The 72,089-nt window shown below is 43.9% G+C and overlaps 1 protein-coding gene and 1 long non-coding RNA gene across 3 annotated transcripts; one reads left to right on the top strand and one right to left on the bottom strand.

Moving 5' to 3' along the window:
- Positions 1–1,759: 1,759 nt before the first annotated feature.
- On the bottom strand, positions 1,760–10,146 carry LOC138970454 (uncharacterized). Of its 2 annotated transcripts, XR_011456952.1 has the most exons (6): positions 9,577–10,146; positions 7,678–9,070; positions 5,845–6,066; positions 5,163–5,311; positions 4,849–4,979; positions 1,760–3,772 (listed from the first exon to the last, which is right to left on the bottom strand). It is a non-coding gene; the product is annotated as an uncharacterized lncRNA (long non-coding RNA). The 2 variants fall into 2 exon arrangements; XR_011456951.1 differs by lacking the exon at positions 4,849–4,979 and having other exon boundaries at positions 9,577–10,140.
- Positions 10,147–24,143: 13,997 nt separating this feature from the next.
- LOC138972028 (phospholipid-transporting ATPase ABCA3-like) lies at positions 24,144–68,521 on the top strand. Its single transcript, XM_070344869.1, has 7 exons — positions 24,144–24,170; positions 28,690–29,578; positions 30,005–31,407; positions 36,325–36,522; positions 54,713–54,886; positions 63,301–63,485; positions 68,125–68,521. The coding sequence occupies exons 1-7, from the start codon at positions 24,144–24,146 to the stop codon at positions 68,513–68,515; spliced, it is 3,267 nt and encodes a 1,088-aa protein (XP_070200970.1). The 3' UTR covers positions 68,516–68,521.
- Positions 68,522–72,089: the final 3,568 nt, after the last annotated feature.

Genomic DNA, 72,089 nt, shown 5'->3' with positions numbered 1-72,089 from the left:
CAACCGAAGCTTGTGGCTGAAAATACACCATGTTTTAAAATAACTCTGTCTGACCCTACGCTTGACGCTGCAGTACACCATATTCTAAAATAACTCTGCCCGCCCCAAGGTTTGACGTTGCAATACACCATGTTTTAAAATAACTCTGCCCGCCCCAAGGTTTGACGCTGCAGTACACCATATTCTAAAATAACTCTGCCCGCCCCAAGGTTTGACGCTGCAGTACACCATGTTTTAAAATAACTCTGCCCGCCCCAAGGTTTGACGCTGCAATACACCATGTTTTAAAATAACTCTGCCCGCCCCAAGGTTTGACGCTGCAGTACACCATGTTTTAGAAAAACTCTGCCTGCCCCAAGGTTTGACGCTGCAGTACACCATGTTTTAAAATAACTTTGCCCGCCCCAAGGTTTGACGCTGCAGTACACCATGTTTTAAAATAACTCTGCCCGCCCCAAATCTTGACGCTGCAATGCACCATGTTTTAAAATAACTCTGCCCGCCCCAAAGCTTGACGCTGCAGTACACCATGTTTTAAAATAACTCTGCCCGCCCCAAGGTTTGACGCTGCAGTACACCATGTTTTAAAATAACTCTGCCCGCCCCAAGGTTTGACGCTGCAGAACACCATGTTTTAAAATAACTCTGCCCGCCCCAAGGTTTGACGCTGCAGTACACCATGTTTTAAAATAACTCTGCCCGCCCTAAAGCTTGACGCTGCAGTACACCATGTTTTAAAATAACTCTGCCCGCCCCAAGGTTTGACGTTGCAATACACCATGTTTTAAAATAACTCTGCCCGCCCCAAAGCTTGACGCTGCAGTACACCATGTTTTAAAATAACTCTGCCCGCCCCAAGATTTGCCGCTGCAATACACCATGTTTTAAAATAACTCTCACTGGGCGAAAAGTGGCGTTTTGTATCTTACAAAACTACTCAAAATCCCAACAAAACTTCAAGTTTCAATGGGTTTATCACATTTTGGTGTTCACGACAACGCCAGATTTTGATTGGATTTTGTTGAAGTTATCGCAGCGAAATTGCCTGGAATTTCAGCGCGTTTTGCGACGGTCAAAACATCATGTTAAACCATGTTACAGCATGTCTGTAACATGCAAAAATTCCAAGTTTTGATGGCATTAAAGCTTTGGTTTAACGCCAAGTAACATCATGTTATCGTAGACTTAACTTGCAAAACTGCTTGTTTTGGTGGTGTTACAGCTTGCTTGTAATGTGATTAACATCATGTTATCGTAGACTTAACTTGCAAAACTGCTTGTTTTGGTGGTGTTACAGCTTGCTTGTAATGTGATTAACATCATGTTATCGTAGACTTAACTTGCAAAACTGCTTGTTTTGGTGGTGTTACAGCTTGCTTGTAATGTGATTAACATCATGTTATTGCTGGTATAACATGCAAAACCCCATGTTATGTTGGTGTTAAAGCTTGCTCAAATGCCTATTAACTCCATGTTATGTTGGTGTTAAAGCTTGCTCAAATGCCTATTAACACCATTTTAGTTGGTGTAAGGCTTGATTATTAATTTAAAAAAACACCATGTTATGACGTTCACATAATTGTTTTCCACTGGATGGAATTTTGTGGAAAAGAAAGCATGTTGTTTGGGAATTGTGTGCGGGTTTCATGCTTGGATATTGCACTATGCTGACTTGTCACAGGTCAATTTACATTTAACAATATTAGTTTTCAAATGCATCATCCTTCACACATTATGTAAACATCTTTAACATTAACACTTTGGTTGTAAAATGATTGCACTTTATTCAAACAGGAAAAAAACAAAAATGCTGATTCACAATGTACAATAGCAAAGGACTATTTTGAGTGGAGACAGTGTTCATCCACACTATAGATGCCCTGTGAAAACATTGGCCATAGATATATGTGAATTACTTCCCTTGGGTATGAACATTTATGAATGATTAAATGGGTGAAAGAAGGCCACACAAAATGAAAATCAGTAAATAACAAAATCACTTCCCTTGTGAGTAAGAACAGTCATACCATGTTCCAACTTTTTGCTAAAAATTCGCCCACAATGTGACCTTCAAAGTTAACAAGAAGAGCAAACGCTCGATCGAGTCACTTTCGCAGTTCTGAATATTATATGAGGCATCAGATGGACAGGAAGAAATTGCTATTCACAACACAATGCATACCTGAAGCATACCTGTGACCTTGAAAAAGGTCAAAGGTCACCAAAGCAGACGTCAAAGTGTAGAGGTCACTGGGAGTCACGTTCACATAAAATTTGAGCCCGGTCACTTTTATAGTTTCCGAGAAAAGCCCAACGTTAAGTTGTGTGTTGCCGAACAGAAAAGGCTAGTTATCTCCCTTGTTTTTCTGATAACGTTCGTAAAAGGCTACAGATGTAAATACTTTGATGTAAAGAATAATCCTACAAAGTTTCAATCACATCCGATGAACTTTGTCAAAGATATAAAATGTCTAATTTTTCCTTTGACGCTGACCTGTGACCTTGAAAAAGGTAAAAGGTCAACGAAACCATCGTTAAAGTGTAGAGGTCATTGGAGGTCACGACTAAACAAAATATGAGCCCGATCGCTTTGATAGTTTCCGAGAAAAGTCCAACGTTAAGGTGGTGTCTACGGACGGCCGGCCGGACGGCCGGCCGGACAGACTAACACTGACCGATTACATAGAGTCACTTTTTCTCAAGTGACTCAAAAAGGGGTAACTGAACTTCATGTTTGGATGTCATGGAGTCATGGAGTCCAACATGAAGAAATGTATAAGAACACAAGAATGTATGAATGACAAAGAACAAATGTTTATTTTTGAATGTTTTATGTATGTTATTATTACGGACACAAAAGCTCAGCAATGCAATTTCTCTTTTAGAGATTAATGAAGTTATTGTATTGTATGTCAGTAAATTTTGAAAGCCCTAGATTCATAAACATCTGAAAACTGCTCAACGTCTTTGCATCACGGCACATTAATAAAAGTAAGAGTTAGTAAGACTGGCCTAACTGCTATGGTGAGCCAGTAATAACTCGTTGATGAAGAATTATTTGAATTCTGAATTTCGAACAAACAAATACAGTGTCCTTCCAAACCCCCTTTTCAGGCCTCCAAGAATAAAAAAATAAGCTGGTCTTAAAAAGGAGGAAATCTGCTTAATATGTAGGTAAATGTACAACAGGTTGTGAACAGAAAATCCAAAAATGTAAGGTCTGAAAAGCGGGGAAGTTTGAAAAGGGGGGAAGGGGGGGACATAAAATGTGACGATCATAACAACCATAATTTATCTAACAAAGTTCATTCTGAAATCTTCTTCAGCGTTTGATTATGGAGAGACTAAATCCTCAGTTCAGATGTGGTCTTAACTCCTTGTCTCCCAGGTACACACAGTCACTATGTACATTGCATCTGTTATCATTCGGCACATATCCGCATCCTGCTTAGACTGTTAGCTTCAGTCGCTTCCTGTAACGTTGATCTAACGCCAGGATTCTAGCCTGTTGATACAGTTTCTACAATTCTGAGTGACCTGCTGCAGCACAGCTGGTCTCGGCTTAAAAAATCTTGGTCAACATAGATGGGGTACAAAGTGTTAAAATAAAGCGTCCTTCCAAAGTTGATGACAGGTCCCCAGAGTATTCACAAAATTATATGGTACTGGAACTGGAAGCCTTGCACGGCGACGAAAAAGATGTCCACGCCTACATGAAGAAGCATCCTTCACGGCTTCAGCGGAAACAGTCGGCTGGGGATGAGGACAGCACCTATGTAAAAAATATAGACAAGAACAAAAATATATGTCAATGGGAAAACAAAGAAACAAGTAGAGAAGGACCTCCCTACCTTTACACAGTGAAAATGAAAAACACATGTGAATGTACATGTTTATGTTTTAAATCTCCCCCCCCCCCCCCCCCCCCCCCCCCAATTAAGACCAATTATCCAAGATATTTTTCAGTCCTCAAAGGAGAATTTCACTGTTCTCACGGAACCCTGTAGAAAACTGAGCTGTGCTAATATATTATATAACTGCAAACATCCCTCAAATTCAATATTGCAAGCCACTATACATTCCTCATAAAGGCACTTCATGCTCACGTGTGAAAACTAACATAAGTTTACAAGTGTGTATCTACTTATAATAATAATAATAATAATAATAATAACGGGCATTTATAAAGCGCCTTATCAGAAGTTCAAAGCGCGTGACAACAATACGTGTATAAAAAATTCATACAATCACTGTCAGATTCAAACAACACATCATGCACATCTCACATCCCCAGACTCTATGCCAAGGCCAAAAAAAAAAGAAGTCTGTTTACGGTATCCCGACCGACCCTATTTTTTTGCGCGACCCTAGACTTTTTTTTGGCATTTGGGAAAAAAAGAAAAAAAATCAAAATTTTAAAACAAAGTTTGTCAATGTTTTTTGGCAAAATAATTTGATGTTTTTTGGAGAAAAAAAAATCCCGACCTACCGACCCTATTTTTTGGGCCGATGTTACCGTAAACAGACTATTTTTTTGTTTGGCCTAAGGAACTATCCGTAATGTTGTTGGAACAAGTGAGTTTTCAAATTGGACTTAAAAGATGAAATCATGTATGGAGAGTGACGTAATAGAAAGGGGAGTGAATTCCATAACTGAGGGCCATGATATGAAAACGTGCGGAAGCCATGAGCCTTGCGTTTAAAGCAACCTTGACGGAGAAGTCGAGCATCAGCAGAAGAATGAAGGGTGCGAGAGGGAGTGTAGAGGGAGACCAGTTACGAAAGATAGGCAGGTGCCGATTCAGAGAATGAGAGATGATCTTGTAGCAGAAGCAGGCAGCTTTATACCTAATACGTTGAGACACAGGAAGCCAGTGAAGTTCTTTCATGAGAGGAGTGCTGCAGAGTGTTGTACTTTTTGCAAGGGTTGGAGAGTGGAGTCAGGGCAGCCTAGGAGAAGGGATTTGCTGTAATCTAATCTACACAGAATGCAGGATGTAACGAGAGTTTTAGTGGCATCAACAGTCAGAAATGTTCTTGTGGAACCTATTCTTCTAGTTCTAATGTAGTACCTGTTTGTAGTGAACTCACCAGCAGGAGTATTGCATACATAATTACGCATTACTGAATTAAAGTAACTATTTTCAAAGCTTCTCGCTTACCTTGGAATAGTGTCAAGCAGCTTATGTTGTGTCTAGATCAGCAATCAGATCTTCACACTCAGCCTGCACTTGCTGAAAACTGGACATGCCTGTATCTCAATCAAGCTGTTGTTGCGGAGACAACGGAACCATGCTCAAGTCAGGTCCAACTGAAATAAAAGCATATTGTTAGCTGATAAATGATTTGATCAAGCAAAACCATGCAGTATTTTTTTAATAAAATATTTTGTATACCCCGCTAATGCAAAAATAATGTACTTATTTACTATTAGCATTAATTTTAGCTGGTCATTCAAACCAGAGCTTGTTCTAGAACTCCACAAGAACAACCATGGCAGTTGGCAATGGCACTGGCAGAATACAGATCAAAACAATATTAGTATTAGCCTCACCAAGGGTTGACTTCCCATCAAAATGAATGACGGACTGAGTCAAACTTCAGAGACATTACAATTTTTCACAACGATTTTTTCAGCAAACAGCCATGTTTACCTGTACAAATGTATCAGTGATATCACTATGAGTATGACAGTATGACAGTGTGGTAAGCTTACCGACGATTCGTTCAGTATAGTCTTTCTATGTAAGTAGTGGTCCAGTGAACGATACCTTCCGCCTGTGGTTCGAGACAGAGATTAAGTTGAAACTTAATTCGAGAAGCCAAACACTGACGAATACTTACGTATTTTGAGCAAAACCCACGCACGTCGACCACAAGTTGATGTCTGCTGGAGTGCGTAATCATAACGTAGAGGACAACAGTTTCACTTGGCTGGCTTCGGTTATTCCCTGTATCTGTTCCTTGCTGTTCTCCAAGAGACACCATGGTGCAGCAAGCTGAAGGGTGTCCTGTCGTATTTCCTCGAAGTTGTAGTAGGCAACCAGGAGGTGGGGGGCGACTGACCTGCAGCAGAATTCAAATCAATTAGTCAAGTCACTATGACATATCTTTATTGTTATCGCCACACGACGGGCGCTGTGGCGGGGTGGTAAGACGTCGGCCTCGTAATCGGAAGGTCGAGGGTTCGAATCCCGGCCGCGGCCGCCTGGTGGGTTAAGAGTGGAGATTTTTCCGATCTCCCAGGTCAACTTGTGTGCAGACCTGCTAGTGACTTATCCCCCTTCGTGTGTACAGTAGTCCCTTCCATTTCCGGCCCTTTCGTGGGCGTGAACCTACCCGGAGCGGCCAGCTTTCCCATGACTAATGAGTTTTCCTTCTATAATTGACTCTTAATGGCCGTTAACCTGTCTGACGCGGTCAACGGTCACTGATTTTTGCCCTAAGGTGCCCCTCTTACTCGACAGGAGCGGCCACTTAACGGCCACTTGTCACTTTCGCGGGTGAGCGCCTGTGGTGTGTGTGTGTGTGTGTGTGTGTGTGTGTGTGTGTTGTGTGCACAGACGGCACAGCACGAGCAGACGACATGAATACTTACGCATGCGCAAACTGTAAATACAGACATGCGCATACATGTACATTTACGGCAGTCACTTCCGGATCGATCACAGCTGATGTGAGTTTGAAACACTTGTTTATCTGACACTCAAATACATATATAATAATCCAAACAACACACATAGAAACATACGAAACAATAGCTTAGCCAGGACGATCGAGTTAAACACGCAAATAATTAAGATGTATAAACGAAAGCAAAACTAACAGAGACAATGAATCGGCGGCTCGTGGATGATCGCTTTCTTTTCTTCATGAAAACTTGATCGTGTTTTGGTTTTTTTTTTGGAGGAGGAGGGGGCCTGTAATGAACGGCCACCTGATATTTGCGGTCACCTTTGCAATGACTAATGGGTGACCGGATATGGCAGGTACTACTGTACACGCAACCACAAGACCAAGTGCGCACGGAAAAGATCCTGTAATCCATGTCAGAGTTTGGTGGGTTATGGAAACACGAAAATACCCACCATGCTTCCTCCGAAAGCGGCGTGTGGCTGCCTAAATGGCGGGGTAAAAACGGTCATACACGTAAAAACACGAGTGTACATGGGAGTTTCAGCCCACGAACGCAGAAGAAGAAGTTATCGCCACACCAACCCTAAATTTTTCCTACCATACTGTACTATTTGTTATCCGAGAGAGAAAAAATCCATGTTGCAGACTCAACTGGAAAAATTCCCTTCTCCATCATCTAGTGGACAGAGCTCACATGATTTCAAACAAATCTTTTTTTAAAGTCACATACTTTGTGCGACAGTGTTAGTTTACTGTAACTGTAATTTATAAATAGCAAATTAAAAAATATCACTTATCAGATAATCAGCTAAATGCCTGGCAGATGACCCTCATTCAAAGTGAGTCGTGGCTAAACCATGAAACTAGAAAAACAGGTTATAATATATAACTATAAATCTCACACTGACAGCGGACAGAAACTGAGAAAACACCCAGTATACATGTACCGGTACTCACAAAAGAGTTACAAGTAGCATATTATCACTATCAGTATCACTAATAGCATACTATACTGGGCAAATAACAGCAATTTTTACTCACTGGGGGTTTCCTGGCTGGAGTCTTTGGTGTTTCTGTTAGGCGCGTTTGATCGATCTGCGCGATCGCACTGCGCGTTTGGTGGATCGATCAAACGCGCACACATCGATCGATGTGTGCGCGTTTGATCGATGCAAAGAATACAATACAAGAATCGTTAAAACGCGCAGCTCTTATACTTGCGCATTTGGACGATCTGTCACAAAGTAAGTCCCTACCACACACAAACGTCGCACGCCGGAAGTGAAAAGTTTCAAATACAGGAATGTTCCGAAATATACCCCGACAACGTTTTTGATTACAATTCAGCTATTTTTTCTTTTTTTTTTTATTACTGCTGAGCTCTATTCACATAGGCTCAAGTTAGTTTTATTGCTTCAGTCTCTCTTCATTCGTTTAACTCATACATGATGGAGAGGTTTAGGCACACACTGCGGCAAGTGGAGGCAGATATATGCATCAGCCATGTGTCCCAAATCAATCTTGATGTCAAGCGAAAAGTTCAATACGATTGTGAACCACCTAAGAGACAAACACACACACACACACACACACACACTGCACACATGCACTTACATACACCCAGACACATACACATACACACCCGCGCACATACACACACATGCACAACCTTACACACACAAACACACACACACGGGCGGGGATGTAGCTCAGTCAGTCGGTAGCGCGCTGGATTTGTATCCAGTTGGTCGCTGTCAGCGTGAGTTCGTCCCCACGTTCGGCGAGAGATTTATTTCTCCGAGTCAACTTTGTGTGCAGACTCGCACCTCGGTGTCCGAACACCCCCGTGTGTACACGGCAAGCACAAGACCAAGTGCGCACGATGACTGCCTAAATGAGAGAGAGAGAGACAGAAAGAGAGAGAGAGAGAGAGAGAGAGAGAGAGAGAGAGACAGAGAGAGAGAGAGAGAGAGAGAGAGAGAGAGAGAGAGAGAGAGAGAGAGAGAGAGAGAGAGAGAGAGAGACGCACGCGGGCCAAGGAAGAGAGAGAAAGAGATACAGGGACAGGGACAAACATACTGACAGTAGCTAAAGTATATATGGGTTCATCGACAGAGAGAGAGAGAGAAAGAGAAAGACCTATTTCCGGTCATAACTTCCGGTCATTGCCAGCAGACGTGTGTGTGCGTAGTACGATGGTGATTTGTGAGACGGATCGTCCAAATGCGCAAGTATATAAGAGCTGCGCGTTTTAACGATTCTTGTATTCTTTGTATCGATCAAACGCGCACACATCGATCGATGTGTGCGCGTTTGATCGATCCACCAAACGCGCAGCGCGATCGCGCAGATCGATCAAACGCGCCTAACATTTCTACTGACTTCTGTAGCACATGGTTGGTTGGCAGACTTCCTGGAATGAGTGCTCGCTTGCCTGTAGGCCCAGCAAAAAAACATGCAAAGAAAATGTTCAAAATGCTGAGTCGAAATTATAAGTTAAATTAACTAAACAGACCTATACATTTAGATCTATTGAAATAGAAACAAGAATTAGTAAAACACACTACTGCAAATCTGTCAAGAATGAACAAGACTGACTCAGTGACCGAGTAAAACAACAAAAGAAATCTAAGTTCTAACCCAGAAGTTTACTAGAATATATTCAAAAACACATTATCACAAGAACAAAGAGTGGTTTTTCCCCATTACCTAATAATTATAGCTCAGAATTACGCCTTTGTCAATGTATGATTCAGAATACGATTGTGTTATTTTTTGTCTGCGAGCTGTAAAAGTACTAGTTACTACAAGTACTAAGCCTCATACTGATTGATTGATACTACTAGAGCTTCGTCACTTGAAGCATTACAAGCAAAACAACACAGCACAGACAATCAGATGAAAGCTTATTTTCGCTATATTACTAGTTTTTTTACGTACCGTATTTGAAGCATGTTTCTTTGAAATGTCGGGAACATCCTCGCATTCTTCGGGTTGAAAAGCTTGTCAGCACGGTTGATTTTGTGGAAGAGCAGCTCTCCATTCGGCATCCGCTTTTCCGTTTGGTATACCATGGAAAGTTATAAGCGTTGAAGATCTTAGTGAGCTCACGCTGCATCCAGGCATACAACAATTTGCACCGGGCATCTTGAAATCATGGTTCACTTCTCTGGCATCATCGAAAAATGGCGAAACGGAAGTGACTTTTTTCGGAATGCAGCTTTCTTCCGGTTGTCAGCACTTACCGCGAGCGCAGCGAGTTGGCGATTGATCCAGTCAATACACAACTATGCGCCGGCATAGACCACTGATCTAACAAGAAAAATGTTCATTCAAAATGAACAGCGTCGATGCAATGTCCACCAAAGATTTATTTTGGGAAGTGTTAAAGGTTAGGGTCAAAAGTTAATGAATTGCATGTTGTGCTGGATATAGGCCTATATAAATTGTTTATTTCAGTCAATGCTTGCCATAATTGATCAAACAGCCACAAGAAAAAAAAAACTTTTTAATTAAAAAATAGAGCTTGTTTGAAACAGGTAGAAAGGAAGCAGAGTTGATATTGCAATATCTGTACGTGGGAATGTGGTGAAAAAAAGTGCTAAAAGTAGTAAGTCAGTCTCAGATCCATTTCAAATATTTATTGCAGAAAAACAAAATACAAATTACAAAAAAACACAGAACCATTACCAGGTGTCCTAGGAATGTTTGAAAACAATAGTTTTAATTTTACACTGTAAATACAGGAATCAGAATTAAACACCTCAAACTGATTGGCACATGCATAATGAATCACCTGGAATTGCAACAGGGAGATACTGAAGTAATTGGAAACAAACATCTGAAATTGACAGAGAAACAATTGAAAATATAGTACCAGTTGACATGAGCGTACAATATTTTAATGGAAGTGCAATTTTAGCACGAAGCATCCGCACGAGGATGCACTAACACTGAATTACATAGTGCCACAAAATGTGTACGGACATTTCACAACCGTGCATTATTAGCACAGAACACATACATGGGGGCGCACAAAACATTATTGTGACAATAATTTACACGAAACATTTCACATAAGTACATTTTTATGCATGGTGCATCTACTACAGGAGGGTGCTCCAACAATGATGCATAGTGCCAACATTTAGCGCAAACTTTTCACAACAGTGCATTATTACCACAAAGCGCATACAGCGATTATATAGTAGCAAGTTGCACTAAACATTTGAACAAAATGCATTTTGTTCAAATGTTAACAGCACAGCACCAAGTTTTGCATAAGTGCACAACAGCACTGACCATTTCACAAAAGTGCATAACAGATGTGACAATTTTACAAAAGTGCATTGACCATTTCAGGCAGATGGCTAACATGCAGATTTCGCTTTTGTCTGTCTTTCTTTGAAAAGTAGGCATGTTCAAGATCGATGAAGTCATGAGCAATTGGGTTAGATGACAGAAAAGATTCAAAAACGTCAGATTCAGTTAGATGACAGAAAAGATTCAAAAACGTCAGATTCAGTGTTTTGGGCACTGTTGAACAGGAACATTCTCTCCTGTTCAACAAATGTGGGTTCAATTCAAAAGCAACATTGTCACAGATAGGCTAGTGTTACATTTCTGTAAAGTTTCAAAAACATCTTCCATGTTTTGGTTACTGTTGAACAGAGGCATATTTTCCTGTTCAAAAAAGTCTGACACAAATTTTCGTAGTTGTGGGTTAAGGTTCGATCTATACCGTCATTCAAACGAGTCGTAGAACCGTCATTGTCACAGATAGTGTTACATTTCTGTTTTACATTCAAACGAGTCGTTGAAGTAGTAGTACATTTGCGTTTGGTTGTTTTTTCTTTTAGATTCCTGTCACTCATACTAGCAGTATTGATTGAGGTACATAAATCTGTTGATGTACAGGGATGACTTGTTTGTAATGAATCCTTGTTTCCTCCACATTGAGTTTGCATTGCAGTTGGACAGAAATGAACAGGTGTTAATTGATAAACACATTGATAATGGCTTTTGAGAAAATCAATCAATTCTGCAAAGGAATTAACTTGATGACATCAAAACTGCAGCGCCATTTGAAGAATGGTTACCATTTCTGTTTCTTTGATGGGAACTGATGATCAAACAAATAAAAACTTTGACTATCCAAGTTACCATGAATGGCAATAGTTGACTCCTTTAAAGTAGCAAGGATATAATTTGAGACGATAAACGCCTGATGCAATACCTCCTCAAGGTCAGTCAACTCAAAACCTTCATCATTCGCAACATCCGAGTAGGCAACACAGCGGGATTCGTATGTCCAGAAATCATGTCGAAAAAATATTCCATTTCAAAAGCATGTCCAACCACAGTTGTTGGCAAGTGTTCGTGTCCGAGGTAGCCTTCAGTGTGTGTATATGTATTCATGTGACAGAGAGCGTGACCTCATTCTTCAATCCTCTCTCTCTCTTCAGTCTTTCTCATTCGAACGCACACACGCAAGAACGTAGCCGCTACGCACGCATGCACGCGCGCACACACACACACACACACACACACACCCCCCGCTGACGCACAAACCACGCACTCACACACTGACTGTCGGCAAGCATCTCTTTTTGTTATATTTAGTCAAGTTTTGACTAAATATTTTAACATCGAGGGGGAATCGAAACGAGGGTATGGTGTATGTGCGTCTGTCTGTGTGTGTGTGTAGAGCGATTCAGACTAAACTACTGGACCGATCTTTATGAAATTTGACATGAGAGTTCCTGGGTATGAAATCCCCGAACGTTTTTTTCATTTTTTTGATAAATGTCTTTGATGACGTCATATCCGGCTTTTCGTGAAAGTTGAGGCGGCACTGTCACGCCCTCATTTTTCAACCAAATTGGTTGAAATTTTCGTCAAGTACTCTTCGACGAAGCCCGGGGTTCGGTATTGCATTTCAGCTTGGTGGCTTAAAAATTAATTAATGACTTTGGTCATTAAAAATCTGAAAATTGTAAAAAAAAATAAAAATTTATAAAACGATCCAAATTTACGTTTATCTTATTCTCCATTATTTGCTGATTCCAAAAACATATAAATATGTTATATTCGGATTAAAAACAAGCTCTGAAAATTAAATATATAAAAATTATTATCAAATTTTTTTCCCCGAAATCAATTTAAAAACACTTTCATCTTATTCCTTGTCGGTTCCTGATTCCAAAAATATATAGATATGATATGTTTGGATTAAAAACACGCTCAGAAAGTTAAAACGAAGAGAGGTACAGAAAAGCGTGCTATCCTTCTCAGCGCAACGAATACCCCGCTCTTCTTGTCCATTCCACGTGCACTGCCTTTGCCACGGGCGGTGGAGTGACGATGCTACGAGTATACGGTCTTGCTGCGTTGCGTTGCGTTCAGTTTCATTCTGTGAGTTCGACAGCTACTTGACTAAATATTGTATTTTCGCCTTACGCGACTTGTTTTCTTTACCTTTGTTTATTGTGTTTTCGATATTTGTGTTTATTTTTTGCTTGACTTATCTGTTTTATTTTAATGTTTGCTATCCACATCGTGTGATAAATGTTTCTTCTCAGTCTCCGAGTCAGTTTAGTTTCTGCACGCCGCTTTGGTACTCCTTGTTTTTCTAACTGGTGTATTGTGCGCGATTTGCGGATTTATTTTTATTCCTTTCATATGCTGTTGAAGTGTTGTGGGTGTTATTGTCTGTATATGTTGCGTCTGTGTATGCCTACAAGAATTTGCATTCGCTCTCTGCCAGTACAAGTCCAAACTTTATTGGGTGTAATGTGCCTGTGGTCTGCTGGCAGTCGAGCACAGATAGTTTTCAAACATTCCTCCAGTGAGCCGCCTCGCGCTGCGACCTGAGTAAAGCGCTTCTTTGGTCTCTGGCAACGTTGAACTGCGCTGATATGCCCAGCGACGTGCGGACAAAGTGATCGCTGTATTCACCCTCTCTGGATAACTTGCACATGTCAAAACAGTTGCAGAAACACAAATCTCAAAACTGTTAGGCTTTTTCTCTTTTTATATTTAGTCAAGTTTTGACTAAATATTTTAACGTAGAGGGGGGAATCGAGACGAGGGTCGTGGTGTATGTGTGTGTGTGTGTGTGTGTGTGTGTGTGTGTGTGTGTGTGTGTGTGTGTCTGTCTGTCTGTCTGTCTGTGTGTGTAGAGCGATTCAGACCAAACTACTGGACCGATCTTTATGAAATTTGACATGAGAGTTCCTGGGATTGATATCCCCGAAGGTTTTTTTCATTTTTTTGATAAATGTCTTTGATGACGTCATATCCGGCTTTTCGTGAAAGTTGAGGCGGCACTGTCACGCCCTCATTTTTCAACCAAATTGGTTCAAATTTTGGTCACGTAATCTTCGACGAAGCCCGGACTTCGGTATTGCATTTCAGCGTGGTGGCTTAAAAATTAATTAATGACTTTGGTCATTAAAAATCGGAAAATTGTAAAAAAAAATAAAAATTTATAAAACGATCTAAATTTACGTTTATCTTATTCTCCATCATTTGCTGATTCCAAAAACATATAAATATGTTATATTCGGATTAAAAACAAGCTCTGAAAATTAAATATATAAAAATTATTATCAAAATTAAATTGTCCAAATCAATTTAAAAACACTTTCATCTTATTCCTTGTCGGTTCCTGATTCCAAAAACATATAGATATGATATGTTTGGATTAAAAACACGCTCAGAAAGTTAAAACAAAGAGAGGTACAGAAAAGCGTGCTATCCTTCTTAGCGCAACTACTACCCCGCTCTTCTTGTCAATTTCACTGCCTTTGCCATGAGCGGTGGCCTGACGATGCTACGAGTAAAATGGCATTGCGTTCAGTTTCATTCTGTGAGTTCGACAGCTACTTGACTAAATATTGTATTTTCGCCTTACGCGACTTGTTTTCACTTTTGGCAGCGTTCACTCTAAATGTGCTGCCTAAAACGGACTCGTTTCTGTCCACAGCCAAAGCTTTCACACAAAATTTGCTATGACAGCTAAGACCGCATTTGTTACATTTTAGCAGTGTTGACCCCAAGTTTCTACTTCAAACAAAAAATCAATAGCAAAATCTCAAAGTATGTGCGAGTCCCCTAAAATATGGACCACCTTCAACAAATCGAAGAAAAAGAAGCTAAAGGCTTTTTTCATTAATTCATTAAGAAGCTTGCTGGAAATAACCTATTACTAGCCCTCGAGATCAGTTTAAAAAAAAATAACAAAAAGTCTTCTTTTCGTGCAAGTTGATAATTTTACTTATTTTCACTCTGTTTTTGATAAGCTTCTTTAGTTTCCTGGTGTTCTTCAAATAATGCTCTCATCAACCCGAAACAGATCAATCTAAAGCATATTTGAATTAGTCTGATCCAGACATGGCCTGACCAAACAGATCTGAGGACCAAAATGTGGGGAGCACTGGAGGACCTGGAAAGAACGTCCATGTTCATGGCATCCTCCAGATTCCGAGTCTGACACAACCGTCGTACGAAGAAGAAGAAGAATTAGTCTGACTTGTACACTAAGTTGTATCATGCTATTTTGAAGTATAGGGGGCTTTTTTTACAGTGATTCGTGAAGGCCGCTTCACTGGTCCATATTAGGCGCCCAGGCTCCTAATATGTACCATTTGTGATTTTGTATGTATTTAATTTTTGCTGAATGTCTATCAAAGCTATTTCACTCTAATTAGGCCTAACGGCTAACCTAAGAGAGAAGGACTACCAAACACAAAATAAAACTTCTTCGCAAGAAAACAAGCTAGTTATCAGCATGAAACAAAAAGTGGTCCATATTAGGAGCCCTTCCTAACTGTCTGTGTCTGCGTCGAAGATGTTACCGTGAATGTGTTTTTAAAAGACATTTGTCAGGGCGGCATTCAAACCACACGCACCAGACACGAACCGACGAACAAAATACTTCTGACAACTTAAATGTAAAATCAACAAGAGTGTAGCAGGGACCTATATTAATATAGGTCTATGAGTGTAGTAAGATTCCAAAGTTGTATTCAGACCAAAACAACAATCATAAAACATACATGGGATCTTTCAAATGTGTGTGTGTGTGTGTGTGTGTGTGTGTGCGCGCGCGCGCGTGTGTGTGTGTGTGTGTGAGTGTGTGTGTGTGATGATAATTAGTTTTAACGTCCTCTTAGAACTGCAACTTGCTTTAGGACAGGTAGAGTTAATATGCTTTATGTGGGGACAAGACACTGAACAAACATGCAACCAGAGAACACATATGGTCGTGTTATAATCATATCTGGAAGTCTGTTGCGATGTTTCAAAATGGGGATGGAAGTGAAGATTGTGTACGCGGAATATGGTTGGACTGGAGCGGTTTTGTAGGCTTATTTTTTTAATTTTTGTTATGTGGAATATTGTTATATTTGTGGCTGAATAGGTAAGTAAGGTAAGTCTGTTTGTCTGTCTGTCTGTAAAACATTACATTTTAAACGGCAGAAATTAATATGTAAACCGCGGAGAGCACAGTTGTGGTTCGCGCTATATAAGCTCCCCATAATAATAATAATAATAATTAGAAGTGTGTGTGTGTAAAGCCGAGCGGTGGTAGCTTCACGTAGATATGGGGGAAGGGCTCCTAATATGGACCGGCTCCCAATAATTATGGACCCCCTCCTGTTCTGAAAAACTAACGGTGCTAGAGCGCTCAAAAAAGTTTTGTTCGCTGTATTCAACCTCTCTGGATAACTCGCACATGTCAAAACAGTTGCAGAAACACAAATCTCAAAACCGTTAGGCTTTTAGTAATTTTTTTCATTCAGTTTGGCAGCGTTCACTCTAAATTTGCCGCCTAAAACGGACTCGTTTCTCAGTGTCCACAGCCAAAGCTTTTATCACACAAAAATTACCATATATATATGACAGCTAAGACCGCATTTGTTACATTTTAGCAGTGTTGACCCCGAGTTTCTACTGCAAACAAAAAATAATGGCAAAATCTCAAAGTATGTGCGAGTCCCCTAATATGGACCACCTTCAACAAATCGAAGAAAAAAAAGCTAAAAGCTATTTTCATTAATTCATTAAGAAGCTTGCTGGAAATAACCTATAACTAGTCTTCGAGATTTAAAAAAAAAGTCTTCTTTTCGTGGAAGTTGATAATTTCACTTATTTTTACTCTGTTTTTGATAAGCTTCTTTAGTTTCCTGGTGTTCTTCAAATAATGCTCTCATCAACCCGAAACAGATCAATCTAAAGCATATTAAAATTAGTCTGACTTGTACACTGAGCTGTATCATGTTATTTTGAAGTATAGGGGGCTTTTTACAGTGATTTGTGAAGGCCGCTTCACTGGTCCATATTAGGCGCCCAGGCTCCTATTATGGACCATTTGTGATTTTGACTGTATTTAATTTTTGCTGAATGTCTATCAAAGCTATTTCACTCTAATTAGGCCTAACGGTTAACCTAAGAGAGATAGGCCGTGATCGTGAAAAGTAGGATGTGCGCCGAAATGGCTGCGATCTGCTGGCCGATGTGAATGCTTGATGTATTGTGTAAAAAAAATTCCATCTCACACGGCATAAATAAATCCATGCGCCTTGAATATGTGCGCGATATAAATTGCATAATTATTATTTTTTTTAAATCCCTGCGCTTAGAACTGTACCCACGGAATACGCGCGATATAAGCCTCATATTGATTGAGAGAAGGACTACCAAACACAAAATAAAACTCTTCGCAAGAAAACAAGCTAGTTATCAGCATGAAACAAAAAGTGGTCCATATTAGGAGCCCTTCCTAATTAACTGTCTGTGTCTGCGTCGAAGATGTTACTGTGAATGTGTTTTTAAAAGACACTTATCAGGACGGCATTCAAACCACACGCACCAGACCGACTAAATGTAACAAACAAGTCGCGTAAGGCGAAAATACAACATTTAGTCAAGCTGTCGAACTCACAGAATGAAACTGAACGCAATGCAATTTTTCAACAAGACCGTATACTCGTAGCATCGTCAGTCCACCGCTCATGGCAAAGGCAGTGAAATTGACAAGAAGAGCGGGGTAGTAGTTGCGCTGAGAAGGACAGCACGCTTTTCTGTACCTCTCTTCGTTTTAACTTTCTGAGCGTGTTTTTAATCCAAACATGTCATATCTATATGTTTTTGGAATCAGGAACCGACAAGGAATGAGATGAAAGTGTTTTTAAATTGATTTCGAAAATTTAACTTTGATCATAATTTTAATTTTTTTAATTTTCAGAGCTTGTTTTTAATCCAAATACAACATATTTATATGTTTTCGGAGTCAGAAAATGATGAAGAATAAGATGAACGTAAATTTGGATCATTTTATAAAAAAAAAAGTTTTTTTACAATTTTTAGATTTTTAACGACCAAAGTCATGAATTAATTTTTAAGCCACCAAGCTGAAATGCAATACCAAAGTCCGGCCTTTGTCGAAGATTGCTTGGCCAAAATTTCAATCAATTTGATTGAAAAATGAGGGTGTGACAGTGCCGCCTCAACTTTTACAAAAAGCCGGATATGACGTCATCAAAGACATTTATCGAAAAAATGAAAAAAAAACATCCGGGGATATCATACCCAGGAACTCTCATGTCAAATTTCATAAAGATCGGTCCAGTAGTTTACTCTGAATCGCTCCACACACACACACACACAGACAGACACAGACACACACACACACTCACACACACACACACACACACACACACACACACACACACACATACACCACGACCCTCGTCTCGATTCCCCCTCTATGTTAAAACATTTAGTCAAAACTTGACTAAATGTAACAAGTCGCGTAAGGCGAAAATACAACATTTAGTCAAGTAGCTGTCGAACTCACAGAATGAAACTGAACGCAATGCAACACTCGTAGCATCGTCAGTCCACCGCGCACGGCAAAGGCAGTGAAATTGACAAGAAGAGCGGGGTAGTACTTGCGCTGAGAAGGATAGCACGCTTTTCTGTACCTCTCTTCGTTTTAACTTTCTGAGCGTGTTTTTAATCCAAACATATCATATCTATATGTTTTTGGAATCAGGAACCGACAAGGAATAAGATGAAGGTGTTTTTAAATTGATTAGGACAATTTGATTTTGATAATAATTTTTATATTTTTAATTTTCAGAGCTTGTTTTTAATCCAAATATAACATATTTATATGTTTTTGGAATCAGACAATGATAAACAATAAGATGAACGTAAATTTGGATCGTTTTATATTTTTTTTTTTTTTTTTTACAATTTTCAGATTTTTAATGACTAAACTCACTCATTAGTTTTTAAGCCACCAAGCTGAAATGCAATACCAAACCCCGGCCTTCGTCGAAGATTACTTGACCAAAAGTTCAACCAATTTGGTTGAAAAATGAGAGCGTGACACTGAGTGCCGCCTCAACTTTCACGAAAAGCCGGATATGACGTCATCAAAGACATTTATTGAAAAAATGAAAAAAACGTATGGGGATTTCATACCCAGGAACTCTCATGTCAAATTTCATAAAGATCGGTCCAGTAGTTTAGTCTGAATCGCTCTACACACACACACAGACAGACAGACACACACACACACACACACGCACATACACCACGACCCTCGTCTCGATTCCCCCCTATACGTTAAATCATTTAGTCAAAACTTGACTAAATGTAAAAAGGACATTATGTGTTGCATCCAAAAACTATGTGATTAAAACATTATCAGAAAAGGAAGGGCAATGAAAATCCTAAAATCTCCAACTCGAGTCACTTCCTGCAGATACATGGAGAGTAAAGTCCAGTCAATCAGCCACCCTCTCGGCCGGATGTTTTGGGGAGGGGGGGAACTAGAACAAAGACCTCTTTGTGGTCAGTCGGCTTTCTCAGGGCCAGCAAAGCTCGCCTCAGCAACACATGTGAAAATGATTAACTCGCTCGGTACCGTAGGTTTGCTAAGGAATAGAGACGAACTCTTATCTGGCTGGCCAAAAATTGTCAGTTTAAAATGACCTACTTTCTCTGTTCAACGCACGGGCTATTCGTACTGTATCTCCTCTTGTGCACTTACAAGGCTCTTATGGAGAAAATAAGAGATACCAAAAAAGGTGTGTGTGTGTGTGTGTGTGTGTGCGAGTGTGTGTGCCCATAGTGTGTGCGCGCGCGTGCATGTGTGTGTGTGTGTGTATGTATGTTTGTGTGTCCCAGTGTGTGCACAGTGTGTGCCTGTGCGTGTGCCCGTGTGTACCGTTTGTGTGTCATTATATGTCAGTTATAATGTGTGTGTGCAGTGACGGTGTGAATGTGTGTGTGACGGTGTGTGTGTGTGTGTGTGTGTATGGTGTATGCCGGTGCAATTTGTGTGTGTGTATGTATATTATTATATATATATATATATATATATATATATATATATATATATGTGTGTGTGTGTGTGTGTGTGTGTGTGTGTGTGTGTGTGTGTGTGTGTGTGTGTGTGTGACCGTGCTGAGAGAGAAAGAGAGAGAGAGGAAGCCGATAATCGTCTGATTCTGCAGACTCGCCGAGAGGCGGCCAGGGTTTGGCACCAGGCTGATGAAAACGCAGAATAATCCATCAAAACAACACTCTAACATCAAGTTTTAGAAACCAGAAAAACGTATCGTAACTCCATAGGTTTTGTGGTGTTTTGCGCACTGCTGAAACGCGTTTAACACGACGTGAATCGCCGTGCGTTAACGTAGCGAAAACGTCCAAAACACAGACACCAAAACTCGATGTTTTACCGTGTTTTGCACCCTGCTAAAATCCCAGGGATTTTATTGCGTTACGGCAGTTTTTCTAACTTGATGTGAATCGCACAGGTATAATGCCACAAAATTCAGTTGATTAACTTCATGTTTCATGTTATATGCCACGTTATAGTGCCAAAACGTGACTTTTCGCCCAGTGACCCAGCTTTCTTGCCGTTTTAGTTGTCCAGCGCAGTGACGTGGGCTAACGGAAATGGCATTTAAGTTATTGGTGACTCTGGGGCTGACCATGGGTGTCATTCTGGGGTCACCTACCTGACTACGATGGCGAGCAGGAAGGTTAACGAGGGTGCGTCCATGGGATGGACGACACCCAGCTTAACTTGCCGTTCAAGTTGTCCAGCGCAGTGACGTGGTCGGCGGAAAACGGCATTTAAGTTTTGACCGGAAGGGGTGGTTGAGAGCAGGGCGTAACTGACTCCACCTCTTTCCGGTTCCGACTTCTGGAAGTTCGGAGGAACAGGATGTTCTCTTCAGCTTTCGGGGATCGTTGTCCATTGCCCTGGAGTTGGCATATGGCCACGTGTAGCCGGGTTCTCCGGTGAAAGTGGTGTACGTTCGCGCGAGGAACGTAGCACGCATGTTCGTGGCTGGGCAACGTAAGCTTCCGCCCTGGGGGCAGGAAGTTGTTGGGCTGGGTGATTCTTGGATTGACCATGCGAGTCTCTCGGGGGGTCACCTTCCTAACTTTGATACCGAGTAGGAAGGTGATGTGTGGAGAGGTGTCCACGGTGGTGGATGTCACCCAACTTAACTTGCCGTTCAAGGTGTCCAGCGCAGTGATGTGCGCAGTGATAAACGGCATTTAGGACTTGACAGGAAGGAGTGGCTGAGGAATATTTTTGCCTCGTCCACCCCTGCCTTTGTTCGACGACTTCCGGAGTTCGGAGGAACAGTAGTTCACTTCCGTGGCCGGGAATCGTCGTTCATTGCCCTGAAGATGGCATATGTCTTGTAGTTTTGACTTCCGCTTCCTCCCGGGGGGCAGGAAGCGAGCAGTAAGGCTGGTTCCTTGTTGGATAATTTGAGTCAAACAGGAAGGCAGCTTCCGGATTGCACGGTTGTGCTTGACGGCTGTTCAGATGTAGGTGCTTCCGCATTAACGATTAGCACTGTATTCAGGTTCCATTTCAAGTTAGCAAGGGCAGTGGCGCTCGCAGCTGTAATGGGTCGAGGTTCTATGGAATCTTCCGGTGTGTTTCTATACAACCGGTTGGTTCTCATGTTTACTAATCCACGGCCGGTTTCGCTTCCGCTTTTGCGGCTGCGTCTTCCGGTTACAGGATGGGACAGCCTTCTACCGTTAACACTGCGTTGGTAGTCGGCACTTTTCAGCTTTTGGCTTCCGGTTCCGTTACTGCGGTTCCTTTGCTGTTATACAGGCTGTATCCACTTCCCCTTCCAGTCTTCCAGCTGGCATGGGACAGGTGGATGGAGATCTGGTCATGGAGTTCTGGCGTTTGAATTTTTTTTGTTTTTTTCGAAACTTTTCCGATGTTGGCAAGTTTCGCCTTATCGGGATGGGTGACTGGGTCTCATCATTTCGATGATCATTATAATGCTTTTGAACAGGAGGGAGGCTCTTACTTCACTTGTGTCGCTGTTCGCGGCAGTTCGTAGTTGTTTTGAGCTTTCCGAGGAGAATCTTTGAGTGTCAAGCCCTTAGATCCTCCGTCAGGATCCTTTGTACTTGTGGAAGTTTTCACAAGCGAGTCTTCTTTGTCACCACTTGGCTCTTCCTTGGTGGACAACGCTTGACTTTATACCTGCGGCGAGGGTGCTTTGGCTTGTGTTGCACGCTCAAGTAGCGTGTCACTCACGGAGCTCTTTCTGTAGGCTTCGGTTAACTCCAAGCCTAAGAACTTAGGTTCTCTTTTTGCGTTCTACGGAACCGCCCTCGGGTTTGGCAAACATCCATCGGGTTTTTGATAGCAAGGAGAAACTGTCTGTAAGATCAAGATCTCCTAGCTCGGGTAGATTGTCTCATCTTTTCTTTTTGATGGGCTCTTTTGTACTTGTTTTTATTTTCTCTCGCCTGGGCGGTTACGTTCTGAATGGCTATCTTTGTGGTCCTACAGGACGCAGACACAAAGGATGTTGCTTTGCCGTCTTTTACCTAGGAGTAAGCCTCTGCCTTTAAAGTTTTGTTCTTTTGGCGTGACTTTAATCTCTTTCTCGTTTGAAAGTTATCTCTTTGAATCCGCTGCTATGCACGCGGGGTTTTTCCTTCTAAGAGAAGCTCATGGTAAAAGGGAAAGCGTTAGGCAGGCCTTGGCGGTTTTTTGTTTCCAAACAAAAAGCTTCAGGCTGGCTGTTGTCTATTTTAGCTTTGGCTTGACACCCTCGCTTTCACAGGGCTCTTTTATAGAGCTGTTCGGCGACCCTTTCGGTCGCACGGACGGGTCTTTGCAGTCTTGGTGTCCAGACCTCTTAAGGCTGGCAAGAGGGCTTTTTTTGCTTTCTCACATTCGAATTGCACGGATGTCTTCTGTAGGGGTATCCTTGAGTTACTCAGGGGCTTCCGCCTCAACTCTGGATTTGGTTCAGAGTCTTTATAGGTTTTTTTGTGTTTTTTTTGTTTGTGTTTTGTTCACTTGCCACTTGACTGGCGTGGTTCAAAGTGCTTATTTTCTGACGGAAAGAACTCCTCGTCGTTCCGTGTATTGCAGGTGGCTATCCACCTTCCTTTTTGGGTTTCCCTTTTGTCTTCCATGTCTTATTCTAAGACTTTATGGGATTTTTGTCACATTGGTACAGCTCGGTGCAGCTTTGCTTTAACCCTTTTTAACGGCTAGCCTGACTGTTTAACACGGGAAACGGCCAAGCTTACTCTAGTAGCTGCTGCGAGAAGTGGGAGTAAGCGTGCTTTCTGGCTATTTTGAATAAAGACAGCCTTTTTAAGAAAGATCGATCTATGACTTGTGGGTTTCTTTTAAGTTTTCCGGCAGTTAAGCGGAAAATGGGGAAACAAGCTTCAAATTACGCTTTCAATTCATGTGGTAAGAGTTTGGCTTCTTTAGAGTTACGTTTAGCCAATTAAACTTTTCGGTTTTCGAAGATTTTTCTGACTCGCACGGAGCTTGTTAGTTCTTTGTATCTAAAGGTCGCTTGCCTTATCTTTCTTCTCTGTCGTGATTTAACCTCGGCATTTAAGCGATAAATGGGGTCAACCAGCTTCCATTTGCTTTTCAATTCTTGAAGCAAGAAGTTGGCTTCTTTTGAGTCACGTTTAGCCAGTTTAACTTTTTGAGTTTCAAAGATTTTTCTGACTTTCACGGATCTTGTTAGATCATTGAATCAAAGGGCTTTTGCTTTATCTTCTTCTCCGTCGTGATTTAACCTTGAACGGTTGAAAACGACGTTAAACACTGATTTTAGGAGGGAAGTAGGTCTATCTACTCTGGTAGAGGTATGACGTTTGGTAGTCAACTTTACCTAGATGGACTGCTACACTGGTTTCTTGCTCCTGGGGAGCTTGATGTGGTTGTCTGTCCCGTGAGGACGCTCAGAAGGTACCTGTCACGGACTTGGCATTGGTCAGAAAGTCGGAAGGTTTTATGATATCACTTAACACAGCGGGTGTAAGGATATTGCGAAAGGGACTTTAACCAAGTGAGTCTCCATGTTGATCACACGGGGGTTTACCTGTTGACAAACACAGTCTGGAGATGTTAGGGCAGTTTTGCCTTTCACTATAGCTAGAACGTATGAGGCAAGGGCATGGGCCTTCTCTTTGGCAGTCCTCAGGTCGGGCCTTGTTTTGGGCTGAAGTTCTGGAGTCGGCTTACTGGCGGTCTGAGGAGGTTTTTATTAACTTCTACCTCAGAGACGTCTTGATACAGGACGGCAGTTCCGCGTTACCTTTTATGGTAGTCGCAGGACAGGTTCTAATATCATAATTTCGCTATGTACCCACCACCTATAGTAGCAATCTGCTATATGTGAGTTGGGTAATAATATGTAATTTAATCCAAAATTTTAATAATAAATTTTCATTTAATTAATATACTTACCCAACTCACATCGTTTAAACCCTCCCGCCTCCCCGCTGTGGTGGTATTGGGTTCTAAAAAAGTAATGAGTTGGGCTTCGTTCGAATGATACAAATGGCGGCGTATGCGCACGCATACGGATGTTGGACCGGGCATCGGTCTGATATTATGGGATGGATCACTCTTTTTTAGGGTGGTCTCCCTTGTTACCAAGGGGAACGCGTACAGCGTTACCAGCACTGAACTAGAGTTAATTGCTATATGTGAGTTGGGTAAGTATATTAATTAAATGAAAATTTATTATTAAAATTTTGGATTCGCGGCATCCGTACCAGTGGACTGTGGGAGGTCGTACACTGCTAACACTGCGACGCGTACCCAAAAGCTACGGACAGGGCCGGACCAAGTTCGTTTGAGGGGGGGGGGGGGGGTTCCAACTGAAGGCAACGGTCCAGGGGCCGCTGAGGCCCCGGTGGGGTGCAGGGGAAGCAGAGAAAATTTTGCATTTGTGAGGTCATTGTTTGGTCTTTCCTTGCAACTGGGAATCAAAATTACACATTTTCAACAGTAACAAAATACTTCAGATATTCATTTACCATAGTGGTTCAGTGGAATAATCCCAAAGACATATATGCTTAGTAAATAAGTCTGACAGGACTCTTTACTTTGAATACTTAAATTCAAGCAAACAAGCAATGATTACAACATCTGGAATACAAAGGAGAAGTGGTATGAGAGATGTTGTATGGTGAACAATGACACTATACTTTAGTGAAATAAACTAAGGGAGTTGGGGGAAGAACTTAAAAAGTCCACATATTTATTTTTCTTTTCTCTGAGAGGTATATCGGATGGCCAGGGGGGGGGGGGGGGGGGTCCGGAACCCAGGACCCCCCACCCCCCCAGATCCGGCCCTGACAGGGCCGGACTAGACAAGTACGTATTAGGGGGGGGGGTACATATGGGGGTCCAGGGGGCGAAGCCCCTTGGTGGGGGTTACAAGGGGGTTTGCCCCCTTGGTGGGGGTTGCCCCCTTGAAGCTGAACGTTTTTTGATGTTTCTGGAGGGAAAGGAAGCCTCTCCTTGAACGAAAAAGGTAAATTCGACAGCATGATTTTTTTTTGAGGGGGTGAGAGGTGCGATTTCTCCTCGGATTTCATGATGATCCAGATGCAACCCCCCCCCCACTCCCTCCCCCACAATAAAAAAAAGCGTTTGGGAGGTACATGCTTAAGTCAGGGGGGGGGGGGGGTTGCGCAACCCCCCCCTAGTCCGGCCCCGCGTAACACCTCAATTGGACCAAGTCGACTACGCGTAGCTCACTTCGCGAAGCTACCGGAACTAGACTATGGCGGAAAAAAGAGTTATCTTTTCATGTCTTGGCGTCTCAAATCTTATTAGCCAGAAAGCGCATGCGCGTAGTCTCGACCGCCGCGCGGTGTGCTTCTTTCTGAGTACTTTACGTCACAAATTGTACTTTACGTACTTGATGATGACGTAAGTTAATTGTAACACATAGTTATGTGTTCTATTTTGTTTACTGAGCACGGCCGGTGTAACACGAAATTTTTACTCCGAGTACACTTTTCGTACGAGAAAAGAACTCCCCAAGGCAGGAAAAAATTACTCCCTCCACGAAATTTTTACTCCCCATTCTTTTTACTTCCAGTAAAAATGTTGTACGCAAAAATGGGATGCGGGCGAAGGGATAATGCCAATAAGTAATCTCGCGCAAACGAATGTCGCGCTACCCTCCTTCCATCACCAAGACTAACAGGGACAAGGGAGTAACAATTTCGTACACCTGGCATGGGAAGTTAAATTGCTTGTGTTGGGGTGAAGTAATTTATTCGTTATTCATTCGTCAGGGAAGTAACATTTTTGTACGAAATGTTTACTCGGAACTCACCTGTCTTGGGGAGTAATTTTCTCGTGTAATGGGGGAGTGCTTTTTTCGTGAAGGGAGTAACTTTTTCGTACGAAATGTTTACTCCGGAGTAAAAATCTCGTGTAATTTTCTCGTGTTACACCGGGACCAGTTGGCGTGAGCGCTGGGGTTTCGAGTTTCATTCGACATGTCAATGCATCGCAGTATGAAATAATACGGTTAGTTCTTGTACTTTGGGTCAACCAAAGTCGATAAATGCATTCTTTACTATGGTATTGAGTCTGATTTTGTCGTCCATCTTGAATCGAAAAGCACTCTTCTTACAAAAAAACCCCAACTTCGTTGCGAGCTACGAGGGGGGCGATGCTTTACCACGTGCACCGGGAATGGGCTTTTTGGACGTAACGTGTGTGGGAATGGGGAAATTCTCGTAGCGTGCACCGTGCACAGAGGTCCGGCGTGCACCATGCATGGAGCTTTTTTGTAACGTGCACCGTGGATCACCGTGCATGGCACTTTTGGCCTCAACGTGCACGTGCATAGACCCCCCCCCCCCCCCCCCCTTGGTAACCCTCAGCTACGGCGAAGCTTCGCATGTCAAAACTTGAGAAGCTATGTTGGGGTCAAAGCAGAGACTATGGTCAATGTACCACGCCGTAGCTGCGAGTTTTCGGTATAAAGACTTGGCGAAGCTTCGTGTGGTCGACTACGGCCTCAATTAAGGACGGGCTTTAACAAGAACTAAGCCTTATGATGATGTAACCACCTCACATGTTGAGTGCACCAGGCTCGGTGGGCAGCTGGATGGTTGGCAGTCAATGTTGTTTTGCGAACTGGGCGTCTTTCTCTGAAGTTTAAAGTGTGTAAGCAGTTTGTAACACTTTGATTACTGAAAGCAGTGTGTGGCGGCAGCTCTTGGTCGATGCCTGCTGCCTTTTCAGTAACCTTTTTTCGCTGCATGACCTTCATTTGGATGAGGCGATCCTTCATTGTTGTGGTGACTGTAGGCCGACCTAACCATTGTTGTGGTGACTGTAGGCCAACCATAACATTGTCGTGGTGACTGTAGGCCAACCATACCATTGTTGTGGTGACTGTAGGCCAACCATAACATTGTCGTGGTGACTGTAGGCCAACCATACCATTGGTGTGGTGACTGTAGGCCAACCATAACATTGTTGTGGTGACTGTAGGCCAACCATAACATTGTTGTGGTGACTGTAGGCCAACCATAACATTGTTGTGGTGACTGTAGGCCAACCATAACATTGTCGTAACTGTACTGTGCCAATTGCTTGAAGCCATTGCTTCAGTCCGATGATGTTGAAGTGTGACACTGCAACACACGGAACCACTTGCCTGGCAGAAACAACATCTAGAAATGTTCGCTTGAGTTCGTTTCCCTGTTGTTTTCCATGTTATCATTATCATTGGTCCAACCCTGCTCTGGTGACCAGCTCTTGATAACGACCAGCTCTTGATAACGACCAGCTCTTGATAACGACTACCTCTTGATAACGACCACCTCGTGATAACGACTACCTCTTGATAACGAATACCTCTTGATAACGAATACCTCTTGATAACGACCACCTCTTGATAACGACCACCTCTTGATAACGACCACCTTGATAACGACCACCTCTTGATAACGACGATCTGCCCATTACGACCACCCCGACGACATTTGCAAAAATGTGACCTCCACCACGGAATGAGTCGCTTCACTAGTCACCAATGTGTGATTTTTGTATTTCTCTATTTTCTAAAAGATTGTTTATGCTCTACCCAGGGTTGAAACCAGTTTACTGAAGAGTTATAAGCCTGTGAATGAGGTAACCCTCAAAACCTCGGTTCTGGTAAAAATAGCCCCAAAATGTTTAACCTACCCAGGCCTTTTTCCATAGCAACCCGCTCACAGGTCAAGTATATTTACCAATAGAAAGTAGACAGTTTGAAAGTCGGAACAAAGACCTCTCCATTCATGTGTGTAGCGACGGGTCCGTTGGAAGCATACAGGGCGAATGTTGGGTGAAAGTGGCTTTTTTTCGGGGCGCTAATCTCACAAAAACGCAAGGGTAGGGTGCTTTTATGCAACTTTTAAGACATTTTCAGCTTATCCGGTGATATAAGTAGGTGGACAACTGACTATAGAAATGTAACGAAATCGCAAAATTGATACGTGACAACCACTGGACGTAATTATTGGTGACAAGCGAGTCATTCCGTGGTGGAGGGTCACAAAGGTTCTTTCCGGTATAACTGATTCACCTCTCCATTGCGACCACCTGTCGATAACGAGCAATTTTGGTCGGCCTTTGGTTGGTTGTTGGAGACAGGTTTGATTGTACCATATTAAAATGGAATACAATCTTGTTTGGACCAGGTGACTTTCCTGCTGCCCGATGACCAGTCCGCCCAGTTCCCCGACCTCTTCGCCTTCCTCGAGCAGAACAAGGGTGAGCTGGGCATCACGTACTTTGGCGCCTCCGCCACGACGATGGAAGAGGTGTTTCTCAAGGTCGGGGAGAGCGCAGAGATTGCCGCGCATTCCAGCAGCACCCACATCGCCGTGCCGGAGGAGGGGGACCAGGGGGAGGAGGTGGAAGAGGTGTTCCTCAAGGTCGGGGAGAGCGAAGAGATTGCCGCGCCTTCCAGCAGCACCCACATCGCCGTGCCGGAGGAGGGGGAACAGAGGGAGGAGAAGGAAGTGAAGGAAGAAACCACCACGGTCACCTCGGCTCCTGAAAACGGGAGCTCCATCAATCCCAGACCTGGGGAGCAGTCCAACAACGCAAACAACGACGAGAGGAGCGACGTCAACCAGAACTCCGGCGACGTCAACCAGGGGGCCAGTGACGTTAAGCAGAAGGCCTTTAACGTCAAACTGAAGGCCAAGGGTGTCAATCAACACGCCACTGACGTCACCATGACGACCAATGACCTTAAGCTGAAGGCCAGGGGCGTCAATCTGAAGGCCAATGACATTGTACCGACGACCAGTGACGTCAGACTGAAGGCCAGTGACGCCAACCAAAACGCCACAGCGGTGGTGGACGTGTTGGGTTTGTCCCGGGGCTACAGTCGCCTGTCGGGCCTCCACCTCAGCCTGTCCCAGCTGCGGGGCATGCTGGTGAAGAAAGTGATCTGCTGGTGGCGCAGTCCTGCCACCAGCCTCATCCAGATCATGCTGCCTGTCGTCTTCGCCGTGCTGGCCTATCTCGTGGCCAAGCAAACATTAAACGTGGCGGATGCAAAAGGAAGTCCTCAAAAAGGTACACGCGGTTTAATGTGGTATGTGTGCTTGCGTACGTAGTACGTGCGTGTGTGTGTTTGTGTTTGTGTGTGTGTGTGTGTGTGTGTGTGTGTGTGTGTTTTGGGGTGTGTGTTTGCGCGCGCGCGCGCGCGTGTGTGTGTGTGTGTGTGTGTGTGTGTGTGTGTGTGTGTGTGTGTGTGTGTGTGTGTGTGTTTTGGCGTGTGTGTTTGCGCGCTGCGTGGGTGTGTGTGTGTGTGTGTGTGTGTGTGTGTGTGTGTGTGTGTGTGTGTGTGTGTGTGTGTGTGTGTGTGTGTCAAGAATTCGGTGAGCAATTGTATTTTGTTTTGTTTGAAGGTATTGAATGTAGTCAAGCCAACTTCTTTCCCAGCTAGTGTTCTGCACATTACAGACATTAAGTCTTATCTCACATGTCTCATTTGTTAAGGTGTAAGCCCGCCGCTGAAGCTCAACCTTGACCCGTTCTGTGAAACCACCGTGCCTTACGGCGTCTTCGACCTGCCCAGCCGAGTCACCCCGTCAGGGGTCAAAGCCTCTCTTAGCAGCCTGAGCAAGCTGTACGCCGGTCAGTTTGGCGACGGTCAGTTTGGAGACGGTCAGCACACAGCTAAGGAGGTGGGCAGCTTCAAGGACCTGTGCAAACTGACCGTGGGCTTCTCACCGCAAGACTTTTCCAGGAAGGTCATCGTGGGAGCTGCCTTCATGCCGGGGGAAAAAGTGTCAGAGGTAATGGCCACAGCGCTCTACAACCCCTTCCCGATCCACGCCAGGGCCATCGCTTTTGCCCTCGTCCTTAACGCCGTAGCCAAGGAGCGAGTCAACAGCAGCGTCAACATCGTCCCAGTCCTCTACCCGCTTCCCCAAAAGTCCGCGATAAACGCACATTTTTCAAAGGAACAGCTCAAACTGTTTATTTACGGGTTGGTGGGCCTTATGTTGGGCATGATTTTGGGGCTCGGCATGGCCTTCCACTCCCCCCTCTTCATCGTCTCCATCATGAGCGAGGGCACGGCTGGCTCCAAGCACTTGCAGCGTGTGAGCGGGGTGAGCCCCTTGGTGTACTGGACGGGCAACCTGCTGTGGGACCTGGCGGTGTGCGCGCCAACCTTCGCCGTGATCATCGGCCTGCTGTGCCTTACTGGCCTTGAGCCCATCACAGAGGGCTCGCGACCCGCTCTCGTCGTCGTCCTCTTCGCGCTGTACGGTCTGGCCATGCTGTCTTTCGCCTACCTTGCGCACTTCTTCTTCAAGTCGGCGCTCAACGCCATGACCATTCTCTTCTTTCTTAACCTCGCTAGCGGCGTTATCATGCCGGTCGTTGTGTTCCTCTTCTCTTTTTTTAGAACCTATAAAAGCATGGCCAACTCCCTGGACCAGGTGTGCAGTTACTTGTTGCCACTCTACAACCTCATCGCTGGGTTGAGCAGGCTTTTCACCAACTACGTCACACTTACCTCGTGTGAACTGGGCAACTACACGCAGTCGTGCCTTGTCAGGGAGGGCCAGTGCTGCAAAGGCTTCAGCAAGGGTTGTGGCGGCCGGGAGTGTGACGACTTCTCGGAGAACTACTGGGCCTTAGAGGGCGGCACGGGCAAGTACCTGCTGTGCTTGTTCGTGCAGGGTGTGGTTTTCCTGCTGCTGACGCTGGAGTTTGAGAGGCAGGGGCTGTCGCGGTGTGACTGTGCCTGTATCTATGGGTGTTCGTGTATGGGAGGGAAGCACACAGAGGGGGACGCCGCGGACGAAGACGAAGACGTGGCGGAAGAAAGGCGGCGCATCGCGAGCAGCGACGTCAAGGAGTTGTGCAAGCAGGACTGCGTGCTGGTCAAGGTATCTCTGTCTCTCTCTGTGTAAACTCTCTGTCTCTCTCAATCTCTGTCTGTTTCTGTCTCTCACAGTGTCTCTCTATGTCTCTGTATCTATCTCTCTGTCTGTTTCTGTCTCTCACAGTGTCTCTCTATGTCTCTGTATCTATCTCTCTGTCTGTTTCTGTCTCTCACAGTGTCTCTCTATGTCTCTGTATCTATCTCTCTGTCTGTTTCTGTCTCTCACAGTGTCTCTCTATGTCTCTGTATCTATCTCTCTGTCTGTTTCTGTCTCTCACAGTGTCTCTCTATGTCTCTGTATCTATCTCTCTGTCTGTTTCTGTCTCTCACAGTGTCTCTCTATGTCTCTGTATCTATCTCTCTGTCTGTTTCTGTCTCTCACAGTGTCTCTCTATGTCTCTGTATCTATCTCTCTGTCTGTTTCTGTCTCTCACAGTGTCTCTCTATGTCTCTGTATCTATCTCTCTGTCTGTTTCCACGGTGTGGGAGACGTTCCATGCGTAAAAAGCTCTGAGGCGGTAGTGATCCAGGTCTGAGGGGCCACTTTTCGTAGTCGGCCCAGATCGATCGCAACTGTAGGTGTCTAAGGCAGAGTGTCACTATACATTTTTTGGTTTGTAACGTTCACAAATCCATTGGGTATTACCAAATGTAGGCACATAGATGCTACAATAAATATGGATCGCAATAATTGATCATCTGTGTCAAAAAGTGGAGATGTATATGCAATTTCGTGGTTATGCTCGATACAGACTAGCACAGACCACCCACACCATCATGGGGAGCTGGGTCAATGCTCGATACAGTCTAGCACAGACCACCCAAACCATCATGGGGAGCTGGGTCAATGCTCGATACAGACTAGCACAGACCACCCACACCATCATGGGGAGCTGGGTCAATGCTCGATACAGTCTAGCACAGACCACCCAAACCATCATGGGGAGCTGGGTCAATGCAAAAGCAATGTTTTGGCGTCAAAACATTTTTCAGATTGCTTCTAGATTTCTCTCAAAATTAATTAACTCGTTTAATCGATGTGCCTGCTCTTAGGAATAGCAAAATGGTTGGAGCTTAGGTTTGTTCCAGCTCTGACGCAATTCGCAAAACGGACAATATAAGGCCCTTATAGATGAAATATGTACTCCTGGTGATAGAATAGCATATATTTAACACTTCCTATCAGTGGATGGCATCAAAGTGGTGAAATCTGCATGTTATGCGGCAAAAACGAAATGTTCCAGCTCTGAGGTGTTTGATCGGCAAAATGTTCTAGCTCTGAGCAAATGTTGAAATGTTCCGGCTATGAGCATTTTTTTTATCGAATGCTCTGTAACTGAACATTATGACAGATGTAAACGAAAAATCAACACAGAACATTTAATATCTTGCGTAATCAGGTATTCCTTGACTTTTAAGGTACTGCATTGGTGTTTTAGAGTAATTTCCAATAATTCTTTGTAGTATGTTGCATCCTCTTAATTTGAAATATTTCGTTCAGTACCAAATGTAAACATCTGCATGCTGTTTAAGGTGGAGATAAATGAAGCTGTTAGGTACCGCAGACACAGTTATTGCTTCGTGTCTATTTGTTTCTTGACCAGTACTCTTGATTTTGGTACCGTTTAGAATGATGCTTACCGTATTTGAATTGATCAAACACGTGGCAGTCGCTTATAAATGATGAAGTGTTTAGCTTTTCCCGATCAAGGTACATACTGTTACTTATTCGAACCTGGCAGTGAGGAGGGTATCACCGCAACAGTTGGTTTACACCATATAATATATGTCACCGTGTATGTATGTATAATTTTGATTCTCTGCTAGAGGAAGTAGATATTAGCAAAATAAATGTATCAATTACGGCAGCCAGTTGCATTTTATATTTTCAAATTATCTACTTACGTACGCAGATAATCCAAACCATACATACGTACATAACCGTAAAAGTCAACCTCCCCAAAGTTTGAACCGAATCCCTGCACCATCTTTGTATCATCTACACACCATTTGTATGATTTGTCAGAAATTGTCAACGTTCAACAACATTAGCTCTGGTTTTTGGTACTCAGCTTTTTCTGTCTGTGAAAACTTTGCAACATCTGAACGTCAACTATGCAAAATTGATGACGTCACCACATGCCATCGCAGCTTAAAGGTACAGTAAGCCATCACAGATACTGTCAGGCTTTTACACACATTACAAACACCCTTCCATTTGAATGCTCACCGAACGGGAACATCCTAGGTGCCCTACGTAAAGAGCTAGCAATGTTCAAAGAATTAATTTTGCGCATTGCCTAGCAGACAATCGGACGGTGGTTTTTTGTTTGCGCTACTGACCTAACTTTTGAAATCTAAATAATAAATTGACAGCTTGTTACACAAACATTCTTAAATCATAATTTTTTTTTTTCATCAAGACAAGATCAGAACAATACGAAGTTTTGAACATTTTACAAAAATAGCCCGGAAGCAGGGTCACGCAAGGTCGTGGTTCTAGTAGCAGACGACGCTGCCTGGCGCCAGTTCCTCTGAACCGTTAACCGCCACTGCTCTAGTTCGCAGCCATTTCAATGTTGCATTTCAGATTCAAAGGTACACAATAACGTGCTATTGCAGATAAGCTTACAGAGATTCGCATTGAAATCACAAACTGACGGTTAAATTGTGGAAAAAAAGGAAACTGGATTACACTGGTTCCCGATGGCTCAGAGGTAAGATAAACCACGCAAAAATAAATTCTTTGAAAATTGCTTGCTCTTTACGGAGGGCACCTGGAATGTTCTCAAGCGGTGAGTGTTTAAATGAAATGGTGTTTGTACTGTGTGTAAAAGCCTGACAGTATATGTGATGGTTTACGGGATGCTTACAGTGCCTTTAACAGACATCTGTATTATCATGGTTAGTGTGTTTGTATCCACCCATGAAATACAAAAACATCCCATTGAAGAGTTTATAACCATAGGTCCAAGATTTTTTTCACATCAGATGTGTACCTCATAGTTAATTTGAAATCCAGATTATGCCATAGTACAGTTTGGAAGAGTTTGAAAGAAATGATGTCAAGCGCAAATGAATCGCAGTAGCTAGGTATTTCTCAAAAACTTGACACACGCATCAGCATCACCTTTTTGTTTTAAAATCGAAAGCTCTTTGATAGGATACTAACCAACTCTTCAAATTATTTTGTTTTGTATGTAGAGAACATGGTTGTGGACCATGCAGTTTCAGATGTACATTGTTTTCCTAGTTATGCAACCCTCAGCATCAATATACACATGTTCTTCCCTTTCGTCTGGTTTCACTTGATAATCAAAACGTTGTTGGCTTCATCTTGACAAAGGAAACGGCTGTACACTTCAAAAGTTTCTCCTGGGTGTTCTTTTTGACAATGTAAGTATGCTTTGATGATGCTGTCTTCTCGTTTCGTGCTGTTTCCACATCTCACATATTCCATATTCCATTACTTGCAAGTTGCATTTAGCTAAAAACAAACAAACCAAAAACCCAAATATCACTTTAACTTTATATAGCTGAGACAACATACAATCAAAAAGGTAATGGGAACAAAACTTTTTCAATAAATTGGACCCAAAATGTAAACTGACCTATCGGCAACTTTTTTGAACTCAATATTTCTTTATTACTTTCTTTATTCATTTTTTGTTTTTTAAACATTTGCTTTAAATGCAGAATGAGATACACCCGGTCACATTTGCTCTGAGTCGGAACATTTTCAACTGTTGCTCAGAGCTAGAACATTTTTGCCGATCAAACACCTCAGAGCTGGAACATTTCGTTTTTGCCGCATAACATGCAGATTTCACCATTTTGATGCGATAAAAATGTATACACACACACACATACACACACATATCTACAGACACACGCACGCACATTTTACACCCACACACACACAAACACACACACGGCACACACATAGACCTAAGAAATACAAAAGTAAAAACCAGCTGCATTCGAAGATTCGCGAAGAATCTAGATCTTTGATTCAACTGCTTCAATTAGATCTGTAGTTGTTAGTCCTACAGGAAAATCAATGGCGATTCTGACATCGATGTTGCGGGTAGTAGTCTGTAACCCCATTACAAATGAAAGCACACAAATCAAGGTCAAGGACTCTTGTTGAAAAATACGATTCAGATCCTTAGTTTGTAGTCAAAATGTTTTTGTGTGCAGAAATACAAATTTAGATCGATTGCAAGCGTTTTAGATTTCATTGTCAGTGTACGTGTGCCACTGTGTCGGAACTATGCCTCTCGAAACATTCAGTTTGCGTTAGGCCTGTGCTTTTGCTTTATTTTTATGATGAATCCTTAATTCCTGAACCGAATCATTCAGCAGAGCCTCTTTGTAAACCGCCATAAAACATATAGTCCCGTAATGTGCAATGCTGCAAGCGTAACATTGACTTTTGAGAGGATCCCTGAAATGCGACAACTCAGCTAAGATTTCATGTCGACGAATGATGAACACAGTACGTGAACAGAGCAAACACATTGCTTGAAACTGTTTTGTTGCATTATGAAGCCTTGTTTGCAGCCACTTAAAAGTCATATACGACAAGAATGTATTGCATAATTGATAAAAGAACTTACCAGCGAACTTTCGTCAAGGAAGCGGCTGCTCGCCGCTAGGAATTCTGGGTGGTTGAGCACTTTGAAAACTTCCGGTTCCAAATAAGGATATCCTACTATGCTAAATTACTACAATGAATTTTCAAACAGATACCCTGGCTCCGTCATCTCTGATCGGAGGGGGGTGTTTTTTTGAAAGTGTTAGTGACTAGACTCAGCATTCAAATGTCAATTTCTGTGAGAAAATGTAGACGAGGACCTTTAAATTGATTAACTTAAAACAATTTAAAAAAAAATCTCACTAAAACCTTGTATGAATCCAGGACATATGCAAGACGTACGGGTCTTACCGGGCTGTGGACAAGCTGAGTTTTGGAGTAGAGGAGAAGGGGTGTTTCGGGCTGCTGGGGCAGAACGGGGCGGGCAAGTCCACCACATTCAAGATGCTGACGGGCGAAGTCTTCATAACCAAGGGTGAAGCCTTCGTCAACAACTACAGCGTCAACAGTCAGCTCCGCCTGGTGTGTGTGTATGTGTGTGTGTGTGTGTGTGTGTAGGTGTGTGTGTGTGTGTATGTATGTGTGTGTGTGTGCGTGCGCGCACGTGTGTGTGTGTGTGTGCGTGTGTAACGGCCAGTGATATTGTTATTTTGTCAGACAATAATTTGTAACAGTATATTATAGGACAATCTCCCGATGCGACCTCGTCAAGTTTTGGGGTCACAGGGGGTCATATTCGATTCATAGATAATAACCTAACATTGACGTTATTTCAGGCATTTTTGAAGCTAGAGCTTTGAAACGTTGAACACTTTGGTTTTGATCATTTGCCGACATGATCCATGTTTGGTTGACCCCTGTCACAATTTGGGGTCAAAGCTGGGTCATCTTCGTAAAAACTTTGCGTTGAGGTTTTCTGTTGTTTTTTTTTTTTTTAAGCAAAAGCCTCCAAATTTCACACAATTGATGATTAGCAGAAATGACCGAATTTGGTTTGTTTCATCAAAATTCAGATTCACAGCATGAAAATGTTTACTGGAAAAAGATTTTTACCATGGAAAATATCCTCTGAGCTATTAAGAATACAGTGAAACCCGGCTATATTGAAGTAGGCTTCTGACACAACCGTCGTACGAAGAAGAAGAAGAAGTAGGCTATATTGAAATCCCGGCTATATTGAAGAATTTGTCAGGTCCCGGCTGAAGCTCTACTTTTTCTTTGTTAAAAACTGTTGGCTACATTGAAGTCGGCTATATTGAAATCCCGGCTATATTGAAACAAAAATTCAGCACACGGGACGTTTTTACCTGGCTATATTAAATGTTTGCTCCAAAGATTTGTTTAACTTTTTATTTTTAAGAACAATGACTGCGCGGGCGCCGAATGATATGACACGCCTCTGTCAGCGCAATCAGTTGAGGAAGGGGAGAGACCAGATCAGCATCAACTTTCGAGTCAGGAGGTCTCTGATAACAATTACAGTCAAACAATGCCGCGGGCCTCTGACAGCTACGCCATGTAGTCTTGTGGTGCGTAGATCTCCCCGACTTAATTTCTCTTGTTCATGCGAGTAGTTTCCCTTTATACACTAGCAAAAATGGCTGCAAAACAAACAAGTCGCGTAAGGCAAAAATACAACATTTAGTCAAGCTCAGTCGAACTCACAGAATGAAACTGAACGCATTGCATTTTTTCCGCAAGACCGTACACTCGTAGCATCGTCTGTCCACCGCTCGTGGCAAAGGCAGTGAAATTAACAATCCAGAAAAGCACGGTAGCGGTTGCGCTGAGGAGGATAGCACGCTTTTCTATATCTCTATTCTTCTTAACTCTCTGTACGTGTTTTTAATCCAAACATATCATATCTATATGTTTTTGGAATCAGGAACGGACAAGGAATAAGATGAAATTGTTTTTAAATCTATTTCGGAAATTTAATTTTAATCATAATTTTTATATTTTTAATTTTCAGAGCTTGTTTTTAATACGAATATAACATATTTATATGTTTTTGGAATCAGAAAATGATGAAGAATACAATAAACGTAATCTTGGATCGTTTTATATAAAAAAATTAATTACAATTCAGATTTTTAATGACCAAAGTCATTAATTAATTTTTAAGCCTCCAAGCTGAAATGCAATACCAAAGTCCGGCCTTCGTCGAAGATTGCTTGGCCAAAATTTCAATATTGAAAAATGAGGGTGTGACAGTGCCGCCTCAACTTTTACAAAATGCCGGATATGACGTCATCAAAGACATTTATCGAAAAAATGAAAAAACCCTCAGGGGATATCTCACTCAGGAACTCTCATGAAAAATGTCATGAAGATCGGTCCAGTAGTTTACTCTGAATCGCTCTACACACACACACATACACCACGACCCTCGTCTCGATTCCCCCCTCTATGTTAAAACATTCCTCCGAAAACGGCGTATGGCTGCTTAAATGGCGGGGTAAAAAACGGTCATACACGTAAAATTCCACTCGTGCAAAAAAGCACGAGTGTACGGGGGAGTTTCAGCCCACGAACGCAGAAGAAGAAGAAGAAGATGTTAAAACATTTAGTAAAAACTTGACTAAATGTAGAAAGGGTGAGTCTGACAATTAAAAGAAAAATCGAACTTATTCAGAAGCTGAAAACTGGCTGCAAAAAAAAAGAAAGGAAGTAGCTGAGGAATATGGAATTTCGGCAGGCTGTGTGACCAAGATTATGAAAGAAAAAGAAACATTGAACAGTCTTAGGGTTAGGGTTAGGGTTAGGGTTAGGGTTAGCCTAACCCTGAACAAGTCGCGTAAGGCGAAAATACAACATTTAGTCAAGTAGCTGTCGAACTCACAGAATGAAACTGAACGCAATGCAACGCAGCAAGACCGTATACTCGTAGCATCGTCAGTCCACCGCTCACGGCAAAGACAGTGAAATTGACAAGAAGAGCGGGGTAGTAGTTGCGCGAAGAAGGATTGCAGGCTTTTCTGTACCTCTCTTTGTTTTAACTTTCTTAGCGTGTTTTTAATCCAAACATATCATATCTATATGTTTTTGGAATCAGGAACCGACAAGGAATAAGATGAAAGTGTTTTTAAATTGATTTCGAAAATTTAATTTTGATAATAATTTTTATATATTTAATTTTCAGAGCTTGATTTTAATCCAAATATAACATATTTATATGTTTCTGGAATCAGAAAATGATGGAGAATAAGATGAGCCACCAAGCTGAAATGTAATACCGAAGTCCGGGCTTCGTCGAAGACTACTTGACCAAAATTTCAACCAATTTAGTTGAAAAATGAGAGCGTGACAGTGCCGCCTCAACTTTCACAAAAAGCCGGATATGACGTCATCAAAGACATTTATCAAAAAAATGAAAAACATGTTTGGGGATATCATACCCAGGAACTCTCATGTCAAATTTCATAAAGATCGGTCCAGTAGTTTGGTCTGAATCGCTCTACACACACACACGCACAGACAGACAGACACACACACATACACCACGACCCTCGTTTCGATTCCCCCTCTATGTTAAAACATTTAGTCAAAACTTGACTAAATGTAAAAAAGCAAGGAGGCTCGAAGAACAACAGCCAACAGGTGAAAGATTAATGGGAATATATCTCACATCAAACGCAATGTGTGGACACGGAAATAAGAACGTATAGTGAAAAAAGTTCGGTTATATTGAATTTCTGAAGGAACAAGGAGGGACATTCAATATAACCGAGAATTGCCTAAATTGAAGTTCCGGCTATATTGAAGGTCTTCCCGGGTCCCGTGCCACTTCAATATAGCCGGGTTTCACTGTAGAAGACTTGACCTCATTAACCTATGATGCCATTGGTAATGTCTGGTGATGTTAGTCTTATAGTAAGACTATTGGTAGGTAGGTCCACTAATTTTTTCAAAATTACTTCAAGTATGTAATGTTTTTCCCGCGTGTAGTCGGCATGCTAACTAAGAAGGTTGCAAAATCTCAAGGGTGTATGACAAATAGTTTAAGAGATATTGACGTTCAAAGTTTCCGTTATTTGGCGTTATTTGCTGTTTTGCGTTGTTGGTCAGTTTTGCGTCGACGCAGCGCTTGCAATTTTTGTTGTAGAAATGCAACATTTTCTGGATACACTGACATACACATAGTGTATACCTCGATTTTTTTTCTAAGCTGTATCTTTGTAATGTGGTGAAACAATGTGCCCCGAAAATGACAAAAATCGCAAAAATCACAATGGTCAAAAAATGAAATTTTGACTTTTTTGAAAATATGTTACAAAACGTTGGCGGAGCTTATTTATATATATATATATAATATAAAAAATGTATTAGCTAAAATCACAGAAAAGCGAAACAAATGCTGAAATAACTCAACATCGTTAAAATTTGAAAATAACGTAAAGACAAAATACGTTTACCGAGTACTAATTTTATATCTTCACACCAGACATGTCTGTTATTATGAGTTATTTCTAATATGCTGACTGTTAGCAAATGATAACAGACATGTCTCACAAACGATATCAGCATTCGCCTAAAAGGCTCATGCTTGATATCTTTTTTTCTCGACATGTCTTGTTATCATTTGCTAACAGTCAGCATATTAGAAATAACTCATAATAACAGACATGTCGAGAAAAAAGATATCAAGCATTAGCCTTTTAGGCGAATGCTGATATCGTTTGTGAGACATGTCTGTTATCCCCGAGTACGCAGTACTAGGGTCCTGCAGACTTTAATTGTGTGTGTGTGTCTGTGTCTGTCTGTTTCGACTTAACAGCTTATTGCTGGGAAACTACTGGGCGCAGTTCGTTCAAAAGTTGATACACTAACTTGATAATAGGTCCGATTGATCGTATTAAAACTTCATAATGTTACCTGGGACCTAAATGCCCCAAAAAACACAAAAGTTCTTGACGGTTGGACGAATTCAATCGGAGCGACAGCCAGCCATTGAGCTGATAGAACAGCCGAACGCGTGCGTCATTGTCAGATATGACATTTATGGGTTTTATGTATGAACATGTATGTAATATTAGTACTTAATTAATGATGGAACGATGCTGTTATTAGTATGCATTAATTGACAGAAGTAGACTCGTATCGCGAAAAACATTATTATTGATTCGCATGCCTGTTGGACCATGATTATGGGGCCTGTACTGTTACCTGTAGAGCCGAGTCTCCACGCACTCACGTGCAACAGGTGAAAAACCTGAATGTCCATTTTTTGTAAGGTGAGCTGTTAGACTTGTCGCCAGTCACCTAAGCTGTTAGCTTCACTTGCCCATTGAACATGTAAGAGGCAAGTCGGGGAAGATTCTTTGCTCGCGTGCTCAGGTAAACTATTTTTCATGATATGTTTTCGCTAAGGAACACTAGTATGTTTATGAATAAGCATTCTTCATATTCGCTGCTATGTTAACTTAAGTGTTCATTGTACTAGTTCTTAATCTGGATATTCTGAATAGTTGTTTAATGTGTGGATAAATAACTCGGACATGGATGGGAATTGATATTAGTATTGACAGTAGTTATTTAAGAATTCGTGTGTGTGTGGTTGAATGTAGAGTGTAATTACAGCCCAGGGTGAATGATGAGTGAATTGGTGTGTGTGTTATGCCTATGGAAATACTGACTCAAGAATTACTTTCACAGGAGTCTTTCCAAGAGACAGAAGACGGAATTCGCGAGAGCTTGTTTGACCATTCAAGCAGACGCATGAAGAGATGAAGATGCACGAAGCAGAGCGACGTGATCTACTAACCGGACTTTACGGACCACGCCAGGAGTCGCCGCGTCGGCTGGGTGATGGAGAAACAGAGATGAACTACACTACGCTGTTCTGGTGATGGGGTAACACATTAATTTACTCATCTAGAACCCTGGGCGTATTGTGTATATGTGTGTGAATCCTGAGCGTTGATATTATGTACATGCTTTACCAGTGAGCTATATAAACATATTGAGCTCCACGTTTTTTCTTTTATTGTTGGAATGAATCGGAGGAGAATAACGAATGCGTATAAATGAAATAGTAGCCTTCTGACTGACAGTCGGTATTGTAGATAATTCATTCCTGACAATTGGTGACCCCGTTTTCTCCAGTGTATGTGTCTTTAACAGATTGTAGACTGTTAACGCACACTTTTTGAAGATTTTTTCATTGTATGTTGTTTGCTTGACTACGTGTGTAAGCATATATCTGTAGGCACGCATTTTGTGAAGAATGTTGTTACAGTGGTGAAGTGTTTTCATTAAGTAACTTTTACAGTATAGTGGTTTTGTATATATATTACAGGGGTGTTCCCAGGGGTCGGCCCTCGGCCCTGGGCCGGATACCTTGGTCTAATGACCGGTACTTGGTGTCTCTGGCGGACAAATGTCCGATAAGTTTATGTCAGAGACGGACACTGACCGATCGTTTTATTGCCACGTCGGACATGGCAACATTGATCCGTTTATTTAAATCAGGCATCAGATGATACGTCTCCTAATCTCCGAATCGGCAACGTCTTCTGTTGTTTGGTTTAGTAACTTCGCCGTTTGAATACCGCGCAGTTTAAGAATTTCCGAAAGTTCAACTTCCGGTTGTATAGAAACTGCGAATGCGATCATGCTGCCTGAAGAAATTGAAACCGGACAAGGACCAACCCAAGCTGTGTTTTCGACAGTCAGATCATGATCAGTCGTCAAGTGTGACTGTGACCGGACCCACTGTGACTGTGAGTACGAAAACGGAGACGACACCACCACGGACGTAGTTGTGCCTTCATGGCTTAAAGGCATATGTACTCGATGACTATACACGCTAATTGCTTTACCAACAGCTGGAGACATGCTAAATTAAGTTCCCTGCAAGATATTGTGGTCTAGGACCCCTTAAATGTTGAGATATTTGAATTTTTATTTTGATCTAGATCGTCCTATTTATAGATTTGCCAACAGAGGTAGCGTTGACGCAAGGGAAATAACTCCGCGTCTTTGTTGACATCCTCACTTTTTCAGAGGCTAGAACAAGCTGTAATGCATGTATTATGGTCCGCGCATGGTGACATATCGTCATTATATGGTCTTATGGTGCGTTTGACATCGATTATGGGCAAACTACACTTTGTAAACACGGGAGCGCGTTAGTATGCCTTTAAACTTTATCCATGGCTAAATTTCGATGGCGAGAGAAAACTGATGTTTTGCACAGTGTGCATTTCAGCAAACAATGAACGTTTTCAGCTATATGCTGTTTTGATTTAATTTGTGTTTCATGTGTCTTTGCTTTGTTTTAGTATGATGTGTGTAAGAGAGTGCTGATTCCAGGTTCATTTTGGCATATTTCCCTAAGTTCCAGTAAATCGGTATACATGTACTCAATTTAATTTTTGACCTTGACTTCTTCTTTACCTGAGATCTTTTGCTTTCTGTTAAACACACACACACACGCACACACGCACACACACACACACACAGACACACACACACACACACACACAAGAACTAGAAGAAGGCAAGTTTGGAATACAATTACAATATATTTCTCTCTCTGGTGTGTGTCACAGTGTGTGTGTACCAAAGGAGGATGTGGACGGCTTATTTCTTTCCACGTGAAATGACCGATTGTTTTTTTACAGTTCAGGACAAATGTCCTATACTTTCAGCAAGGCTAGGACATTTGTCCTATAAGGACAAAATCCAAGGAACATCCCTGATATTATCACCATGAGTGACGATTGGGATTTGTGGATGTCTCGAGGGAAAGAGCTAGGTCTTAAAGACAAAGACTTAACCGGTTTTGTCCGTGAACAGCAAAACATTGCTAGAGATGAACGGAAAGAAAAGCGAGATACAGAAAAAGAGAAGGAGCTTGCCAAACTAGAAGTCGAAAAAGAGACTAGAAGTTGAAAAAGAGCATGCAAAGCGAGGGACAGAAAAGGAGCTTGCCAGACTAGAAGTCGAAAAAGAAAAAGAGCAGACTAGGCAAAGCGAGTTAGATCTCGAAACGGAAAGGGTGAAAAAGGAGAGATCAGACGTTAAAGTTAGTCAGTCAGACAGTTCTAGACCTTTTCATCCAAAATTGCCTATGTTCGATGAAAACAAAGACGACATTGATGCATTTTTGTTTCGGTTTGAAACACACGCTTCAGCATGCGGCTGGGATAAGGGTAAATGGCCTGTCTACTTGGCTGCTTTATTGAAGGGTAGTGCCTTGTCGCTTTATCATTCAATTTCAGGAGAACAAACCCTTTCGTGGGATGTATTGAAGTCGCATCTTCTTCGTAAGTTCCAATGCACAGAGGAAGGTTTCAGAGAGCGTTTCAGAGCTGTTCGTCCCGAGATGGGAGAGTCATTTTTAGCGTTTTTAACGCGCTGTCGTCATTTGCTCAACCGATGGACTGAGTTGTCTGGTGTTTCCAACACTGCCGAAGGTTTACAAGACTTGTTTTTGCGTGAACAGATACTTCAGAGTTGTACAAAAGATTTGGCCGTGTTCTTGAGGGAACGTCAGCTGGGTGACGTAGCTGCGTTATGTGAAGCAGCTGAACTTTACCGTGAAGCTCATCCCAACAAAACCTTAGCACGGAAATCAGATGTTTCTATATTTTCAGCTGGAGTTGGAGTTGCAGATTCAACAGGGTTTAACAACGGGGGCAGTGGTTCTCGAGGTTATCGAGGAGGCCGAGGTTCTTCGGGTACAGGTCGAGGTGAGTTTCGAGGACAACGCAGGGGTGCACGTAGAGGGACCATTAAACAGAGTGATGTCTGTAGGATCTGTGGGGGTCAAGGTCATTGGGCGAACCAGTGTGCTTCGTCTAAAAACTTTGCTGAAACATTTAGCTCCGCTGTTAGCGAACACGTTCTTGTTTCAGAGGGACAACCTGGCCTACATCTGGAAATGGGAACCATCAATGGTTTTTCAGGGACAATCTTGCGGGACACAGGATGCACTACTGCTGGTGTGAAACGGGCTTTAGTTCGTGATGATCAGTTCACAGGGCAGGAGCAACGTTGTCGGTCTTTTGGGGGACACATTGAGACATTTCCCTTGGCTGAAGTGGTTGTGGACTCGCCTTATTTTGCAGGTGCTCTGACGTGTTGCGTCATTGACGATCCTGTGGCAGATCTTATTCTTGGGAACCTACCAGGTGTTGTTTCAGTATCTGGGGGATGTGTGGGCTCTATTGTTCCAGACGCTGTCGGATTAGTGACTACCAGGCTACAAACGGAGAAAGCCAAAGGTTCAGTGAGACCGTTAAAATCGGTACCTTGTGTTTTTACTGATGTAACTCCTGAGAAGTTAGCTGATATGCAAACCAAAGATGAATCACTTAAGAAGTGCTTCGAGCAAGTTCAGAAGGAATCGCAGGTCTCAGATCAGAGCAAACCTTACTTCATCATGAAAGATGGGGTACTTCACAGAGCATGTTGTGAGAAGACTGAGATCGTCTTTCAAGTTGTTGTCCCTACTTCTTTGAGAGAACAAGTTCTCCATACCGCCCATGACGCTCTCATGTCGGGTCACTTCGGTACCAGAAGAACGTTAAAGAGGATCTTGACCCAATTTTTTTGGCCAGGCGTCAGGCGTGACGTAGGCAAGTATTGTAGAACGTGCGATGTGTGTCAGAAAACGTCTTCCAAGGGTCGCGTTCCCGCTGCTCCTCTTCAGAAGATGCCGCTTATCGACGTTCCTTTCAAGAAGATCTGTATTGACTTGGTCGGTCCTTTTAAACCTGTATCTTCGACTGGATTCCGGTACATTCTGACGATAGTGGATACAGCGACTCGTTTCCCCGAAGCAATTCCATTGAAGCAGATTGATACTATTTCTGTTGCTGAAGCACTGTTTTCAGTTTTCTCGAGGATGGGCTGTCCTCAGGTCATTGTCTCTGACTGTGGAACGCAGTTTGTTTCTGATCTCATGATGGAGATATACAGACTTTTGGCAATCAAGTCGATCCACACTTCTCCTTACCATGCTCAAGCAAATGGGTTAGTCGAACGATTCAACGGAACTCTGAAGAGCATGTTGCAGAAGGTTGTCCAGGAGCGCCCAACTGACTGGGACAGGTACGTTCCTGCACTTCTGTTTGCGTATCGTGAACTTCCAAATGTCAGTACAGGGTTTTCTCCCTATGAGCTTCTCTTTGGGCGTACTCCGAGAGGCCCAATGTCTATCTTAGCGGACTCATGGACAGGGAGGACTGATGGAGATGAAGCCAAACCTCTATATCAGTATGTCTTCGATTTGAAGAACAGAATCGCTGATACGTGTGCTCTAGCACAATCGAATGTTCGTGATGCTGCTCGTATTCACAAACATTACCATGACAGGAAGGCCAAACTTCGTACTTTTCTACCTGGGGATGAAGTTCTTGTACTCTTAACTGCTGACAGCAACAAGCTTCTCATGTGCTGGAAAGGTCCATTCAAAGTGATGGAGGTGGTTAGCCCTGTTGACTACCGCATTGATCTCAACGGCAAACACAAGGTGTTTCACGTCAACATGCTGAAGAAGTATGAGAGACGAGTTTTGACAGCAGCTGTTGCTGTGGGAAGAGAGTTAAGAACTGGTCCAGTTCCTGATGACCAGGAATTCTCAACGTTGATGTCTGACTCTGATCAGAAGGCAGATGCGTGTTCGGATCACGTCTTGGATCCTGTTTGTGCTGTCGCTGTGTTGTCTCCTGAAATCGAGGATGAGGTTGTCTTACCGACAATTCCTGCAGTTACGGGTGAATCTGTCAAAGATGTTCACTACTCTGATGATCTTTCTCATTCAAGACGTACTGAACTGGAAACCGTTTTTCAGGAATTTTCTGAACTTCTTACAGACAAGCCGGGAGTTACAAAAGATGTCGATGACCACGTCATCCCTTTAACAAGCGATTGTCCTGTATATAGGAAACCATACCCGTTGCCGTTTGCGTCTAGACAGACAGTTGAGAAGGAGATCAAATCCATGCTGGATTTAGGCGTCATAGAACCTTCGAAATCTGCGTACTCTTCGCCTATTGTCTTGGTGGCGAAAAGAGACGGATCAGTTCGTTTTTGCATTGATTTCCGCGCCTTGAACAAGATCACGCATTTTGATGCCGAGCCGATCCCTGACCCGGATGAGTTGTTTTGTAGTCTTGCTGGAGCAAACTTCTACACGAAGATTGACCTTGCAAAAGGCTATTGGCAGATTCCGATCAAGCCGGAAGATAGACATAAAACAGCTTTCCAAACTCCTCTTGGGTTGTTCCAATGGGTTAAAATGCCATTTGGACTGGTCTCAGCTCCAGCAACTTTTGCTCGGATGATGCGGAAGCTTAATCTAGCAGAGAACTCAGCAGTCAACTTTTACGATGACATTCTCATTGCTACGCAAACATGGTCAGACCACGTGAAGCAGGTTCGGGCTGTTCTGAGCAAGATGCAGAGATTTCGTCTCACGGCTCGACCATCCAAACTGTTTGCTGGGTTTTCTGAGTTGGAGTTTCTCGGACATGTTGTCGGTCGAGGATATCTCAAACCAGAGGACGGGAAGGTCAAGAAGATTTTGTCTGTGAATCGGCCAACGACAAAGAAGCAGGTTCGTTCCCTGATGGGGTTGTTAAGTTACTACAGGCGATACGTCCCTAACTTTGCAACTTTGACAGCTCCTTTGACGGATCTAACCCGAGACGATCATGGCAAAACTATCACATGGACGGCAGAATGTGATTCTGCGCTGAAAGCTGTTCAGGAGGTGCTGTCTACCTTCCCTGTTCTTCTCTTGCCTGACCTGAGTCAAGATTTCGTTGTGAGAACTGATGCAAGTTCGACAGGTTTGGGTGCAGTTCTTCTGCAGGAAAAGGAGGGTCTTCTACATCCTGTTGCTTATGCCAGTCGAAAACTGCTTGATCGAGAGTCCAGGTACTCTACCATCGAACGTGAATGTCTTGCCATTGTTTGGGGACTCACAAAGTTCTCGCGCTACCTGCTTTGCCGGGAATTTGTCATACAGACGGATCACAGGCCACTCACATACATGGCGTCATGTAGGCTCAAGAACAGTCGTGTGATGCGTTGGGTGTTGTCTCTTCAGGAGTTCAAGTTCGTTGTTCAGCCGATTGCAGGCCAGTGCAATCAGTTTGCGGATTTGTTGTCTCGATCAGTCTGTGATCAAACTCTTTGAACAAGAAGAAAAATGGCCCTGGAAGTCAGATCTGTTTGTATAGGTACTTTATATACAAGTAGTGAAGTCGACACTTTGAGTGGGATTTATTGTGTTAAATGCAATGTATTATCATGGATGATAACATTTGTATGGTGTTATCGAGTTAAGAAATGAGAAATCTTTTATGCAGCTTTCTACTTGAAGTGGGGGGCATTGTCAGATATGACATTTATGGGTTTTATGTATGAACATGTATGTAATATGAGTACTTAATTAATGATGGAATGATGCTGTTATTAGTATGCATTAATTGATAGAAGTAGACTCGTATCGCGAAAAACATTATTATTGATTCGCATGCCTGTTGGACCATGATTATGGGGCCTGTACTGTTACCTGTAGAGCCGAGTCTCCACGCACTCACGTGCAACAGGTGAAAAACCTGAATGTCCATTTTTTGTAAGGTGAGCTGTTAGACTTGTCGCCAGTCACCTAAGCTGTTAGCTTCACTTGCCCATTGAACATGTAAGCGGCAAGTCGGGGAAGATTCTTTGCTCGCGTGCTCAGGTAAACTATTTTTCATGATATGTTTTCGCTAAGGAACACTAGTATGTTTATGAATAGGCATTCTTGATATTCGCTGCTATGTTAACTTAAGTGTTCATTGTACTAGTTCTTAATCTGGATATTCTGAATAGTTGTTGTTTAATGTGTGGATAAATAACTCGGACATGGATGGGAATTGATATTAGTATTGACAGTAGTTATTTAAGAATTCGTGTGTGTGTGGTTGAATGTAGAGTGTAATTACAGCCCAGGGTGAATGATGAGTGAATTGGTGTGTGTGTTATGCCTATGGAAATACTGACTCAAGAATTACTTTCACAGGAGTCTTTCCAAGAGACAGAAGACGGAATTCGCGAGAGCTTGTTTGACCATTCAAGCAGACGCATGAAGAGATGAAGATGCACGAAGCAGAGCGACGTGATCTACTAACCGGACTTTACGGACCACGCCAGGAGTCGCCGCGTCGGCTGGGTGATGGAGAAACAGAGATGAACTACACTACGCTGTTCTGGTGATGGGGTAACACATTAATTTACTCATCTAGAACCCTGGGCGTATTGTGTATATGTGTGTGAATCCTGAGCGTTGATATTATGTACATGCTTTACCAGTGAGCTATATAAACATATTGAGCTCCACGTTTTTTCTTTTATTGTTGGAATGAATCGGAGGAGAATAACGAATGCGTATAAATGAAATAGTAGCCTTCTGACTGACAGTCGGTATTGTAGATAATTCATTCTTGACAGTCATGAAAAGCATGCGTATCGCTCATGGGCTCATAGAACCGCCCAGTCAGCCAGCGACAACCAGGCTTTGCGTGCGTGCGTGCGTGCTTTGCGTGCGTGTGCCACTGCGCGACCTAATTTTATGAAGCAGCAACGTTAGCAGTCTAGTCATTTGAGTTTACTGCCAATGGCGTGATGGAAAGCGCGTCCGACTATGGCCAAAGTGATCCGGGTTCGATTCCCGGCATGAGCGGTCTAATTTTTGGCTCACGTAAGTGTAGCCTATGCGATCGTAACTTTGTCTGTCTGTGCGTGCGTTTGTGCGTGCGTGTGTGCGTGTGTGTGTATGTCTGTGGTAGAAACTTTAACATTTCCGAGTCTATGTGTGAGTGGTTATCCAAGACTATGGATAAAGCTCGCATAAGATTACGTCACGGTCAAAAGTGTTTGACGTCAATTAATGCATCATGACTGCATGCCTCCCTGTAGTCTTTCTCTCTCGCGTGGTGTGTGTGGTCTCGGTCATTGTTATTTTGAGCGGGCCGAGACTATTTGGCAGTCGTGTCCCTGTAAGTAGGCTACATGCAGACACAGACAGATCTAGATCTAGTGTCTCTCTTTCTTGCACAGTCGTCACCTAAGCTTACTGTGTGTGTGGGTGTGTATGTGTGACGGAGTGATTGAGTTTGTGTTACTGTTTGTCTATTTCTTACGTGAGCCTTGAAGGCTTCGCCTCTTATTTTTTTTAAATTCTTGTTTACTATTGTTTATTATGAACGTTTTAATGTTTTATTTTATTCTAATAATTTTTTTAATTGTGTAAAATAAATTTAATTTTTTTTTTAAATCCACGTGCACAAGACAAAAACTTTCATACTTTCATACTGGGGGAGCGAGCCAGTCTGAAGAGTACTTGGGTCCAGCGCCAGCGTTTTTGACTTACATGCGAAGCAAAAGTGAGTCTATGTACTCACCCGAGTCGTCCGGACGTCCGTCCGGAAAACTTTAACGTTGGATATTTCTTGGACACTATTCAGTCTATCAGTACCAAATTTGGCAAGATGGTGTATGATGACAAGGCCCCAAAAAACATACATAGCATCTTGACCTTGCTTCAAGGTCAAGGTCGCAGGGGCCATAAATGTTGTCTAAAAACAGCTATTTTTCACATTTTTCACATTTTCTCTGAAGTTTTTGAGATTGAATACCTCACCTATATATGATATATAGGGCAAAGTAAGCCCCATCTTTTGATACCAGTTTGGTTTACCTTGCTACAAGGTCAAGGTCACAGGAGCTCTTCAAAGTTGGATTGTATACATATTTTGAAGTGACCTTGACCCTGAACTATGGAAGATAACTGTTTCAAACTTAAAAATTATGTGGGGCACATGTTATGCTTTCATCATGAGACACATTTGGTCACATATGATCAAGGTCAAGGTCACTTTGACCCTTATGAAATGTGACCAAAATAAGGTAGTGAACCACTAAAAGTGACCATATCTCATGGTAGAAAGAGCCAATAAGCACCATTGTACTTCCTATGTCTTAAATTAACAGCTTTGTGTTGCATGACCTTGAGGTTACATGTATTTTGGTAGGAAAAATGTGTAAAGCAGTTCTTAGTGTATGATGTCATTGCTAGGTTTAGTTATTTGACCTTGACCCTAAAGGTCAAGGTCATGTAAAGGTCAAGGTCAAGCATGTGAGTCGTATGGGCTTTGCCCTTCTTGTTTATCATTTGCTAACAGTCAGCATATTGGAAATAACGGTTTTATTACCGTTTAATTCGACCAAAAGAAATTTCGAAGCGACCCCGCGAATTAGACAGAACAGCCGCAATGGGAACTGGAGCGCTCCTACCTGATTATGCCTGTCAGTCAAATAATTCTCGTGACCTGGGTCAGCCAATCAGAGTAACATACCTTACGTGATGAATATTCACAGGTCAAATGCGTTTGACAAACAACAAACCATGTTGAACATGCGTTTCGGTTGCTTCGCTTTTTCTTGTTGAACAGAGAGCGACAGATTTAGAACCGACTCCAGACGGATGGGAAATGACGTAAAGATACATTTGACGTAAAGCGAGTGACCCAATTTCACTTGATTTTCCGAAGGCTTTGATAATTTTAGATTTCAAGTGAGCGATTCGGCATTGCACACTCAGAGGATGGGCGGTGCCTCGCTGTTCCGTAAAGCACCCACCGACAAAACTCGCTTTTCGGTATTTTTTAGATAAAGAGAGTATTATCTGACAGCATTTGAAGTGTCATTCTTTAGAATAAATCACACTGATATTGCTGATTTAAATTTGTACTTTGTCTTGTTCATTTTTAGCTTGATAAACAAAAAGGGTCCCTGCCTGAACGTTATAACATTTCGAGGGTCACCTAGAATCCGTCCTGATTGGTCAAAAAGCCATATGGGGCACTAAATTGGTAATATGATGTCATAGTGTCAGAAATGAGGTCACGCAAATGCCTAAGTACACATATTTTTTTCTTGGCCAGCTACACATTGATTTGGTAAAGAAAATGTTGGTTTCTTTGTGTTAAATAGTCAGACATGAATATTCTTTTGAACATTATTTTGTGAAGCTGGAACAGCATTTTTCAATTTATTTAAATTTTTTTTGGGGGGGTGGGGGTGGTTGGAGATGGTGGGGGTGGTTGGAGATGGTGGGGGTGGTTGGAGATGGGGGGGGGGATTTACAGTGGAGACCTCCTGTAAAGACACCCGCCCCCCCCCCCAAAAAAAAAAAAAAAAAAAAAAAAAAAAATCGGACAAAATTATGCCTTGAATTATTTTTTTTTAAATGTGGGTAAACTGAGTTTATGAATAGAACATCTGAGAAAACTGTGTCTGGAAAGAGCTGTGGGTCTAATCGGGGGATGGGGTTCTTAAAAAGGAGGGAGTCTTCTATTGGGTAGGATGATCGGGGGATGGGGTTCTTAAAAGGGAGGGAGTCTTCTATTGGGTAGGATGATCGGGGGATGGGGTTCTTGAAAGGGACGGAGTCTTCTATTGGGTAAGATGATCGGGGGATGGGGTTCTTGAAAGGGACGGAGTCTTCTATCGGGTAGGATGATCGGGGGACGGGGTAAGAAGGGAGGGAGTCTTCTATCGGGTAGGATGATCGGGGGACGGGGTAAGAAGGGAGGGAGTCTTCTATCGGGTAGGATGATCGGGGGACGGGGTAAAAAGGGAGGGAGTCTTCTATCGGGTAGGATGATCGGGGGACGGGGTAAGAAGGGAGGGAGTCTTCTATCGGGTAGGATTGTCGGGGGACGGGGGTAAGAAGGGAGGGGGTCTTCTATCGGGTAGGATTGTTGGGGGACGGGGTAAGAAGGGAGGGAGTCTTCTATCGGGTAGGATGATCGGGGGACGGGGTAAGAAGGGAGGGAGTCTTCTATCGGGTAGGATGATCGGGGGACGGGGTAAGAAGGGAGGGAGTCTTCTATCGGGTAGGATGATCGGGGGACGGGGTAAGAATAGAGGGAGTCTTCTATCGGGTAGGATGATCGGGGGACGGGGTAAGAATGGAGGGAGTCTTCTATCGGGTAGGATGATCGGGGGACGGGGTAAGAATGGAGGGAGTCTTCTATCGGGTAGGATGTTCGGGGGACGGGGTAAGAAGAGAGGGAGTCTTCTATCGGGTAGGATGATCGGGGGACGGGGTAAGAGGGGAGGGAATCTTCTATCGGGTAGGATGATCGGGGGACGGGGTAAGAATGGAGGGAGTCTTCTATCGGGTAGGATGTTCGGGGGACGGGGTAAGAAGAGAGGGAGTCTTCTATCGGGTAGGATGATCGGGGGACGGGGTAAGAGGGGAGGGAGTCTTCTATCGGGTAGGATGATCGGGGGACGGGGTAAGAAGGGAGGGAGTCTTCTATCGGGTAGGATGATCGGGGGATGGGGTAAGAAGGGAGGGAGTCTTCTATCGGGTAGGATTGTCGGGGGATGGGGTAAGAAGGGAGGGAGTCTTCTATCGGGTTACGAGGGACCTCAAGGGGAGGGAGTCTTCTATTGGGTAGGATTGTCGGGGGATGGGGTAAGAATGGAGGGAGTCTTCTATCGTGTTACGAGGGACCTCAAGGGGAGGGAGTCTTCTATTGGGTAGGATTGTCGGGGTAATGGGGTAAGAAGGGAGGGAGTCTTCTATTGGGTTACGAGGGACCTCAAGGGTAGGGAGTCTTCTATCGGGTTACGAGGGACCTCAAGGGGAGGGAGTCTTCTATTGGGTAGGATTGTCGGGGTATGGGGTAAGAAGAGAGGGAGTCTTCTATTGGGTTACGAGGGACCTCAAGGGTAGGGAGTCTTCTATCGGGTTACGAGGGACCTCAAGGGGAGGGAGTCTTCTATCGGGTTACGAGAGACCTCAAGGGGAGGGAGTCTTCTATTGGGTTACGAGGGACCTCAAGGGGAGGGAGTCTTCTACTGGGTTACGGGGGACCTCAAGGGGAGGGATTCTTGTATCGGGTTACGAGGGACCTCAAGGGGAGGGAGTCTTCTATCGGGTTACGAGGGACCTCAAGGGGAGGGAGTCTTCTATCGGGTTACGAGGGACCTCAAGGGGAGGGAGTCTTCTATCGGGTTACGAGGGACCTCAAGGGGAGGGAGTCTTCTATTGGGTTACGAGGGACCTCAAGGGGAGGGAATACGTCTTATTTTGGGTTACGAGGGACCTCAAGGGGAGGGAGCACGTCTTATTTTGGGGCGGAGGGTAAGGGGTCTACGAAGGGGGGTCACTGGAAAATGGCGAAGGAGAGTCGTCTAAGCAATCGTTTTTCTTGTTAGATGAGTAAAATAAAATCTTAGCCGCAATATCAGGGCTAATTCCCAAGATTGTGCTAATGTGATGTGTATCTACCGAACACTGGATATTTCTCATTTTAGCTCAAGTCGACAAAAAAAAACTCATGTTCATGCTGCTGGCTGGACAACAAAAGAGTGTGCATGCTGCTGGCTGGACAACAAAAGAGTGTGCATGCTGCTGGCTGGACAACAAAAGAGTGTGCATGCTTGTGTGCGTTTAATCCTGAACAAAATATAAGGAGTTCTCGCTAACTATACATTAATTTTACTTGTATATTTGACACAAATGATATATTTGACACAGATCTGGACAGTCATTGATTACCTCGACTGCTGGGAGAACGTCTCGGATGTCTCGGATGTCTCTCACTGTCTCGATCTGTGTAAAATGTCTTTTTTTGTGTAAAAAAAATAAAATACCGTGTAGTTTTGTCTTATGTATTGTGTATTTTATATTGTTCAGGTCCAGCGCAGCATGGGGTACTGCCCGCAGACAGACCCGCTGATCGAACACATGACGTGCGAGGAGACACTGTCCATGTTCGGGAGGCTGCGCGGCATCCCCGATTCACACCTGCAGGAATGCGTCACGTCATTCCTTAATATCCTTGAGCTCGGCTCGCACGGCGCCAAGCGAGTGAGTTCACACACCTGTCTTGGTTTAAACAACATGAAAACACAACAGTCAACCTATTAGTGCAGGTAACATCATTGTGACAAATCCACACTTTAGAAACACGCTTTAATGACACACAAACAAATCCACACTTTAGAAACACACTTTAATGACACACAAACAAATCCACACTTTAGAAACACGCTTTAATGACACACAAACAAATCCACACTTTAGAAACACGCTTTAATGACACACAAACAAATCCACACTTTAGAAACACGCTTTAATGACACACAAACAAATCCACACTTTAGAAACACGCTTTAATGACACACAAACAAATCCACACTTTAGAAACACGCTTTAATGACACACAAACAAATCCACACTTTAGAAACACACTTTAATGACACAAACAAATCCACACTTAAGAAACACACTTTAATGACACACAAACAAATCCACACTTTAGAAACACACTTTAATGACACACAAACAAATCCACACTTTAGAAACACACTTTAATGACACACAAACAAATCCACACTTTAGAAACACACTTTAATGACACACAAACAAATCCACACTTTAGAAACACACTTTAATGACACACAAACAAATCCACACTTTAGAAACACACTTTAATGACACACAAACAAATCAAAAATTTTAGTGTACATTTTTATAAGATTAATATACTTACCCAAATCTCATAAAATAGCATTTTACTTCTGTTAAGTGCTTAAACACGTTGAACACGCTTCCCTCGTTACACAAGGGAAGCCACTCCCCCAAAAGAAAATCACATAAACATAGTCACTAGACCACGTGATACCTGAGGGTAGGCTCCCCTTAACGCCACGTGTCACGCGGCCGCCATCTTCTTCTCAATTCTTGACCAGCCTGAGCAAGTCTGAAAGCGGGGTAGGTGGGAGGGCATTTGATATGAGATTTGGGTAAGTATATTAATCAAATGAAAATTTACACTAAAATTTTTGATTAAATTACATATTACTTCCCCAAATCTCATAAAATAGCAGATTGAGGTGGGATTACAAAATCATGAAAATAAGCAGACAGATAACTCACCCTAAGTTCTGGGTAGAGCCTGCCCGGCAACCACGACCGCAGGTAGGACGTTGCTTCCATCAGGACGAGTGCCAGCGACGCCCCTCAAATAGTAGTTCAGGAAGACGTCTTCTGATCTCCAGTAAGCGGCGCCCAAGACCTCAGAGAGACGCCTGGACTTGAGTACAGCGAGAGAGGAGGCCCAAGCGCGGGTCTCATGAGTCCTCGACGAGGAGAGAGGTAGGATGAACTGAGGAGGACGCCCATCATCATTCTGCTGCCACCACACATAGCCTTGTCTAATGAGCGTGGAAGCCCATTTTGCTAAAGTGACTTTGGCAATGTCTTTGTGTCTAGCTGTGTTCGTGGAGATGAATAACAGCTTCTGACTACTAGCCCGAATAGGGCTTGTACGAGATAAGTAAGAAGTTAGCGCACGAACCGGACAGTTCATAAGATCTGGATCGTTTGGAGCTAAAATATTAGACAGTGGACGAACTGTGATCACTGGTGATTGCTCATCTGGCCTCTGATTTTTTGCCAGAAAATCTGGTCGAAACTTAAGCGAGACGGAACCGTCTGATTGAAACGAAATGTCTTTCTGCAGGCCAGATAAAGAATGTACCTCGCTACTGCGTCTGGCCGTAGCTAACAACAGTAACATCAGTGTCTTGCGGGTTAGATTTGGTAAGCTTGCAGCATGCAAAGGCTCAAATTCTGACGATCTCAAAAATTCAAGAACAAGAAAGAGATCCCAAGCCGGTACGGGTTGTTTAGCTTTAACATCTGCAATCGAGGCGCCTTTCAGCACTGAAGCTATTGGACCGCCAAGATTGATAACATGCCCTAACTGTCTTAATGTTGAAGATATAGCAGATCTTCTGACTTTAAGGGAGGAGGCAGAACACCCCTGTGAAGACAACCAAGCTAAATGGTTAGCGACTTGCATAGACCTAGGCGCTACTGGGTTGACGTTGTTTAACTGACACCAAGTATTCCAAGCCTTCCAGTGAGAGGAATAAACAGAACTGGTTGAAGCTCTGTGAGCTTTCTGAATCAACGAGACAGTAACGTCAGACGCCCCTGCGTGCTTAAGAGAGTTTCTTACAACCTCCACCCGTGAAGACGCAGAGACTGCGGATTTTCGTGAGGAATGCCTGTTCTTGGTTGCAGAAGCTCTCCCTTTACGAGATTGAGAGGGACGGGAGAGCCCCGAGACAGACGCAGTAGGTCCGGATACCAGTGTTGGCTGGTCCACAACGGAGCTACTAACACCAGGGAGGGACGTTCCAATTCCGCTTTCCGTAACACTTTCCCGAGAAGGGATGGTGGGGGAAACGCGTAAGCAGACAGGTCCGACCAATCCAGTTCCAGGGCATTCACTGCCATTGCCTCTGGATCCGGACACGGGGAAACGAAGAGAGGAAGTCTCCTCGAAAAACGTGTCGCGAACAGATTGATCATTGCTTTGTCGAAGTGAACCCAAAGCCGCTGAAGCGCATGATGCGTGACAGTCCACTCTGTGTGAATCACACGAAAAGACCGGCTGAGAGCATCTGCCACGACGTTCAACCGTCCCGGAAGATGTTTCGCGGACAGATCGATCCGATGTTGCTGGCACCAGGCCAGAATCTGACAAGCCCGAAGCGACAGGGAGGGAGAGCGTACCCCGCCCTGGTTGTTGATATAGGCCGCAACAGTGGTGTTGTCCGTCAGGACGCGCACATGCTTGTCTTGCAGATGAGACAGAAAGGCCAGCAGGCCCTGAGCAACAGTTTCGAGTTCGAGACTGTTGATGTGGGATTTCATCTGGACAGCACTCCAGAGGCCTGAGGCCGTGTGCTGTCCCAAATGAGCCCCCCATCCCACCAGGGAGGCATCTGTGCAAAGCTCTGCACTGTAGGGCGGGAGAACAATCGGAACGCCCTGTGAAATCCATTCCGTCTGCAGCCATTGATTGGTTGTGTGACGAAACCAGTCCCGAAGGGGGACAGACAACTCCCAGCCTTGAGAGGCCGGATTCCAAGCCGCTGCCAGCGCTGACTGAAATGGACGTTTGTAAACTCGTCCCAGCGGAACAAGTTTGGACATTGATTCCATCTGTCCTAACACAGACGCCAGAATCCTCACAGGGGCTCTGTGTTGTTTGTTCAGGTTTCTGATTAAGTCTTGAAGTTTGTCCACTCTCCTGAGAGAGGGCCGAACGGTCCAAGCTACCGTGTCGAAGCTCATGCCCAGGTAGGAAAACACCTGAGAAGGAGTGAGATCCGACTTGGTCTGATTGACTGCAAATCCCATATCCATTGCTAGACGTAGGACGACATGAGTGTGGGAAAGGCAAAGATCTCGAGCCTGATGCAGTATCAGCCAATCGTCTAAATACGCCCAAAGACGCACACCCTTTTGCCGGATTAGCGCACAAATCTGCCGTACAACCATAGTGAAGATCCATGGCGCTAATGAGAGGCCGAAGGGCAGGGCCCGAAACTGGTAAGCCTTGTTCCCCCATCGAAACCTCAACCACGTCCTGTCCAAGTGATGGATGAGTAGATGAAAATACGCGTCTGAGAGGTCGACAGAGGTAACCCAGTCGCCCGGGCGAAGGGCGTCCCTGACCGTAGCTGGGGTTTCCATGGTAAAGCGAATGTCTCTCAGATAGGCGTTCAGGGAGGAAAGGTCCAGAACTGGGCGCCACCCCCCTGAAGCCTTGGGCACCACAAAAATTCGGTTGTAAAAACCGGGGGAGGAATGATCTAGTACTTCCTCCAACACTTGCTTCCGTAAAAGGGCCAGAATCTCGGCATTTATGACCATGACTGATTCTTTGTTGGCCGGAAAAGAAAAGAGAGGGAGAACTCTGGTAAGGGGAGCCTTGTCCTCTTTCCAGAGAAGCCGGAACCCCGATCTGATTATCCCTACAATCCAATGGTTGGGTACGTTCTGACTGGAGGCTGCAGGGATAACCGGATCGGGGGGGTATCATTGGGGGTTGGGCTTTCGCCCAGACCCCCGAGACTTGCCAAAGGAAGGCTTCTTATTGGAAGAAGAAGAACCCCTTCCACGGCCTCGAGAGGAACCAGAGTTTTGCTTAAAGCCACCTTTAACCGCAGGGGTCATGTGGGTAGCAGAGCTGGATTGTTTGGTATGTTGACTAGCGGAGCGTTGTGTGCATTTGGCAAACTCCAAATCCTTTGCCTCCTGAGTCTCCTTGTGAAGGGCATCAAGAGCCAAAGGACCAAAAAGCGCATCCTCAGTGAAAGGAGATGTGCGCAAAGAGTCAACAGTTCGACGATCCTGCAGTCTGGACTCGGACAGGAAGTTATCCCTTCGAGTAAAAACTGCATGAGCGTAGAGCCGTGCTGATGACGCCATTTGTTGCGCTGAAACGTTTGCCAGCGCAGACAAAAGGGTAGCCACATCCTGTTCGCTTGCATCTTGCCTGAACTCAAAGGGTTCAAGGGAAGAAGTAAGCGCATGCGTCAAAGAACGCAGCAGCGTATCCGAGAGGGATGCAAGTTCCAGTGCAGATCTGCCTGCTTCCTCTATCCCCAGCAGAGAGGATTCAGTGTAAGGAAAAGCCTTGTCCTTCCTGAACGGCTCAAAACGCAGGAAGTCAACAGCCGGAGTCACCGGAAGTGTTGCCCGAGGCAGGGCAAAGGTTTGAATCAAACCGCGAGTGGAGTGTCTCAACACTAACTTCTTGTGTGCGGCATGGCGAAAAACAGAGGCCTGCTGTTCAGTGGCCAGCCATGGTTCCACTGAAGGAGGGGCTGGACCATGCGCTACCAGTAGCGGCACTGGCCGAAGAGGTATGTTACTACCCTGCGATGGGTTAGTAGTCAAAACCTTCGCCATCTCGTATGCCACCAAGGGAGATTCTGAGAAACAAAACCCCGAGGAGACAGGTTGCGACGGTAAAAAATCGTCAACCGCTGACTTAGGAGCAGAAGCATCCACAGCTGCGACCACTCCTTCCGGAAAGTACCGTGACGTCACCTCTGCTGCAAGAGCAATAGACTGGTGAAACCTCATCGGCAACCGGAAAACTTCTTCATCCGGATCGGAAGTAGTACCCCCATAAACGGAAGAAGAGTCTTGCGCAAAAGCGCTGGCTTCCGGTAAGAAACCGCGTTCAGTACGCTCCGCGTCACTGGCAGCGGTAACCGGAACCGACATCTCGTGACATCTGGCCAATGTCTTCTTCCTGTTCCGCATGCGGAAGTGAAGATGCCTGTGCTGTCGACGCAACGTGATGCAGTTCACGCTCTCGACGCACTCCCGGTGGGATGGCACAAGAAACGTCCGCGAGACGGGAGGATGTACCCGCTGTTGGACGCCCTTGTAAGACACTATCGTCACCCACTGCCGCGGAACGGCAGCTAACTACACGTGCCTGACCAGACATACCTTGAAGGTGAGGGACACCTGAAGCCAGTTCCGGAAACGAGCAAGGCCACTCATAAAGATCGGAAGTCGGAGAATCAGCCGAAACGTCAGCCGACGTAACGGTAGCAGACTGTGTACGCAATTTAGCCAAAGATTGCACACCACCAACTCTAGAAGGAAGAATAGACGTAAAACAAATAGCAGCTTTCCTTTCCTCCGCAAAAATATCTTTGAGCTGACCAGCAAAGGTCTGAAAAATATCCAACATTTGCTCCTTGTCTAACGGAGCCTTGTCTGCCGGCATATTGCTAAGTACAGGAGAGGCAGAATCAACCAGAGACTCATCAGGAGGATCAATCACTACACTAAATGTAGCATCAGTGGTAGGGTCCGTAACATGAACCGTAGGATTAGCTTTAGTTTTCTTGGCTGACCGCTTAGCAGAAGAATCAGAACCCGCCGAAGCAGAAACACGCTTCTTAGGTTCTTTGTCAGACATGTTGACCGAAAAAGTTCTAGCAAACAATTTCCACAACAGAAAACGCTAGCCACAATACGAAATAGAAAGGTCTCACCCGAATGTAGAGATAACCAGTGAAAAACTCAGCTCCAACAAAGCTGAAAAAAGGCCAAAAAGGCCAAAAAGGCCGGAGCGTGAACCACACGTCTGAGCAGCTCAGGCGTTGGGAAAGAAGTGAGAAGAAGATGGCGGCCGCGTGTCACGTGGCGTTAAGGGGAGCCTACCCTCAGGTATCACGTGGTCTAATGACTATGTTTATGTGATTTTCTTTGGGGGAGTGGCTTCCCTTGTGTAACCAGGGAAGCGTGTTCAACGTGTTTAAGCACTTAACGGAAGTAAAATGCTATTTTATGAGATTTGGGGAAGTAATATGTAATTTAATCCACACTTTAGAAACACACTTTAATGACACACAAACAAATCCACACTTTAGAAACACACTTTAATGACACACAAACAAATGCCGCATAGAGTCATTTGGATGAATGGAGCACAACCAGCTAAATTGTTATTCTGATAGACACGTGGGACCCTTATCTAAAACAGGACATCGACAAAATCGAGAAGGTACAGCACAAGGCAGCCAGATTCATCTGCAAAGACTACAGATCCAGAGAACCTGGCTGCATCACAGCAATGCTACAGCGACTAAACCTACCCACACTTGCAGATCGGCGCAAACAACTCCGCCTGACAATGCTATATAAAATAACGGGAGGACAAGTACCAGCCATACCCCCAGAAAGTTTCCTCACCCCCGCAGATAAGACCAAGCGGAAAATTACATCAACAAAGTTTCACGGGTGCACATCAGAAAACCCCGTTGAGAAGCGAGTCTACAACAACTCGAGACCCTTCAAAATTCCGGATAGCCGATCTGAACCGTATAGAAACTCTTTTTTTGTCAGGACGCCGGCTGAATGGAACCGCCTACAAGACTCCGTGGTACATTCAGCAACTGCCAACACATTTACATCAGGTGTTGGCAGGGCCCCACCACCATAGGCGCACCGCCAGGTGTTTTTATCCTGCTTTTAAACACTGCCCAAATTCCAGCAGTTGACACCACCAACCTGGAAGGGCATGCATGTATAGAAAGTTTTTAAACTCCGTCACGCTGCGCTCTCTCGCCCATTGCGACGACAGCCATTATTGGCTACTGCAATGTACTACGTCCAGATCCAGATCCAGATCCACGTGGGGGAATTCGGGGGTTGTGGTTGGATAGACTCACACAACCCTATTCCGATCATCGGGCCATATTCCGCAGGAAGTTTGCGAATATGCTTTCATATTCGCAATAACAAACACACGTGGCTGTTCCAATTCAACTGGAACAGACGGTCATTCCTTCGCTCTCAGGGATCGAAGCATGCAATCCTACTTACCAATGCTTGCCCACCCTGATCTGCTTACTTTTCAACGAAACAAGACATAGATATACACTGTATGCCCTTGTACACAACGAAATCAGTCTCTGAACTGAGACTGTGTTGGTTTGTTTGTTTGTTTGCTTAACGCCCAGTCCACCACGAAGGGTTATATCAGGGCGGTGCTGCTTTGACATTTAACGTGCGCCACACACAAGACATAAGTCGCAGCACAGGCTTCATGTCTCACCCAGTCACATTATTCTGACACCGGACCAACCAGTCCTGGCACACATGCACTAACCCCATAATGCCAGACGCCAAGCGGAGCAGCCACTAGATTGCCAATTTTAAAGTCTAAGGTATGACCCGGCCGGGGTTCGAACCCACGACCTCCCGATCACGAGGAGGACGCCTTATCACTAGGCCACCGTCCCGGTAGGCTGTGTTGGTCGAAAGTTACCGCTTTGCCAAGTCTGGTGTTGCCGTAGTTTAGCCGCCAGAGGGCAGATAAGTGTCAATGCGCACTAACACATGCGGAAGAAGCTTCGTTTGCTCTCGTCTGAAAACAGATGCATCGAAGCAAAAACTTACAGTTACATTGTGAATGTTTAAAACCCTGACAGAGCAGCAAAAGAATCTGTCACAGATCAAGCAGATTTTCATGACCTCAAATTAACAAAGACGGAAGTCTCACTGTGGTCAAACAACTAACGCATAACACTGACTGTCTCGCTTTGTGTCAAATGTCTCACTGTGGTCAAACAACTAACGCATACGCTGACTGTCTCGCTCTGTGTCAAATGTCTACCTGTGTTCAAACAACTAACGCATAACACTGACTGTCTCGCTCTGTGTCAAATGTCTCACTGTGGTCAAACAACTAACGCATAACACTGACTGTCTCGCTCTGTGTCAAATGTCTCACTGTGGTCAAACAACTAACGCATAACACTGACTGTCTCGCTCTGTGTCAAATGTCTCACTGTGGTCAAACAACTAACGCATAACACTGACTGTCTCGCTCTGTGTCAAATGTCTCACTGTGGTCAAACAACTAACGCATAACACTGACTGCTGACCGCCAGGCGGGCAATCTGAGCGGGGGGATGAAGCGTAAGCTGAGCACAGCGGTGTCGCTGATCGGAGACCCCTCCGTCATTCTGCTGGACGAGCCCTCCGCCGGCCTTGACCCCGGCGCGAGACGCCATCTGTGGGACGTGCTGTCCTCGGTCCGGTCAGGGGGGCGCACTCTCATCCTTACCTCGCACAGGTGTGTGTGTGTCTCTGTGTGCGAGTGTATGTGTGTGTGAGTGTGTGTGTGTGTATGTGTGTGTGTGTGTGTGTGTGTGTGTTTGTGTGTGTGTGTGTATGTGTGCGTGTATGTGTGTGTTTGTGTGTGTGTGTGTGTGTGTGTGTGTGTGTGTGTGTGTGTGTGTGTGTGTGTGTGTGTGAAAACGAAAAGTAAAGGGTATCTTTTCAGTGGTATAGCCCAGATGTTAAACATCCGTTTTTGACACCAGCAGACACAACACTATAGTTTCACGTATGATAAATTCAAGTCCTTTTGCATAATGTAAAATCTAACATAATGATTTTCTGCCCCTCATGTAAATAAGAAAGTATGTGTACAAACAGAAAACACACATATACCATGTTTTTTGTTATCACTTGTTTATTCATTGGTTAACATTTTGGAAAGCAAAACATAAACAGCAATGTTTTTGTTTAGAAACATACGTGTATTTGAAGATCTGCCTTTGTTCTGCTCAAAAATATGTTTCTTTGATCTGAGTAATATTCGGGTATGACGTCATCGGTCCTTGGCCGCAGCTAGGCTACCCTTCAAAAATGGCGTTTTTGGACGGTATGGTTCACTTTCAACCGTCGACACGCTGAATTAAACCAAACAATATTTTACATGTTTTACTTCTGTCTTGTGTGTGGCGCACGTTAAATGTCAAAGCAGCACCGCCCTGATATAACCCTTTGTGGTGGACTGGGCGTTAAGCAAACAAACAAACAAACCAACACAGTCTCAGTTCAAAGACTGATTTCGTTGTGTACAAGGGCATACAGTGTATATCTATGTCTTGTTTCGTTGAAAAGTAAGCAGATCAGGGTGGGCAAGCATTGGTAAGTAGGATTGCATGCTTCGATCTAAGTGAGTGGCTGCAGCTTGGTTATGGTGTACAGGGGTTCTGTGTGCTGATAACTCTGTCAAAGTGAGTGGCTGCAGCTTGGTTACGGTGTACAGGGGTTTTGTGTGCTGATAACTCTGTCAAAGTGAGTGCCTGCAGCTTGGTTACGGTGTACAGGGGTTTTGTGTGCTGATCACTCTGTCGAAGTGAGTGGCTGCAGCTTGGTTACGGTGTACAGGGGTTTTGTGTGCTGATAACTCTGTCAAAGTGAGTGTTTGCAGCTTGGTTACGGTGTACAGGGGTTTTGTGTGCTGATCACTCTGTCGAAGTGAGTGGCTGCAGCTTGGTTACGGTGTACAGGGGTTTTGTGTGCTGATTACTCTGTCAAAGTGAGTGGCTGCAGCTTGGTTACGGTGTACAGGGGTTCTGTGTGATGATCACTCTGTCAAAGTGAGTGCCTGCAGCTTGGTTACGGTGTACAGGGGTTTTGTGTGCTGATCACTCTGTCGAAGTGAGTGGCTGCAGCTTGGTTACGGTGTACAGGGGTTTTGTGTGCTGATAACTCTGTCAAAGTGAGTGTTTGCAGCTTGGTTACGGTGTACAGGGGTTTTGTGTGCTGATCACTCTGTCGAAGTGAGTGGCTGCAGCTTGGTTACGGTGTACAGGGGTTTTGTGTGCTGATTACTCTGTCAAAGTGAGTGGCTGCAGCTTGGTTATGGTGTACAGTATGGGTTCTGTGTGCTGATAACTCTGTCAAAGTGAGTGGCTGCAGCTTGGTTACGGTGTACAGGGGTTCTGTGTGCTGATTACTCTGTCAAAGTGAGTGGCTGCAGCTAGGTTATGGTGTACAGGGGTTCTGTGTGCTGATAACTCTGTCAAAGTGAGTGGCTGCATCTTGGTTATGGTGTACAGGGGTTCTGTGTGCTGATCACTCTGTCAAAGTGAGTGGCTGCAGCTTGGTTATGGTGTACAGGGGTTCTGTGTGCTGATCACTCTGTCAAAGTGAGTGGCTGCAGCTTGGATACGGTGTACATGGGTTTTGTGTGTTGATCACTCTGTCAAAGTGAGTGGCTGCAGCTTGGATACGGTGTACAGGGGTTTTGTGTGCTGATCACTCTGTCAAAGTGAGTGACTGCAGCTTGGTTATGGTGTACAGGGGTTCTGTGTGCTGATCACTCTGTCAAAGTGAGTGGCTGCAACTTGGTTACGGTGTACAGTGGTTTTGTGTGCTGATCACTCTGTTAAAGTGAGTGGCTGCAGCTAGGTTACGGTGTACATTGGTTTTGTGTGCTGATCGCTCTGTCAAAGCAATCCATGGCCGTTGTGTGGAGATTGTGTCTGGGTAACGTTTTACTACAATTGTTTTGTGGTCATCTGGGTGATATGGGTAACGTTTTGCTACAAGTGTGGTGTGGTGATCTGGGTAACGTTTTACAAGTGTGGTGAGGTGATCTTGGTAACGTTTTAATAAAAGTGTGGTGTGGTGATCTAGGTAACGATTTACCCACAAGTGTGGTGTGGTGATTGTTTGTTTGTTTGTTTGTTTGCTTAACGCCCAGCCGACCACGAAGGTCCATACCAGGGCGGTGCTGCTTTGACATAACGTGCGCCACACACAAGACAGAAGTCGCAGCACAGGCTTCATGTCTCACCCAGTCACATTATTCTGACACCGGACCAACTAGTCCTAGCACTAACCCCATAATGCCAGACGCCAGGCGGAGCAGCCACTAGATTGCCAATTTTAAAGTCTTAGGTATGACCCGGCCGGGGTTCGAACCCACGACCTCCCGATCACGGGGCGGACGCCTTACCACTAGGCCAACCGTACCGGTTGTGGTGATCGTGTCTGGGTAACGTTTTACAACAAGGGCTGTGTGGTGAGTGTGTCTGGGTAACGTTTTACAACAAGGGTTGTGTGGTGAGTGTGTCTGGGTAACGTTTTACAACAAGGGTTGTGTGGTGAGTGTCTGGGTAACGTTTTACAACAAGGGCTGTGTGGTGAGTGTGTCTGGGTAACGTTTTACAACAAGGGTTGTGTGGTAAGTGTCTGGGTAACGTTTTACAACAAGGGTTGTGTGGTGAGTGTGTCTGGGTAACGTTTTACAACAAGGGTTGTGTGGTGAGTGTGTCTGGGTAACGTTTTACAACAAGTGTGGTGTGGTGAGTGTGTCTGGGTAACGTTTTACAACAAGTGTGGTGTGGTGATTGTGTCTGGGTAACGTTTTACAACAAGTGTGGTGATTGTGTCTGGGTAACGTTTTACAACAAGTGTGGTGTGGTGATTGTGTCTGGGTAACGTTTTACAACAAGGGTTGTGTGGTGAGTGTCTGGGTAACGTTTTACAACAAGGGCTGTGTGGTGATTGTGTCTGGGTAACGTTTTACAACAAGTGTGGTGATTGTGTCTGGGTAACGTTTTACAACAAGTGTGGTGTGGTGATTGTGTCTGGGTAACGTTTTACAACAAGGGTTGTGTGGTGAGTGTGTCTGGGTAACGTTTTACAACAAGGGTTGTGTGGTGAGTGTGTCTGGGTAACGTTTTACAACAAGTGTGGTGTGATGATTGTGTCTGGGTAACGTTTTACAACAAGGGTTGTGTGATGATTGTGTCTGGGTAACGTTTTACAACAAGGGTTGTGTGGTGAGTGTGTCTGGGTAACGTTTTACAACAAGTGTGGTGTGGTGAGTGTGTCTGGGTAACGTTTTACAACAAGTGTGGTGTGGTGATTGTGTCTGGGTAACGTCAGAGACTATAGAGTAACGTTTTACAACAAGGGTTGTGTAGTGAGTGTGTCTGGGTAACGCGTTACAACAAGGGTTTTGTGTACGCTACATTGGGGTGTGCACGTTAAAGATCCCACGATTGACAAAAGGGTCTTTCCTGGCAAAATTGTATAGGCATAGATCAAAATGTCCACCAAAATACCCGTGTGACTTGGAATAATAGGCCATGAAAAGTAGGATATGCGCCGAAATGGCTGCGATCTGCTGGCCGATGTGAATGCGGGATGCATTGTGTAAAAAAAATTCCATCTCACACGGCATAAATAAATCCCTGCGCTTAGAACTGTACCCACGGAATACGCGCGATGTAAGCCTCATATTGATTGATTGATTGATTGTGACTGGGTAACACGTTACTACAAGTGTGTGTTGAGTGTGTCTGGGTAACGCGTTACAACAAGTGTTTTGTGTTGAGTGTGTCTGGGTAACGCGTTACAACAAGTGTGTGTTGAGTGTGACTGGGTAACGCGTTACAACAAGTGTTGTGTGTTGAGTGTGTCTGGGTAACGCGTTACAACAAGTGTTGTGTGTTGAGTGTGTCTGGGTAACGCGTTACAACAAGTGTTGTGTGTTGAGTGTGACTGGGTAACGCGTTACAACAAGTGTTTTGTGTTGAGTGTGTCTGGGTAACGCGTTACAACAAGTGTGTGTTGAGTGTGACTGGGTAACGCGTTACAACAAGTGTTTTGTGTTGAGTGTGTCTGGGTAATGCGTTACAACAAGTGTTGTGTGTTGAGTGTGACTGGGTAACGCGTTACAACAAGTGTTTTGTGTTGAGTGTGTCTGGGTAACGCGTTACAACACGTGTTGTGTGTTGAGTGTGTCTGGGTAACGCGTTACAACAAGGGTTTTGTGTTGAGTGTGTCTGGGTAACGCGTTACAACAAGTGTTGTGTGTTGAGTGTGTCTAAGTGTTGTGTTGATTGCAGCATGGAGGAGTGCGAGGCGCTGTGTACACGTTACAACAAGTGTTGTGTTGATTGCAGCATGGAGGAGTGCGAGGCGCTGTGTACACGTGTGGCCATCATGGTCAACGGCAGAATGAAGTGTCTGGGCACCACGCAGCACCTCAAGTCGCGCTTCGGTCAAGGCTTCACGCTATCGGTCAAGATGGGCATAACGCAGGACGATCAACTGGCGCCCTCTGAACCCCTCGTGGCCTACGTCCAGAGTCACTTCCCCTCAGCCAAATGCTTCGACTCTGACCAGGGCTACGCACACATCCAGGTCCCGGACCCCAAAACGCTCATGTCGGACATGTTTCGCGCACTGGAGAACGCCAAGGACGCTCTGAACGTACAGGACTACAGCGTGCATCAGACTTCTCTCGAGCAGGTCTTCCTCTACTTCACCTCCGTCCAGCAACAGCAACACTAGGGAGGGTCGGAGGGAGGGGGGGGGGGTGTTCGGTGGGTGGGTGGGTGGGTTGGTGGGGGTTGGTACTGCCACTGTGGAGAATGGCTGGGGAAAGTGCGTGTGTGTGTGTGTGTGTGCGCGTGTGTGTGTGTGTGTGTATGTGTGTGTGTGTGTGTGTGTGTGTGTGTGTGTGTGTGTGTGTGTGTGTGTGTGTGTGTGCCAAGCTATACTGTGTGACAATTTGATCTACAACCATATGCAGTTACAACGTTACATCGTGATGGTGTTTCCATAGAAAATAACTATACAATGGACCCCACCCCCACCCCCCAATGTAAGACCTCCCAAAAACTTAGAAAACCAGGTCTTACAAAAAGAAGAACATCTTGAAATGGGGTACAGAGGTTATAAACAGAACGTCTGAGAAATTAGCGTCTTAGAAAGGAGGGAGTTTTAAATTGGAGAGTCTTCTAAGGGGGTTCCACTGTAGAACACAAGTGTTATAATGGACCACAAGTGTTATAATGGACCACACAGTGTTATAATGGACCACACAAGTGTTATAATGGACCACACAAGTGTTATAATGGACCACAAGTGTTATAATGGACCACACAAGTGTTATAATGGACCACACAAGTGTTATAATGGACCACAAGTGTTATAATGGACCACACGTGTTATAATGGACCACACGTGTTATAATGGACCACACGTGTTATAATAGACCACACGTGTTATAATGGACCACAAGTGTTATAATGGACCACACGTGTTATAATGGACCACAAGTGTTATAATGAACCACAAGTGTTATAATGGACCACAAGTGTTATAATAGACCACAAGTGTTATAATGGACCACACGTGTTAATAGACCACACGTGTTATAATAGACCACAAGTGTTATAATGGACCACAAGTGTTATAATATACCACACGTGTTATAATGGACCACAAGTGTTATAATGGACCACAAGTGTTATAATGGACCAGAAAACAGTTGGCAGCGAACAAAGGATTGACACAATGCAGCCTTTTATCGCCCGATGCGTCCAAGTAATTACCTGTTATCTCAAATGATCTCAAATGTCCTATTCGTCTCGCTCATAAAAAAATACCTATCTCAGTGTAAGGCTTTTCTGTAGTGAAACTACATGGGAAGCTACTGGAAGGGTATCTATTATGTGTTAGAGATTACAAACTCTCAGACCATCGGAAACCATTGCCACGGTAACGTAAGCAAAACTGCCGATCTCGTTTCTTGAGTTAGGCTCTTTTTCTGTGTGATACAGGAAGACTTGTTTTGAGAATTTGAATGCATGCAAACGCTCTTTGTGGGTTGTTATACAGTTTTGCTGATTGAAAATGTTGCTGTCAGCTCTTTATCTTACGTTTATCCAGCTGTCACCGCTCGAGATAGGCAGTTTGCAACTTATAACTAAAACAAGAGGCGAAGCCTTCAAGGCTCACGTAAGAAATAGACAAACAGTAACACAAACTCACTACTCGAGGCTTCGCAAAGTCTTAATACCAAAACCCGCAGCTACGGCGTGGTACTTTGAACCCAACATCGCTTCTCAAGTTTTGACATGCGAAGCTTCGCCGTAGCTCGCAACGACGTTGGGTTTTTTTGTAAGAAGAGTGCTTTTCGATTCAAGATGGACGACGAAATCAGACTCAATACCATAGTGAAGAATGCATTTATCGACTTTGGTTGACCCAAAGTACAAGAACTAACCTCCTACCTGTATTATTTCATACTGCGATGCATTGACATGTCGAATGAAACTCGAAATCCCAGCGCTCACGCCAACTGGTCCCGGCCGTGCTCAGTCAACGAAATAGAACACATACAATTAACTTACGTCATCATCAAGTACGTAAAGTACAATTTGTGACGTAAAGTACTCAGAAAGAAGCACACCACGCGCTGGTCGAGACTACGTGCATGCGCTTTCTGACTAATAAGATTTGAGACGCTGGGACATGAAAAGAAAAAGATAACTCTTGCCTTCCAACTAGTCTCGGCCCGCTCAAAACCGAGACTTTCAGTAATTCCTTCGCGTGACGTCTAACCCTCTTACGCCATAATGTGACGTCTTCAAATGACGAAATGTTAAAGTTTCTACCACAGACATGTATACACACGCACAAACACACACACACACATACACACGCACACACACACGCACAAACGCACAGACAGACAAAGTTACGATCGCATAGGCTACACTTACGTGAGCCAATGAGATGGGCAGATTGTTCAGAAACCGAAAACAGTTTTTTGCGTTTTTCTCAAAGCATGACATCGGCAATTATCTTATGAGCGTGATGTATTGTTGTGTACATCTTACTTAGAAACTATGTTCCATTACATTGAGGCGAGATGTCATTTTTGGCTCACGAAGTGTAGCCTTTGCGTTCGTAACTTTTGTCTGTCTGTGCGTGCGTGCGTGCGTGCGTGCGTATGTATGTATGTGGTAGAAACTTTAACATTTCGTCATTTGAAGACGTCACATTATGACGTAAGAGGGTTAGACGTCACGCGAAGGAATTACTGAAAGTCTCGGTCATTGTTTTTATTTTGAGCGGGCCGAGACTAGTTGGCAGTCGTGTCCCTGTAAGTAGGCTACATGCAGACAGACAGATCTAGATCTAGTGTCTCGCTTTCTTGCACAGTGTCACCTATGCTTACTGTGTGTGTGTGTATGTGTGACGGAGTGATTGAGTTTGTGTTACTGTTTGTCGATTTCTTACGTGAGCCTTGAAGGCTTCGCCTCTTGTTAAAAGATAGTCTGGGACTGACCTGAGTCAACAATAAGTCTTAAGTAATGAGCAGTGTCCGTCCGTATGGGCGGCCGAGCGAGACTAGGCCATGAGTTTGAATGAACGTTCCAAAATAATTGACTTTGCTTGACAGCACCAAAACCTTATGAAACAGTTAACGACGGAGCACATTTTGTATGCGCAGAATTTTATATTACTTTATGTTTTATTATCAGCTTATTTAACTTCCATTGTGAAATATACCTACCAGTCTGAGCATGTTTAGTGCTGATCAATGTCTCTTTGCGTTGAACTCAACAATACCAGTGTATTGTGTGTGTGTGTAGTGTGTGTGTGTGTATTGTGTGTGTGTGTGTGTGTGTGTGTGTGTGTGTGTGTGTGTGTGTGTGTGTGTGTGTGTGTGTGTGTGTGTGTGTGTGTGTGTGTAAGAGAGAACAAGTCGCGTAAGGCAAAAATACAACATTTAGTCAAGCTGTCGAACTAACAGAATGAAACTGAACGCAATGCAATTTTTCAGCAAGACCGTATACTCGTAGCATCGTCAGTCCACCGCTCGTGGCAAAGGCAGTGAAATTGACAAGAAGAGCGGGGTAGTAGTTGCGCTGAGAAGGATAGCTCGCTTTTCTGTACCTCTCTTCGTTTTAACTTTCTGAGCGTGTTTTTAATCCAAACATATCATATCTATATGTTTTTGGAATCAGAAAATGATGAAGAATAAGATGAACGTAAATTTGGATCGTTTAATATTTTTTTTGTTTTGTTTACAATTTTTAGATTTTTAATGACCAAAGTCATCAATTAATTT

This window comes from Littorina saxatilis, linkage group LG7 (genome assembly GCF_037325665.1).
Source record: "Littorina saxatilis isolate snail1 linkage group LG7, US_GU_Lsax_2.0, whole genome shotgun sequence".
Lineage (NCBI taxonomy): Eukaryota > Metazoa > Mollusca > Gastropoda > Littorinimorpha > Littorinidae > Littorina > Littorina saxatilis.
The sequence above is the reverse complement of the archived record's forward strand: the minus strand, read 5'-3'. Positions and strand labels throughout refer to the sequence as shown.

Coding starts and splice junctions, on each gene's coding strand:
- LOC138972028 (XM_070344869.1), top strand. CDS start 24,144: ATGGGCCTTCTCTTTGGCAGTCCTCAG. Junction 24,171..28,689: donor TTCTCTTTGGCAGTCCTCAG/GTCGGGCCTTGT, acceptor TGTTTGGACCAG/GTGACTTTCCTGCTGCCCGA. Junction 36,523..54,712: donor TCAACAGTCAGCTCCGCCTG/GTGTGTGTGTAT, acceptor TATATTGTTCAG/GTCCAGCGCAGCATGGGGTA.